Source organism: Saccostrea echinata, unplaced genomic scaffold (assembly GCF_033153115.1).
Source record: "Saccostrea echinata isolate AGI-Se365-2 ecotype Australia unplaced genomic scaffold, CSIRO_AGI_Sech_v1 ptg000027l, whole genome shotgun sequence".
NCBI lineage: Eukaryota > Metazoa > Mollusca > Bivalvia > Ostreida > Ostreidae > Saccostrea > Saccostrea echinata.
The window spans coordinates 9134501-9206589 of NW_026889776.1; the positions used below are offsets into that span (position 1 = coordinate 9134501).

Sequence of the window (72089 nt, forward strand, 5' to 3'; positions counted from 1 at the left end):
TGACAAGTCGGTAGTCCTTCAGGCAATTCTTTGATATTTTCAAATGACTCGTTTAACATAAGCGCCATCCCTGAAATCATGTGTGGGTCGATGTGACAATGCATAAACCAGACACCTGGATTTGTGGCACGAATTCTAATGATGGTGTATCCTCCATAGGGACTTATTATGGTATCTTTGCGAACTGGATCTTCCAGATTTATCCCAGGGATCGTCTTATAATCATTCCAGGACGAGTTTCTCCATCTGGCATTGTTACATTGACTTTCATTATTTAGCTTGGTCTCACTACATTGGATATCGTCATTAGCTATCAGTTCGTCATTGGAGGAAATAGAAGGAAATCCTATTTTTAGAACTTCAAACGTGTGACCATGCATATGCACAGGATGCGTGATAAGCATACCGGTTCCTAAATTACTGAGAATCATGATGACCTCGGAGCCTGACTTCAGTTCCAGGGAGTGTGAACATTCACAGGAATTCTCAGCATCGCATCCCTTACACGACGTGTCCAGTTCTGCGGGCTGTGAGAGAGCAGAGACGGTAGGCCAAATAAATTTTCGACCGTTTATGGATGAATGTTGAGGGAAACCGAAGTTTAAAAAATGAGTATATGTTTCGTCTGTTCTTTGCACTCCTAATGAATCAAATTCCACCCCATTTCCGGGGGTCTTTGATTTAAGTTCAGAGACTGGTAGACAGGTGAAGTTTGGATTCATGGGATACACTTGAAATGGACAATTAAGGATAACTTCAGTGGTTCTGTTTAACGAAATTGTTTGTAAGGAATCTCTGTTGGTAACGTGGATTTGGCCAAGTCCAGCAACACCTTCACGAATTTTCATTATCGAACCTTCAAGGATATACACGGTCATGTTGTAAATTCCCTCAGTCGCATATTGAAAGTCAAGCTCAAAATCATATCTTTCTGCGGGATATATGATGATTCTGTCAACTGTTTGCTGTACAAATTCGTATCCGTCCGTTTCTTTAACAATGAGACGTAATCCGGGAACAGAGAAGAGTAGAGTGTCATTAGATCCTGTTCCTATCATTCGAAAAAGATGTTTGTCCTTTTTGTCCACCTTAAACGTTTCCAATGGTGCCATGTTGTCCTCGAATTCCCCTCTTCCATTTATAAGTATGGAATTGGCTGTTGTATCGATATGTTCTGCTTTGAGCAAAGTAATAGGATTGTATAAATGATTCCATTCCATGAGCTGAATGATGTATTGTTGGGGTATGGGTATTTCATTCTCTCTTTTCAGTACAATAAATGCTCCGTATAATCCCATGTCTCTCTGGTTGCCCATGTGGGAGTGATACCAGTAAGTACCGCTAAAGCGAGGCTTAAAGGTATAGTTAAAGGACTGTCCCGGTAAAATGGGACATTGTGACACGAAAGCAACACCATCCATTGCTGGCCAGCCTAGCTGATCTATTCCGTGCCAGTGAATCGTAACAGGTTCGTTTATCAGATTATTTTTTACTATGATGGTGATTGTCTGATTCTGATACAGGAAGATCGGAGGTCCTGGCATGGTTCCATTAACTGTAATTAGATTTCTTGTTGTGTTCCATCCATCTGCGGTTATAACGTTCGTCAAATTCAAAGCATTCCCGAGATATTCAGTTTTTATCGGATAGATTGTTCTGTTTTGTACATAAACAGGCCCTACAGTAGGATCAATCATTGTGAATGCACTTTTGACTATTAGTGACGTCATACAGTGAGTATCAATTGGACAGACAAATCCTTCTACTTGGTAAGATACCACCAGAATGAGACACAGGGAGAAGAATAGACACTGAAAGGAAAAAATAAGATAGAAAATTAAATGGACAGAAATGAATTCTGGGTTTTTAATATTGGGTCCATTTTTGGGTAGTAATTGCAGCTTGTTGAAAACAATATTTGTTTTTTTTTCATGCATCTGCCATGAGCTTTCTTTATAATTTGCATACTGTATATTACATTTTTAAACATGCGGCGCTGGTTTCTTGTCTGTTCAGAAAACATTTTGTAGCGTTTAGGACCTTCATTACACATGAACGGTTTTAAATTTTGAATTTAAACTTTTCCACGAATCTTGTTTCGATTATGTGAAAAACTATTATTGGAAACAAAACCGATTAACATTCCTGTTGTGGTTTTTAAATTTCTTGCATAATATGGTGATTTTATCGATAAGATAATTGTAGGCATATACTTTTCTTACGACAATCTTAAATTTTATATTGTAAAAGGAGACCCTAATAAATGGGGGTGTCTTTATTTATTCATACATGCAATTACATGTTAATGAATTAAGTTGTAGGCATCATATTTAATGATTTGATGTAACCAAGAACCAGAGGAAGGTTGGGCATTTGTATCTCTCCTTAATGTCCTACTTCATCATGTTCATGTTGAGCTTATATTTATAGTTAGATTTAATCAATTAAACTATTATATACTATTTTCTTGTAACCCCCCCCCCCAAAAAAAAACCCCAACCAACAAATAATAATAAAAAATTAGAAATAAAAATTAATGGATGAAATAATTAAAAAAACCCACACACATAAAAAGCAGAAACTAACAAAAAAAGCTAAAATAAAATATGTACATGTAGAATGTATGCATAAATACGATGTGCATAAAATGTTTAAATAAATAAAAGTTAAATAATTCGGTACTGATGAAGGAATCTTTGAAGTAAAACCTGTACAGAATTATTTATAACATGGTATTGAAATTGATAAAGATTGTACATACCATTTTGGGAATAGACCAGTAGTTTTCAAATACGAACTGAGAAAGAGAACTTTTTTTCCCTACCAATACTGATCTAACTCCGAAAGGAATTCAAGTTTCAGAAGGTGTGTCAGAAGGTTTCATTTCTTAGAAAAATTATTTCGTAACAGTGGAATTCCCCTCTCCTACGACAATTTAAAAGTCAATCAGGCGCGAAGTTGTTAATGAAGCTAATATTGCATTCCTTGCAGTTCAGATGATGTAGATTTTCTTTCCAAAAAGCAAACCCCGTTGTCATATTGTTTTTGCTGATTTATCTTTTAGATTTTAATGTACTGCTAGGATTTTTTCTTGTTTTTACCTTTTTTAATCCTTTCTTTTGACTTGTAAAAATGGGCGGGTGGTTTTCAAGGTATTGATAGCTTTAATTGCTCATGTTCTTGGTTATTTTTTTAATGCTTTTTGTAAAATCTACCTGCTGGCCTTTATATCTTTTGTACTTTCGGTTGTATTGTATTGTTGGTAAGGTTCTTTAAGTGCCCTCTCTCGGAATACGTATAAATCATGTGTATTTTTAACATGATCCGAAGTGTTGCATGGGTGACTCTGAGCTGTCAACATTGTTTAATCAGATGATAAAACTGCACTTTATTTTACACTTGATTAAATTTTCTTCTCAGCTCGTTATAATAGATATTCACTTTTAGTATTTGTCTATTCTTTACTAATTTAATCAAAAGAAAAGATTTATTTGAATGAAAAGATTGAAATGTCTTTAAATGATTTAATGGCATGCTTAGAGGTTGAAAAACTTTCACCAAATTTTCAGTTGAATTAAAAAATCTTAAGACCTTTTCATAAAAAATCTTACGAGAAATTTCCATCTTAAGAGAAATTTTACGATTATATTACTTTTCCCATAAATTCTAACAAGATTCTTGCGTCTAAAATTTGATAAAACAATAAAACAATGATAAACATAATTGTACTTCTTTTTTAACAAAACCTAAAATTTATAGCATTTTATATCTTACCTTAATACTGTCGAAAAGCAAAATGAAATGTATTATACAAAATATTAACGATATTAACTTGCATTGAAAATTTCGTATGACCTACTTTTACGTCAGACTTGTGATTCTGACGTCAGATTTCAAACTTCCTTGCTTCACTATCGATTGCAGTCGAATTTTGTTGTCCATAATGTTTGCTTCACTTACAAGTGTTGAAAACTTTGCTTCATTTTTATTTTCATCTACTTTTTTTATGGATTATAAAGCACACTTAGATCGTTTTTTTGGTAAGAAGTTTGTCGTTAGTAAAATCTTAAGTTCAGTCAGCTACGAATGCATTCGTGAAAAGCTCTAAAAAGATTTGTGTTAAAGAGGTTCACTCCTGAGCTTTGGAGCAGATTTTTGTCTTGATCTATATTTAAAAAGAATCTGCGTAATGTTTTAGTTCTTACAATAAATTTGGATTCTACAATGTCAATTAAAATATATTCAGTTAAAGCCCCATGATTAAATTCCACACCAAAAGCATTAAGCGAGGAACTAAATTGTGTGGCGGAAGGTTTTTCTTTTTTTTCTTTTCTTTTTTTTTTTAGAAGAAAATGATCATTCTATCTCTTTGGAAGTATTAAAGATATTGTTAACTTTGAATACCTATTTTTCCATGCAGCTTACACAGGGTTATTTTTTGCCGTGAATTGTTTTATGCTGGTCCTAAATAAGATATTAAATTAACTGTCATGAATTCTATCATGATATTTGACAAATAAAGCAAATATATTGTGTAAATTCAGAAAAAATACCCCCAATTTAAGCTTAAAATTAACACCATTTTAGTGATATCTACAAATTAACAGACCCCTACTTGTAATTTTCTTTCTGAATATATAAGATACTTTTAACCACTCCCCTTAAATTCAGTAAAATGTCACTACTTTCAAATGATTTTTTTTGCTTGTTAAATTTTTAATGCCAGAAAAATGACATTTTTTGAGTGCAGAAAGGTCAAATAATTGACCATACGAAGTAATTTGAAACCTTTTTGTTGTCACAAATTTGTTCCCATGATTTATTTGAATAGAGAAATATTGGAGGAAAAACTTTAAAACTTAATTTGTTAGACGTAATTACAGTGCAAAAAAAGTCATAATAAATGCTCCGAAGCGCCAAAAGAAGCGCATTAACCCCCGTTTTTTTGTTTTGATTTTTAATTAAGCTATGTGTGTAGATTCTAAAAATATACTTGATAAAAAATTCTCAATACTTTTGATAACAGGATCCAACCTCCTTAAGGGATTCTTTAGGTAAAATCTTCCGCAAGAACTTAAGATTTTTTTTTTTGGGAAAGGGGCTACAGAAATGTGTGTTTGCGTGTGTGTGTGTGTTTTAAATAATTCATTCCACCAATCTCCCAATATTTTCTTATCTACAAATTGACGATTAATTATATATATATATATATATATATATATATATATATATATATATATATATATATATATATATATATATATAAACTAACGCAATTCCGCCTACGACCCACCAAGGAATGATACATGTAACACTTTACCCTTGGCGACAAATTTGAGGAAATACAACTACATACAGAACAAGATGTGTTTATGAAACACTAATGTCCCCGTATGGCAACATATATCAAAGGTTAAACTTTCTCAAAGGCAAATCAAATATGTTGGTACCCAAAGTAGGGTCATATCCCGAAGAATATACCTGTGAAATATGAAAGCCCTAGCAGCAACCATTGAATAGATATGAAAAAGTTTTTTTTCAAAAGTATATCAAACATCAAAGTCAAGGTCAAATGGTCAAAATTATTGGTGCACAAGGAAAGGCCTTCTCCCAATACACAGGTAAAATATGAAAGCCGCAGCAGCATTTGTTCAAAAGTTATGACCAAGGTTAAAGTTTTTCAAAAGTAGGTCTAAATCCCAGGTCAGTGGATTACAATTGTTGGTATCCAAAAGAAGGTCTTGTCACAAGGAATAGATAATTAAATATGAAAGCCTAAGCACCAACTGTTCAAAGGTTCTGTCCAAGGTCAAAGTTTTTCAGAAGTAGGTAAAACTCTAAGATCAAGGTCAAAGGGTCAAAGTTGTTGGTATCCAAAAGAAGGTCTTGTTACAAGGAATACATATGTGAAGTTTGAAAGCCCTAACACTAACCGTTCAAATATTATGGCTAAGGTTAAAGTTTTTCAAAAGTAGGTCAAACTCTAAGATCAAGGTCAAAGTTGTTGTTATCCAAAAGAAGGTCTTGTCACATGGAATACATATGTGAAGTATGAAAGCCCTAGCACTAACCGTTCAAAAGTTATGGCCCAATGTTTAAGTTTTCCAGAAGTAGGTCAAACTTCAAGGTCAAAGTCAAAGGGTCAAAATTTGTGGTATCCAAAGAAAGGTCTTGTCAAAAGGATTACATATGTGAAATACGAAAGCCCTTGCACCAACCGTTCAAAAGTTATGGCCAAGGTTAAAGTTTTCCAGAAGTATGTCAAACTTCAAGGTCAAGGTCAAAGGGTCAAAGGTTTTGGTATCCAAAGAAAGGTCTTGTCACAAGGATGACATAAGTGAAGTATGAAAGTCCTAGCACCAACCGTTCAAATGTTATGGCCAAGGTTTAAGTTTTTCAAAAGTAGGTCAAACTCCTAGGTCAAGGTCAAAAGGTCAAAGTTGTTGGTATCCTAGGGGAGGTCTTGTCACAAGGATTACATGTGAAGTATGAAAGCACTAGCCTCAACCGTTAAAGTTATGGCCAAGGTTAAAGTTTGGTAAAATTTTGCGAAACTGGATCAAACTCCAAGATCAAGGTCAAAAAGTCAAATATGATGGTACCCAAAGAAAGGTCTTGTCAAGAATACACCTGTGAAATATGAAAGCCATAGCTCCAACCAATCAAAAGTTATGGGCACGGTTAAAGTTTTTGCGGACAGACAGACAGACAGACAGACAGACAGACAGACGGACAGGGCAAAAACTATATACCCCCGAATCTTCGATACGAGGGCATAAAAGTTTAGGTAGTAAACCAAAGTTCCAGAACAAACGTATTCAATTCAAACCAATTTAGAACCCTAGATCATATGGAAAATCATCGTCATGACCAAATTCCAGGATCCGCACTGTAGTACCTGTCCATACATACAACAAGGACAGCATTTTAATTTTAGCGGAAAACAGTTTACAGTTAATAATAACGTGCCATGTCGAACTAGAAACGTCATATACGTTATAACATGTTCTGGTTGCGGTGAATTATATATCGGAGAGACGGGAGGTACCTTGCGGGAAAGGATCCAAGTCCATAAACAACAAATTAACGTGCCGAAATACCGCAAAACTTAAAGTCAGTGAACACCTAGACATGCGGAAATAAAACTTTTACTGTCTTTCCATTTTATAAATTGTACAACTCTAATGCAATAGAAAGACGAGATAAAAACATTTTAGAAGGACTTTGAACCCTAAATTAAATAGTTTAATGTAAGAGAATTGTATTATACACATGTAGAGTATTTTACTGAGTTACATTAATGTATTATTTTGCCAAAAGTACGGGAAAAATATGAGGTCAATCGGAGACTTGTTAACGTTAAGTTATTATGACGTCACAATAAACTTCACCATGAGTACATTGTAGAGCATCATGTAGAAGAGAAATGAAAGTGCTTACGTTCTCTGTGTTTTATATGTTTGAATATTTTTCGTATATTTAAGAAATAAGGTATCATTTTTATAAACATCTATCGGATTATAAATATGGGTTGGTCACGAGATCAAATTCATCTTAGAAGATTGATTGATTGATTGTATGTTTTTTTTCGTCCTGTTCGAGAATTTTTCACCCATATAAAGACCTCACCATATAACGGTGAAGGGCTTCAAATTTAGACCTTTACTCGGCATCTAGGGTCATTAAGCAGTAAGGGTTATTTATCGTGCGAACGCCCACCGTGACACGGGGCCTCGGTTTTTAAGGTCTCATCCGAAGGACCCAACTTTCACTTCAAAGTGCTGAGCGCTTGGCGAAGGAACAGTTGCTACCTATATTTTATAGACTTATAGGTCAGTCGCGGCCGTGATTCGAACACACGACCTTCCGATCACAAACCGAGCGCACTATCGACTGAGATACAGTGACGGTAATCACCATAGTAATAAAAAGGGCTACTTCAACCCTATCAACAGAGAAAAACTCATATAAGCAATTGAAACAAAAGAGAACAAAATGTTAGATTTATATTCAATTTTAAAAAAAGAGTTAAACTCTTCGTGTGAACAGGGCATTACTATCATATGTTTATGCCCTGTTCACACGACAGCTGAATCAGTGGGCCACATAAACTTTCGATCATTTATAGAAATATATTCTGTCCTTCCTGGGAAATCAAAATTTAGAAAAAGAGTTCATAGTTCGCAAGAACAAGGGACATGTTACACTTTAAAGTCCAAGTCTTCAAGAATAGTGTATGTACAACTAAGTTCTGATACAGGTAAACATGAGACGTTTGGTTCATTCGGTAAAGTTTTTGAATGAACAGTTAAGAAAAACTTCGGAACTTTCATTTAGTGGGACGGAAGATTATGCATATTTGTTATGTTTATAAATCCCAAACCGACTTAATCTTTTCGTCTCTCTAGAGATTTATTTTCCAAAATATGAATACTTAGTCATGTTGTAAACCCCTCATTCGCATGATGAAGTTCAAGTTCGAAGTCGTATCTCTCAGCAGGATATATGATGATTTCATCGGTTTCTTTGACGATTAACCGCAGTCCGGGTACAGAGAACAGTAGAACGTCCTTTGAATCTACTCCTATTATTCGAAAGATGTGTTCTTCTTCGAATTGGTCCACAAGAAACGTGTCCAATGGTGCCTTGTTGTCCTGGAATTCTCTTCTTCCATTTATCAAAATGTAGGTGGATGCACTGTCGATCAGATTGGCTTTTAGTAAAGTGATCGGGCCATAAAGATGGTTCCATTACATCAATTGAATGATGTATTGTTGGGGTATAAGTATTTCATTCTCTGTTTTCAGTACAATAAATGCTCCGTATAATCCCATGTCTCTCTGGTTGCCCATGTGGGAGTGATACCAGTAAGTACCGCTGAAGCGAGGCTTAAAGGTATAATAGTTAAAGGACTGTCCCGGTAAAATGGGACATTGTGACACGAAAGCAACACCATCCATTGCTATTATCTATCGAGTTGTGGAAAAGAAAATCGGTTATATGATTTTCTTCAAATAGTTATAGCTCCTTCATAAGCAAAGCTGGACGGCGAGATGTTATTTGTAGTTCAATTGTCAGCTTGACTGTGAAATCCCAAAAGGTATGAAGGCACTCCCAAAGAGTAAAGAAAACAGTGTTTTAATCTAATCTGTTGATCAATTAACAATTTCTGAACCTGGGCCCCGTTTTACACAAGGAAGTACGAATAAGACCAAAATATGTTTTCGACTAACTTTCAATTATACATACATATTTGAAAATAATTTTACTCTTTTAAAAAAAATCAAAAAAAAAAAAAAAAAAAAAAAAAAATGAATGATATTTTTATGCAAACAATTTTTACAGGTTCCAGTACATGTTCTACCAAGCCTCTTTCTTTACTCCTGACTAAAATATTGACAGCAGTGAAGGAGAAACTTCATAAGTACTGTGAAACAATATAACAATATATTAGATAAGTGGTGCAAATCAGATGTAGATACTTAAAAATTCCAAGGAACTTTCGAAAAATTTGAAATCACAAAGTTTTACCAAAATCAATAACATAAAAACTTACGACTGTTCAACTCTGTATACAACCATTCCCCATGATATATTAAAGTTCAGGCTTTTTGACATCATTGGCAGCTGCTTTTTCAATAAAAATGGAACTCGTAAATTTACTTACCTTGTCATTGGTCATTTGGAAAATTATTTTGTTAAAAAACATTCTGATTGTACACATTAGTACTCTGAAGTTGATATTAAAAAGATGCTTGAGTTTCTGATTGACAATATCTATGTGGTTTTTGGAGACCAGGTCTTCCAACAATCTGTTGTAATTCCAATTGTATACCAATTGCGCCCCATTGTTAGCAGACGTATTTTTGTATTCATATGAAATAGAATTTATACAAAATCTTATACATGAGAAAAGGAAATATCTTGCTGTGGCCTTCAACTCGACATTTAGATATATCTACAACGTATTACCAATTAACAATAGTTATTTCCATTTACATGTATATGTCGACACGATATCTATCCCAGTGAGCTTGAAATAAAAGATGCCACATAGTCTGACACATCTTTTTCATATTTGGATATTTTACTAGAAAAACACGTCAATGGTAATCTAAGCAACAAAGCTTTATGATAAACCTGATGACTAACTTTTCAATCATCAACTTCCCTTACTTATGCAGCAACATACCTTCATCACCTGCATACGGGGTTTATATCTCTCAGTTGATTCGATACGCAAGAGCATGCTCTGCGTATGAACAATTTCTAAAACGAGGTAAGTTATTGACAAACAAGTTGATGAAACAAGAATATCAACAGTCTCGTTTAAAGTCATCATTTCGTAAGTTCTATGGTCGATACAATGACCTTGTCAGCAAATACAATCTATCATTAAGTCATATGCTGACTGATGTTTTTCATACTAATTGTTAGGCCATTATTTAGAAATGAATTGTCGACGGATTTATCCGTTATTTCCCGATCATGACAAGGTGCACACGGCAGGTGTAACCGGTCGGTAGGGGATGCTCACTCCTCCATGGCACCTGATCCCATCTCTGATGTTTTTGGAGGTTTCGTTTGGAGATGTGTTTGCTCTGCTCCCGATTTTTATTGTTTTAATGGACGTACTTTAAGTTTGAATACTGCATGTTCGTTATCTCCATATTTCATTTGCAAGACTTTACAATTAACCTAAGTTTTTGGTTTAAGTCGTAAGTTCCTTAGAACGGGCCCCTCAATTTGTTAGATTCGTTTCTCTCACCATTTTATTACAAAGAGATAGAAATTTAGAATTTATTAAAGGATGTAGATAGGAATTTTACTAGTGTAACAAGAAGTATTTCTCTCGTATTTTGATCGGTCGGGAAAGGTATTGGTTCTCCGCCTCTGTTCGCTATTCAGTTTGAAATTAATGAATCATCCCCTGGCAAAAATATTTTTGTTGCAGTTATTTTCGCTTTTTTTCATATTCAAATAAGATTTAATTAAAATATTTAAATTTAAGGTATTCATGACATTTTTACATCGAATTCAGTAGTAATGAAAAAAATAATCCTGAAGTTCATATACTCTTTGGATGAAGTCTCATAAATATAACAACATCGACAAATATATTCAAATTTTAAGTTGTTTTTTTTTTTTGAAGGGGAAAATGCTGTATTTATTCTCTCAATACCAATTTACAATTTTTGATAATTCTTCAAGTTTTAAATGAAAATGTTGGCATAAAATGTCTGATATCTAATTTTGAAATGAGATGCATGCTTATAGTATATGAACGATGTTTTATTTAAAAAAAAAAGACGTACACGCAATATGTGCAAACTTAAAAAAAAGATAATAATGTTTCTATGGACTTTCTCTTCTTAATTTGAGCCGTAACCTCTACGTCTATATCGTCATTGCATTGATTATAAACAGTAGATTTTCTGTAAGATCATTTTTAGGCATAAAGAGGAGAAGGGGGGAGGCACTGTTTTTAAGTTACAATGTATATGTGTACAAAAATGATCATAAAACAACCTGGTTTGCATATAAAAAAAAAAACTAAATTTCTATTGACCCTAAGCAAATTCGGGCTGTCCTTATCCCCTTATGTCCTTGTTATGGTCCAAGACATTTAAGACACTATTTGATTTCAATCCCTGTGACGTTATATAAATTTCATTTGCAGTTAGTTTTGCTATATTTATTGATAGGTTCTCTCTGTTATAATCATCTGTGTGAAAAGAGACTGAACTTTTTACGTCCTGTATAGAGTAAATGTATGCTCTATAGTCTTGGCAGCAGTTGTTATTTCATGCTTAATTTAAATAGGTAATATCACCTATTCAAATAGGGGATATCACCAATTCAAAAGCTGATTGGATGATATCACGTATTCGAATAGGTGATATCACCAACTGAATAGGTGGTATCACGTATTCGAATGGGTGATATCACTGAATGGTGGTAAATACCAAAACGGCCCCTCATACTATTGCTTGCAATAGCATACTTTCTAGTCTTGATCCTTTTTATCATTTGTTTCCATATTTCGATATTTTACTGATTATAGACGTTTATGGCCAATTATAAAACGGGTTGACTTTAGAAGTCTCTAAAAACATCAAGTAGTTCTTCTTATTTAAATTGTAAGGCACTTTTACTATGTGTCCGAAAGTTACATGTATGTACACTATTTAAATCATGGGCTTAAAAAAAGGCATTCGACACAACTTAATTAACCGGTAGATAGACATTGTAAACAATTTTCTCTCTCTCTCTCTCTCTCTGGATAGTATAGGCGAAAATAAAAAAAGATTTAAAAAAAACAATGATACACAAGTCAAATCAGAATGAAAGCATTTCCACATAGTGTACATTGATGTCGATTTAAGTTGTCAATTAATCATAAAAGACATTTGAAAGATTTAATGAGAACAACAGATCATCGCTATATCTTCAATTTACCTCAGGTGAGCATTTTGATCCACGACCCTCTTGATTTATTAATTCTTAATTTTTTTAATCCAAAAAATATATTCCTAATAAAATCTACCAGGGGTCATTATTCTAAGGGGGTCATTTTTCTTCATGTTGAGTATACAGATTTTAAGGGTGATGCCACTATTTCTAGAGGCAAAAGGGTCATTTTCAACGTCGAAAAATGACGGGGGGTCATGTTTCAACGTCGAATAATGATCGGGGGTCATTTTTCGATGTCGATTAATGACCGGGAGTCATTTTTCGACGTCGTAAAAATGACACCCGGTCATTATTCTACAGGGGTCATTATTCGTCTACACACCTGCGCCGGTACATTATAAGACTTGCCTATCATTATGAATTACTGTATACAGGGAAATTTTCGCCCCCGTTTTAATTTCGCCCCTTTCGCCCTGCCCTCATTTGGGCAAATTTAAAACGGGGCGAATTCAAAGAATACAGTATAATTTCTTAAACAAAACTATGAATGGGCGAATTTAAAACGGGGCAAAATTGTTTGCATGGGTGAAAGGGCGAATATAATACGGGGCGAAAATAACCCTGTATACAGTATATGTATCATATGAATTATAATTCATGAAAAAGTCTTAGCCTTATTATGTCATGTTTTTCAAACCTACAAATAGAGCACTGATCTATGTCTATAACCTTTTCTTATTAGCAATTGAAAATTAGTCACCCAAGAGTCAACCTAATTTTTACTCAAAGACGTGGATAGATTGGAATATTCGAAAGATGTTATGACCGAGGTCGCGGGTTTTATCCTACATTTATAACCCCAACCGGAAGTTTTGTATCCCATCTAAAGTCTTGTTATGTATCAAGGTAATTTTCGAGGAATAAATGAGTGGTTTACGATAAAGAGGACGTCTGAAATGATTTATTTGACAAGAAAAAAGTCTATCAAAGCGAACGATGGCATTTTAAAGTAGGTTAACGATTAATATATTAACAAAAGACGAGGCTGAAGCGGGGTGCCTGAAATTGAGTTATGTACCTTGTGGTAAAAATAAGTAGGGGGTGCCCCGTATAAGAAACAAGTGCACGTGCTACTAAGGCAAACTTTAACGCGTGTGTACCGGTGTTGTTAAGCTAACCCCCTCTCCCTCATACTAAGACTTCCACAGAAAGTCTTGCTGTAGAGTAAGCCTTCCCCAAAGAGAAGTCAATAACTCTAGAGCCATACTCCCCCAAAAGAAAAGAAATTTGCTTCAAAAACTTTAACCTGGGACGCCGACGCCATTACATAAGCTCCCCCAACTTCGTTGAGGTGAGCTAAAAACTTGAATGCCCTGTACCCAAGGATACTTTGAGACAAGTTTGGTTGAAATTTGCCAGTGGCTCTTGAGAAGAAAATGAAAATATGAAAAGTTTACGACAACGACGGTCGCCCGCGTGGCGCAGTGGTTAGAGCGTCTGCTCTAGAGTCGCGGCGTAAGGAGTTGATCCTTACGTCGCGGGTTCGAATCCCACTGTCGGACGTGGAGACCTGTCCTTCGGATGAGACCGTATAAACCGAGGTCCCGTGTCGCAGTAGATGCTGGCACGAAAAAGATCCCTCATTGCTCAATGGCCGTAAGTGCCGAGTATAGGACAAAATTTGCAGCTCTCCACCGGCAAGTGGTGGCGTCTCCATGTGAGTGAAAAATTCTCGAGAGGGACGTTAAACATACAAACAAAACGACAACGACGACAGACAACGGACAAATTTCGATCAGAAAAGCTCATTTGAGCCTTCAGCTCAGCTGAGCTAAAAAGAGGAAGAACAAAAGCACTTTGAAAAACTGTTTTAAAGGGTCATTATCTAGGCACTGTAGATTTTGTTTATAGTTATATTTAGATGCAACAGTTAATTTAGGGAATTTACAGTCAAACCTCATTATCTCAAACTCGATGGGGCCAAGGAAAAACTTCGAGATATCCAAGATTTCGAGATAGCCAGGGTAAAATACTTTAAGAATAAGTAGATGGGACTTAAATATCGATACGACATATCCATAGTATTCGAGATATCCGTGTTCAAAATACCAAAGTTCAACTGTATTTAAATTATGGTGTAATGCAAGACTGAACATTTTTAACATTTAGAATGGTACTCATGTTTATAGCCTCTGCTCCTTTGTTGACAAATTCAAGCTTCAGGAACCGACAGGCTGATTTGGAATTATCTTCCATAACACATGGCGGTTAAGATTTTGATGTAGCAGTATACCATTATCATCTGCATATGGAGTGTATGTCTCCCAGTTGATTCAAAATGCAAGAGCATGCTCTAAGTACAAACATTTTTTTTAAACGAAGCAAGCTATTCAATTGACAAATAAGTTGATGAAACAAAAAGATCAACAGCTTCCTTTAAAGTCAACATTTCAAAAATTCTACAGTCATTACGATGACCTTGTCAGGAAATAAAATCTATCATTAAGTCAAATGTTGACAACTTTTTTCATACAAATTGTTAGGCCACTATTTTCACACTGAATAGTCTATGGATTTTTCCATCTGTCCAATCATGACAAAGAGCACATGGCGGGTGTTAACTGCCAACAGGGATGCTTACTCCTCCATGGCACCTGATCCCTCTTCTGATGTTTTCAAAGGTCTGTGTTTGCTCTGCTCCAAATCTGTATTGTTTCAATAAACTTTTGAGCTTGATTACTGTTCTTTATCTTATATTTCATAAATGAATATCCAATTTTTGACTACTATTTTTCCAATTCTCTTATTTCTTCAGTCAAAAATTACTAAAAAAAAAAAACTACTGTCCAAAAAAAAAAAAAAAAAAAAAAAAAAATAAATAAAAATAAATGAATAAATAAAATAAATAAATAAATAAATAATTGGAAAACTTTCTTTAACATCAGCCTTTAATTCAGCTACGATAATAACATAAAACATGAAATATACATGTAGCAAATATATGCACGATACCAAACAAAGGGAAGAGGGAGTATGGGAAAATGATATCACAAATTAAGCTTCTTCACACATTAAACATAAGCCAGGCGGATCAGACAGTTACTTTATCAGTTCTAAACTACTTGACAAACAATGGTGCACATGGCAGTTTGTGAAATAATGATATCTACAATGCCTCTTTAATTTCTAATCGAGCTTAACTAAGTGAAATGATTCAAAATATGGGGTGATAAACAGTCTAATGATATCAAATGTTTATCAATTATAGGGGAAAAAAGACCTCTATTAAAATTTTTACATTATGCACAGTATTTTAAATTCTTATACATTCATATTTCTTTGTTAAGTGTGAGATTACAAAAAATTACACTTCGATCACCACCATTCATTCAAATTACATAATACAAAAAAACTCTTTTCTGTTTGAACTACATGTAGAGTGATTTTTTTGTATTAACAAAATTTTAACATAGCAAAGACAACTTTCCTGAATGCTATTTCAAAATAAACTTGGTACAAATTTAGATGTATGTGCAACTTCATAACCAATAATTATCCCCCCCCCCCCAAATTTTTGCAAGTTTTCAAGGACAAAATAAATTTTAAAAGCCTAAGTTCATTTTTACCTTTCTGTTGATCTTCATAACTAATGGTTTGTACAATTCCAATGTATATAAAAATAGAATGGGAAATACTAGAGAAATATAATTCACTCATAATGCTTAAATTGAATTGTAGTTGTGATCTGGTTGACAGTACATTGAAAATGACTATTCAAGACATTATTCCAATTCCTAGAAAAACTTGAATTTTAATGACAGGTTTTGAAATATTTATTGAAACTTGGATTGTCCTTTGTGTTTTATCGCAAATCTGATTTCAGATACGTTATCCATGAAAGAAATAGACAAAAATCTGCAATACTATGCGTGTATTTATAAAAGGCAGGCTTCATATTTTAGTGGCTTTGGCACAGACAACAATGCGCTTATTCATAAATACCGTTAATAAATCATTCTTGAATACAATGCAAGGCGCAGACATGTATAGTACTAATTCATGATTGCAGCAACCACAGAATACTCCGTGATTGCACTAAATTTTGAATACGTCATTATATGCACATGTACGGTAACTTTCTACACTTTTTTTTTTAACATATATAATCTTGATTGATAAATCATACAAAAGCATTCATTTGTGATGGGTTTTAGTGAACATCCAAAATCAATGACTATATCAAGAAACATGCCGTAAATAATGTACTCAGATTCAAATAAAATCTATAAAGTAATACAATAATTTTTCTTCAAAAACCTTTTATAGTTGAAAAAAAAATCCCCATTAAGAACTCAAGTGTCAATTCCTTTGAATTGTTATGCAATATGTCTTACTCTAATTCATAATAAACAAAAAGAGTTTTACTGTACAACCATCTTCACTTTTCAAACTTCATTCTTGATGCAAAAAAAGGAAACATAATCATTCTACAGTAACAACTTACTGTATTAAGTTGAAAGAACATGAAAGACAATACTATATATTATCTGGCTTAGACCACCTGGCTTAGACCACCTTTAAAGCATCACCGCACAAAAACTACAAAAGGCAACAATACCACATTTAGATCTGCACCAGTAAAAAGAGACGTAATTGTACAGTTTAACAAGAACTGCACGGTATGAAAATGTCATCATAGGGCAACATAACAGAAAAAATCCATCTTTTTCCTTCTTCAGTTAACAATTCATGTTAATGAAACAACTACAGTTGTGACAAATTAGCATCAAATGTCTACATATAATACTACAGTGTATTTCATGTATAATTTCACTTTTCTATCAAAACACATTTTTAGATACAGTGACATGGACCCTCAAGTTCAAGGTGTCCACTTCACACAAAATAAAGTGAATATTCCTTTTTTTTTGGTAGACATAAAAGTATGAGACTAAATATGTATCTATTATCAATAAAAATACAACAAACTATTATTAACATGTGAGTCAATTTCTTAATTTTACTACATGTACAAATGTCATACATTGTTCTAATATGGGAGTCCAGGCATGCTTACCCTGACATCTAAATGGCAATCAACAGAGAGAAATAGCCTCCACTTGACTAAGGACAATCAACAGAGAGAAATAGCCTCCACTTGACTAAGGACAAACACACTTATCTCTCAATCCTGTAAAACTCTCTGTCCAGTTCAGTGGATATTCTTGGGGATTTCTCATAGTTTGTTTACAATGATACTGGATTATACAATGGTATAATGCTTTTGAATACAATGAACATATCATCTGGCAGCAGAGAACATTGCATTTATCCTAGCAATTTTACCAACTACGAAAAAAGGGATAGGTTCAAATTCACTGAACTGTAGCAATAATTGTTAAAAAAGTGATACAACCTTTTGAATATACTTGTACATTAATTTATCAATTAACTGCATGTTTTGACAGGATTTATATCTGATTGAACAGAACTTTGTGTTGATAAGATTAACTCATTTTTCCTCTTTCTGGGAAATTATTGAGTGAAAAAAGTCAGGCTCTGAATCCAAAAGAGAAAGTTGTGCAACATAGGCAGCTTAACGAAACTACCATAGGCTTGACCCTTTCCCTGGTCCTGTACGGACCACCTTAAGACATACTGGAGCAGGGTAACCCTGGGGAGCCCATCTGGACCAGAACTCTGTCCAACCACTGTAGAGGACCATTCAGGTGAATTTCAATCCAGCATGGTGTACTGGTAACGGTCTGTCTCCTGTAAACAATGAGTTATAAGAACTTCTTACAGGTGACAGGAAACAGAAATAGGATTATTAGGACTTATTTTATCCAGTAAATTCCATAAAAATAAAACTTAGCAAAATTTTTGTTTCACTTGAAGATATGTAGTTATACATATATATTATTATAACAATAACTTGAACCGAAGAGCCGTATCACGTCAAGTTGACAGGTGCGGATTATCAGATCAAACGAGATGCGAAGCGTCGAGTTTGATCTGATGATCTGCGCCTGTCAACGAGATGTGATACGGCTCTTCGGATCAAGTTAATGTTATAATGATAAATTTATTATATACCCCTTTACAACTAGCAAAATATAATAAAAAGCAAATTTTTGGATCAATTACATAACTTTTATCTATTAAAAAAACCATTTTGTCAAGGAACTTTTTGATGCACGAGAAGAAAAACGTCATTTATCTGTGTACTACGTCATCAGTGTCAGAGAGGGGTGATATGGATTCAAAAAACCACAGTGTGGTGATCCGGAAGGTTGGATCACACAGTCACGTGATTGCATAAATTCAACAGTAAAACTGAGTGACAAACAGTTGGGTATATAATTAATGTACATTATTGAGACCCTTATCAAATGCAAATACTTTTTGCTAACAAAACAAGAAGCTCATAGGCAAACCTGTTCATCTAACTTAACTAATATTTCTCTTTCTGACAGATGAATATGAAGTCAATTTTAAAATCACTAAATGTGGAAATGAACTGAAAATCCACAACTGCAACATTTTTTTCTACTAGAGTACATTGAGCTTGATGAAAAGTTCACAAATTGTATTTTTCTTGCAAAATTAATATCTCCAATGAGTCTTGTCAATACTGCACTCCTAGACTAGACTAGTTCCCAGGGCAAAGATTTGATTCAGGAACAAATCTTAATGTACTAAAAATACAATACAATAAACAGTTTATCACATGATCTCACCTGTACTCAGCTCCCCAGCCCTTCACAAAACTCATACGGATAGTACACATCCTGGTCAGTTGATAAACAGACTCAAAACCTTGATTGACAGACTGGGCAAGCAACGCAGCAAACTCCTGGTTATTAAATATCTTCAGGTTACAACCTACAACAGAACATTGTTAAATAATAGCCTGATATCAAATAGCCTTAAATAACAATTCATAACCTTTAAAGGCTCACAAAAGAATAACCTGAGACACAGTGTCACATGATCATTTTTACTTTCAAAAAGGGTCCATAAAATTCTGAATTTTGATGCATCAAATCTTCTGATTTTTTTCTTTCTAGATTTCTTACGTAAGACTTCATTTGGATTAATAAAGCAAAAACAGGGGAATTTCAAGCTGATTTGATTTTATTTTCTTTAATTATGAGCATGATGAGTGTATTTGGTATCCAAACCCTTAGAAAGTCATGAAAAATCCTGCCTTCCGAGTCTAGTCAGTTGTTTAAATCTAAAAACCACAATCAATTGCTGCATTTATTCTTAGAATTTATTATCCTGTCAATACTTCATGCTGACTGTATTTCTATACAAAGTTGTGAAATATTACATTTTCATTGAATTCAGTGGATCTATAGATATAGTTACTTCCTAAATACATATTTAAAATAATTTTTCAAATCTGAATGACTGTAATAATTTCATTGGAAAACTTTACTTCACTGAGTATTTTTGCTAAATTGTAAATGTAAAGATTAAGGTGTGTAACCTAAAACATTTACTGTACATAATTGTTACACATGTAAATGTGGGTATACCTCAGGCACTTGTCAAGTGAAAGTAGATTACAATTGCTATCCAAATACAGTTCACTTTTATAATTCTTTACCTAATTATAAAATTTATAGAGAGCAAAAAACAAAAAAACAAAAAACAACCCCCCCCCCCCCCAAACATCCAATTAGAATTGAAACAATGTTTTGACCATGTTTTGTCATATTCAACGGTCTGTTCAATTAACAGTCAAACATTTCAGCAGGTAGGTAGGCCTTTGTTTAAACTAAAGTGCCATTGAATCACAGACTTAAAAATTTATTGACAGCTAGAAAGATTTAATATTTATTGCTGCATAAACTTTCATCTAACAAGCATCATCTGCATTTTCCTGGTGAAACAAAAAGAACAAGATGTGTTTGTGAAACACTGATGCCCCCCTATGGAAGCTTATAGCAAAGGTTGAACTTTCTCAAATGCAAGTCCAACTCCAGATCAAGAGATAAAAAATGTTGGTACCCAAAGAAAGGTCTTATCTCGAGGAATTTACCTGTGAAATTTGAAAGGCCTAACACCAACGGTTCAAAAGTTATGGTGAAGGCTAAAGTTTTTGAAAGTAAGTAAAACGTCAGGGTCAAGGTCAAATAATGCCTCAAAATAACGTCTTGTCACAAGTAATACACATGTTCGTGAAATGTGAAAGCCCTAGAACCAAACGTTCACACGTTATAGCCAAGGTTAAAGTTTTTTAAAAGTAGGCCAAACTCCAAGGTCAATGCCAAAATTGTTGGTATCCAAAGGAAAGTCTTGTCACAAGGAATGCACAAGTGAAGTATGAAAGCCCTAGCACCAAATGTTTAAAAATTATGGCCAAGGTTAAAGTTTTTCGAAAGTAGGTCAAAGTCCAAGGTCAAGGTCAAACGGTCAAAGTTGTTGGTATCCAAAGGAACGTCTTGTCACAAGGATTACATATGTGAAGTATGAAAGCCATAGCACCAAATGTTTAAAAATTATGGCCAATGTTAAAGTTTTTCAAAGTCCAAGGTCAAAGTCAAAGGGTCAAAGTGGTTGGTATCCAAAGGAAGGTCTTGTCACAAGAATTACTTATGTGAAATATGAAAGCCCTAGCACCAACCATTCAAAAGTTATGGCCAAGGTTAAAGTTTTCTCAAAAGTAGGTCAAACTCCTAGGTCAAGGTAAAAGGGTCAAGGTGGATGGTATAAGGAAGGTGTTGTCACAGGGAATAGACATGTTAAAAATAAGAAAGCCCTAGCACCAACCGTTCAAAAGTTATGGCCAATGTTAAAGTTTTTCAAAAGTAGGTCAAACTCCTAGGTCAATGTCAAAAGGTCAAAGTAGTTGGTATCCAAAGGAAGGTCTTGTCACAGGGAATACACATGTGAAGTTTGAAAGCCCAAAAACCAACTGTTCAAAAGTTATGGCCAAGGTTAAAGTCTCATAAAATTTTGCAAAAGTAGGTCAAACTCCAAGGTCGAGGCCAAAAGGTCAAATATGATGGTATTCAAAGAAAGGTCACAAGGAATACACATGTGAAATATAAAAGTCATAGCTCCAACCAGTCAAACATTATGGGCAAGGTTAAAGTTTTAGTGGACAAACAGACAGCAAGACAGACGGACGGACAGGGCAAAAACTATATTCCCCCGAATCTTCGATACAGGGGCATAAAAAAAAGAAAAAAACATTTAAAGTACTTTAAATCTAAAGTACAGAAAAATAAAGTGCTACGCCACAGCATGATATGCCTGTCAAATATTGTTCAATTATCATAAACAGTTTAGAGTGCAAGAAAATCATCTTAACCTTGATACAAAGCTTTCAATAATTTTTCCATTCCTTGTAATGTTTGATGTACATACATCTCCTGTGGTGTAGGTATTAATTATAACAAATAATACATCATATATTTCTCAACTGGTTGTGTTAGAGCTTAACAACTTTGTTTATTGTATATTTTGATTGATTAATAATGCTACAGCTTAATAAAACATCAAAACAAATTATGTTCTTTAGACTATAAAATTGTCATCTTAGTGGGACGTGACACTCTGCAATTTGTTGTAAAGATATAAAAATTAAAACAAAAATTTTTTATACATTATATAATTATTTTTAATTATATTATACTGTTTATACAAAATCAAATTTACTTTAAAATAATATTATACAATATCAAATTAGTTTTAATTGCTTTACACCAAATTTATCTTGAAAGTAAGACTAGCTAATACAACACAAGCAATTAAGAGGCTGATTCCTTTGCCCAATTCCCAAGAGATATAGATAACACCTGCTTGATCAGAGATGCTCTACCAGTTATCTCCTCACACTAAACTCTTTAATTTCTCTCTAATTTGACATGCAATTTTCTGTTATCAAAATTCTCCTTGACCAGTGCTTGATAATTACACCCCTGCCCAGAGGTGGAATTTCTCTAAATAACATACTTGTTACAGATTGCTGTAAAGTATATAATGAAAAAAAAAAATATTTTCTTGATTTAACATTTTTAATAAGTATACTACAATCCTCTTACATCTTTTGGGATTGTGTGATTCAAAAGTTAAAAGACCTTTTTTTTTTTTACCTATAAAACATAAAGTTCATGAACTTCGGAATTTTATTTTGCGCAAAACACCGGGACCCAACTCTCATAGCTTGAGTGCACTCATCCTTTCACTTAAATTAAAGGTCACAGGGACCTTGAAATAGGTTGCGACACACCTTTTACCAAAGATGCATAAATTGGCCAAGGTTGATGATTCTAGGTCTAATAGTTTTCTAGTTATGAGCTGGACAGGATTTTTCCATATTTGGCCATAGCATCTTAATTAAAGGTCAGAGCGACCTACTTTTAATGTGCGACACACCTTCTTCCCAGGATGTATCAGCTGACAAATAATTCTAGGCCTAATAGTATTAAAGTTATGAGCCGGACACAAAAAAGCTACCGGATGGACAGACAGAAAGACAGACGGACATGAAGGCTATAACATAATACGTCCCGTCTTAAGACGGGCGTATAAAAATTATGGGCAGGGGCAATTTTGATGGGTCAGTTGGAGTACATCAAATAAATCCTTTTCTACTGTTGGATTTTCTTGTTTGTGGGACTTATCTGGGGGTATTTTACAGACTGTTGCTGGGTGTTTGTGTGACCTACCCTGGGGTATTTTATAGACTGTTGCTGGGTGTTTGTGGGACTTACCTGGGGGTATTTTACAGACTGTTGCTGGGTGCCATCCATAGCGCTGATTACAGTTGGGGCTCTGTACAAACACGGCACTCTCACTGAGGCATTCCGCAAAAACCTCTCCTCCAATGTAGTACAAACGCACACCTTTTCCTACAGAAAAGTCAAAACACTTACAGCTGTCTAAAGTGCAAATTCAGAAGAGAGATGGGAAAATTGTTAAGTTTAAGAAATCTAGCTTGCTATACATCATAAGACCTTTAATTAAATGTGCACCACCTGCAATTTGTTAAAGGTTATGATTAATGATTAAAATGTGAGCTTCTAGAAAAATATGCATCACCAAACTTATGATCTAGACATGTGACCATGACCTTATCCCAATGACATTTTTAGAGTCTCTAAGGTCAGAAGAAACAGTTGTGTCAAGTGAAAATAGCTCAATGTTTGATCCCTTATCCAACTGATACTAATCCAGAGTCATACCCCACACTTAGGCCATAAGAAACCTCTGTGCCAAACACAGGCTTTTACAAATCTGCATTACATAGCGGTTATCCAGATACGGTATGAGCTTGGAATATTTCTCAATTCTTAAATTGTAGTGCAGCTACTTTGACAGAAATTCATTATCATATACAGTCACACCTGTTTTAAGAGGCCATTACTGGAGAATGAACAGGTGACCTCCTATTCCAGATTTCAAGTTTCAACTCATCTAAGTATATTAATATTCAATCAGATCTAGATCCACAATGTTTACATACGACCTACTCCACTTATATTGAAAAACTACTTATTTTGAAATCAAGACTAAACAAGTGGAAGTGGAAAGCTGTAAAAGTTCAAAGCTGGAATTTTTCTCCTAAACAAAAATCAAAATCCAATTAATATGCACATCTCTGACATATGTTTAATTGATCTGCAAATTAAGAACTCCCTATCTTGAAAACTGTAGGAATTATCCTGACAAATGGGGTACCCTATATGCAATATTTTGCAAAAAAAGAGACTAAATTCAACAGCTTTTTTCCCCCAAAGATAATCAGAAATCAAAATTAATGTAGTATGCACATCTCTGATATATGTACAATTGATCTACAAAATATAAAAGTTCCTATCAAGACAAATGATGCACCCTTTTGGCAGCCGCCCACCCACCCGCCATTTTCACCATCACAATAAGTGAATTTTTCCTATAGAAAAGCAGTTAATAAAACTTAGTCTCTTTTTCTCATCATTTTTGCAACTAAATAGTTAAATTGAAATAACTTATATTGATTATTGCTTATTTTGAAGCAGACCACTGGTGTCCTGAGCTGATACAGAGTTATGGGTTTTATTAATTGACATTCTCCTGCCCATCGTTATCATGCTATGTAAAATCACAACTACAGTAAAACTTGCTTATAGGGAACATGCTTATAAAGAATTGACGCTTATAGCGAAGTGATTTTCATTCCCTATGACTTAAAAATATATTGTAAACATATTGGATATAACGAATTATGCTTATAAACAAAGCAAAATTGTCCATCCCTGGCATTTCATTATAAGCGTGTTTTACTCTATACAGATGCTCAGGTGTCAGTCAAATTTTTTTTACCTAATATGCTTTGATTGCATGTTTTTATAATAAGAAATATCAGTTAATTACTGAGGAGAATCTCGATCTCTCTGATCATTTATTGACCACATTGACAGCATTCTTGAACGGATAAATCACATGATAAAAAGCATTGTCTTTTAGATAATCAAAATGAATTAATGACTGCCATCGATAAATGTGTGAATCTTAATCCAAATTACTGTAAGAATTTGGAATAAATCTTAATTAGCACATTATTATGCAAATACTCTAAAGAAGGTATGATTTCAATATAGATCTGGCCCTATATTTCTTTTAAATATGAAATTGTGACAAATTAAAATTCAACCTTTCTGAAATTGTTCAAATTCCATGCAGTAAGATCATAAAAATTGTTTTTCTTATTTGTCCCCTTAAATGTCAACTGTGATGTCATGAACTTCTGCATTTTCCTGTATTTTCTTAAAAGTTGCAAAATACTTTAATTATCAGTGGAATTTTCTTACAGACAATAAAGACCACATGCATCATGCACAAAGATTTTTAAAAAAATGTAATTTCTTAAAGATTTTTACACAACATATCTGAATATTGAAGAGGACCATGGCTGTGGACAATTCTTACTGAAAATAATCCCTGAAATGAGTCATTTGAGGCTTTTTCTGTTTAAAACTTAAAAATGTAACAAATTAATTATGTCATGTTTCAAGTAAGTCCTTATTTAAGCCAAATTCCATCATGATTATCACTTTCATATATTCAACTTATATTTAACCAAATTTCAAAACTTTTTGAAAACATCAAATATTTAGGGCATAATAAAGCCTGAACCATGCCTTCTTCTTTAAGACCAAACCACGCACATTTAATACTTCTCAAAGTTATTTAAAAAAAATGATACTTTATTTTATGTAATGAAGTATGGAATTGACCCCTTCAGCATCACAATACATTGCTGTGTCAATGTATTGTTACATTCCTAGTTATGTACTGGCAGGTGTGACTGAACATTTCCTAGAGTTAAGAGGGGTATTAAGTACTAGAAATTGATCTTTTCTTTTTAATTAGATTACAATTTTTAATGTTAATAGTTTCTCTATTTGGCATTCACTTCACATTGTACATATTTATAACAGGTGGTTAAACAGTAAAACCTCATTATCTCAAACCAAGTGAGACCAAGAAAAAACTTCGAGATATCTGAGGATTTGAGATATCAAGGGTAAAATATTTTAAGAATAAGTGGATGTGTCTTCCAAATCAGTTCAACATATCAATGGAATTTGAGATATCAGTGTTCGAGATATCAAAGTTCAACTGTTTCAGACTTTTGCATTACATTTAAGGCAGCCTCTCAACCCAAAATCTGATGTACAGGATTGTTAGCTTGATATAGTCTACATGTACTACTCAGTCACAAAGTTTTAATAAAATCATATCAAAGCTATAGGAGGACTAGCAATTTGAAATTCTTTTTTTACAGACAAATTGATAGAAACCTTACCAATGCATACAAGCTTGTATTGTGCTTTATTTTTCTTGTACTTCCTGGTACTGTTTTTATCTCTCATTAACTAAGTGATATTTACTGCTGTAACACTGACCTATGTGGCGGCGTGTCATCTCCACCTGCTGTGTTCTATTGATGTTGGAGAGTAGTCCTAGACAGAAGCGTTCAGAGTTGGAGGGATCTGTAAATCCATCCACAGTTAGCGATGGCTGAGAGGCGTGAAATGTCTCCCCCACACGATTATTCAATTCATAGTATGCAATAGAGCACCAATATGGAGGATCTATATAGGAGACTGGCTCAGCATCTGAAAGAAAGTCATTTTAATTATTCTGGAACATTCCTTTGTCACCTTGTTTCATATTAAAGACAAAGATGATATCACTAAATATCACTTATAGATACTTCTGATGAGTGACTTGTACATAACAATCTGTTCTGGCCTTGACCTATACCAAGAAACTTGGAACTATATCACTACACTCTTCACCTGACGACACCCTGAAGGTCAACATAATATTTAAGTCAAATTTGGTGAAATGGAGGGAAAGCATATAAAGCTCTGCAGTGCAAAAAAATTGTATACAAATTACAGTTTGACCTTGACCTTTTTTAACTAGAAACTTGAATACATGTGGACAACACACCCTTTAAACATGGACACTCTGTGGGTCAAGAACCAGCCAGATTGGGGCAAGGGGAGGGAATATATGCTCTTGACAAGCATTTCACAAAAAGACCTTTTGACCTTGATCTTTCAACTAGAAACTAAGATCAACTTCACAGCTTATTGTTTGCACTGTTTGCCCAGGACAATCAAAATGTGTAATACTCATGTGTATTCATGAACTCAGTCCTTATCTAACAGTGTTCAAAGACAATGACTTAAATTCATTACTAATAAACAGCTAACGGGTGTATAAAAAACATAATTAGCAAGAATATCTATACACATGTCCTGTTAATCAAGACATTTAGTTTCCCTTTCGAATATATCACATTTATTGAAAATGTAGTTAATATTGGACTCCCACAAAAATTAACAATTACAACATCCAATGTTTTTTTTGTATAAAAGTAAAATGTTTGGTTTAAGGCATGTGATAAGCTTCACAACTTACATTGCAAACAATTTTCCATAAGAAACAATGTCCCTGGACATCAATCTTAGGAAAGCTCCAAAACCTACAAGTTAGTATCAGATTTCCTTGTTCTGACCATATTCAGCTACCTATTTGATTCATTTGAGAGGAGGGGGAGGGAGGTTACAAGCTTGTAATTCAACAACTATTACCCCATATATTTTAATAAATTAACTAAATAGGTATTGTTTTAAAATTTGCATGTACCTGGTGCTTAACAGAGTGATTTGGAATATATATCTTTAGACAGCTCAAGCCAATTTATTAATGCCCAATTCCTAAAACCTTGTCAAAGCCTTTATATTATGGCAGACAGGTTATGGGAATAAATGAAGTGAAATTTTTACTGAAGAAATTGCCAAAAGAAGGAGGACTTCATAGAAATTACACTAATCACAACAGGAAGGAATGCCTAGCACATCTGTACATAGCATGTGTACACGAGGCAGAAATTCAGCCACAAAGAGATGTTTGAATGAAAGATCTTGGATCAGCCCATATCCTCTTCCATACAACAATCAATATAGACATTCTCTAAAACAAAATGGAAGTCACTGAAGCCTCCTCTACTCACTGCAGTCACTAGAAGAATATGTTTCTCCAGTCTATCAGGATCATTCTGAAGGACCTGTAAAAAAAAACTATGCATGGCAACCCATCAAGTTTTTTTTTGGGGGGGGGGGGGTTATCCCACACAGGATTTCCACAACTGCCCATTTTCCTTTTTGTTTGGAAGTAACTTGTACCAAACTGAATGACCGAGAAAATATATTAAAATCTGCAAGGAAATATTTACTCAACATTCCAAATTTGAAGACAAACAGTTTCTTTTTTGTTGTTTTAATATTTGCATATTTGTCTAAAACTTCTGCACTGATAGTTGTTTTGACTTACTTCTAGATTAGTCTGTATTTTATATACAGAACAATTGGCTAATAAAACACAATCTATTGGGCTAATACAATGTAGATAATATTTAAGGCTACAGTAGTCCTGTGTCGTGATAATCATTGCAAAAACACCTGTGGTTTTTCAATAGCAATTTAAAGTTGTGAAAAATATGATATCATGATATGGAGCTTGAACTTACTTCACTCCTTGTGGCAAGTCTGTGGGACCCATCCCACATTCAATTATTTGTGCAAATATATATATATGTTTTATCAATATGCTTGCAAGAAAATTTTGTGATTTTGTCAGTTGTGCAGAATGGGTCATGTTAAAAAAAAATTCCCTAAATGGGTTTCAATATGTTCTATAATATTGATAAAACCACTATATATCTAAGGCCAAAGTTTTTTTTTCTTTTGGTTTACGATTCCGCCGACCCTAATTTTCACCAATCATGAAAATAAAAATAATGTCTTTTTCCGATATTTTTCCAGATTTTTCTCAGCTGAACTGGTGGGTTTTAAATTTTAGAATGCATCTTAGTCAAATAAGCACTTATAAATATATGAGACCTTTACAAACATTTAGATGACCGTAAATAAACACGTGCAAACCAAAAATGGCGGTTCTGTCATGTACCAAGGTAATTCCTAACTGAAATGACACACACTTAAAGAACTTTTTTCTGCATGGAAAAGTGAATAAAATCTTGGATGCATGATCCCTTTCTCTAATTGCGATGTCTCAATTGGCTAAATTCATACCATAATATTGGAGAGTGTATGCCCAACCCTGATCGACCTCGCAGACACGGATACACCTATAGATAACAGGGATTTATCAGTGCATTCTCATGGGCCGAAATTCGGCCTCATTCCCAATTGAAAATGAGTTCAGTTTTTCCCAATTTGGCAGTATTTTTTCCCAATTGGTGAACAATGCTTTTATGTCTAATTATCTATGGAAAAAAGTAAAATTGTCAGATTGTCTGTAATTTTCATCTATTTAACTCATAGTTACGCAAAGCTACAGTCATAACACATGTTTAAAAACACTGAAAAACATCGCCAACTTTTAATCCGAATTTCCTCCATTTTATAAAAATGATGATATTGTGTAATTATATAGATTTATTAAGTTATTTCCACTGACTCAATTGATCTGCGAGTGAATGGTAAGGACTTTAGGCATTATTTCAGATAGAAAAATGTATTTTCAATGCATTAATACATATTAAAAGAGGACTTTTAGAAAATGTGTACGTAGTATAATTTTTTGCAGGAGGTTTATAATCTTCAGAAACAGATACTATAATGACCTAAATTGAAATCTCCTACACACATGTACATGTACTACCCTAAGTTGTATAAATACTTTATACTCATTGAAGTCCATTTTACCTTTATTAGTCTATTATTCAAATTGTTCTTGTATCATTGTATGATGAAGATGGATCATATTTAATTGTTGTTTGGTTGCCCAAATAAGAGTTCATGCTGAAATGTTAAATGAATTATCCCTGAATACATGATTTAAACAACATTTTAAAAAATTTTCCAATTTCATCTAATAGCCGATAATTTTTTCCCAATTCCCCCAAAATGGTGTTTCCCAAAATAGGCTGATAAATCCATGGATAATAGTGAAGCCAATTTAGTGTTCAGAGATACATCTTAGTTGAAGTAAAGCTGACTGCAGGTATTTCACTGGATAAATTCAAATGTGTATAAAACATTTTGTTAATTTATAGAAGTAATTTTAATATACAAATCTTTGCAAATTTGATACTCAATTGAGATCAGAGCCCTCTGAATTACTAAGTAAATAATGAGCATTACCTAAATTTAAAAAAAGACATGATTGAGAAATTATTTGAACATTAAATTTGATAGCTGCATGATCAAATTATTATAACCTTTATTTCAACGTCAATTACTTTCAATATTGTTAAATAATCAAATTGTATTTTTCTTCAATCTAAATTTAACTTAAATTTGGATCCTTATTTTTAGTTTGTGGGGATACTGAGGTTTATAACACATCACATATCACTGAAGAGCACAAAAAGAAGTTGAACATCATGAACCAAGCACTGATTGATAAACAAAAATCAGAACAAAATGAAAATGACATTCAGTCTAAAGTTAGAAATGAATTAAAATTAAATAAAAAGAGTTATGCGATCTAGACAATAAAACTTAAAAGTACTACTGACGTGTATTATTTTCATTAAAATAAACATTGCTGGTATTTTAAAATGAAATTGTTGAATCCTAAATTATTTCTATTTTTATTTTTCGACCACCCGATGCATTTTTTTGAGACAGAAAATTGTAAACCAAAAAAATAAAAACTTTGGTCTAAGTATTTGAATGTGTACTTACCAATAGGGGGACTTGGAGAATGGACATCCACTCCGTCTGAAAAAGACATTTTCTGTAAACAAGGTGCTATAATGATTTCATTATCAATCTATTCTTGGAGTAAGAGCAACATTCACACGATTTATAAATTCAATTTGATTGGTTACTTGAAATGTGGTTTGTCGTATGAATGATTCTACAGCCTTTACAAGATGTGAAGGGTATGTGATACATTCAGTATGCTAATGTATTGCAATATTCATCCATGAAATGTCAATGTTTCATATAGTTCAAAGCTAGATATACACATAATCCAACTGGAAAATAAAAAAAGAATAATTCTACAAAGCCATACAAAATAGGCCCATGGGCAACATTGCTCATCTGAGTCAACTTGGCCTTCATGTTCTTCAGAAGATTTTTAAAAGATTTTTTTCCCCTCTTTATCATGTTCAATATGATCTAAAGATAAACAAACGCATTTGGATGCTTCAGTATCAGTATGCCTAACATGACCTTACTGTTCTTGAGAAAATTATCTTCTAAAGATTTTTTCTCCTAGATATTATATTTATAATCTATAATGTTAAATTTAATCCCATTTTTAGCCCCAGCATCCATAATTTGAATCAACCTGAATCCATACAACTTAGGCTGAAAAAATATTAAACTTTATTATATGAATGAATATTTCCTTTCTCTCTGATTGGCCGAGATCCAACAATGTAGAAAAAATACTACGTTATATTCACCTGCATGTGACCTTCCAGGGGAATATAAGGATTTATTTTCTCTACATTGGTCTAAAAATAGATCGGGAAATTCCAAATTGATACAAATATATATAAGTTTTGTCTTAATCCCCATGTGGACTAAACAAAACAATACTTCATGAGCACAGTTATTAGTAATCCCATCTAATTCCCTCTCACATTGGCCTTTAAAAGAACATTTAATGTACAAAGATAAGGTATTTTTGACCCATTTTCATTTATCTATTTTTTAAAACTACTTGACCATTAAAAACTATGAATTTCAAAGTACTTTTGTATTAAATGTTATGAAAATTCTTGTATAATTCCGTTATTCAATTGACCTTTCAATAACATAATTTACAGTTATTAGTGGACTTTTGCGAGAAGCACATACTTTTACAGGCAATGGCTTACTTTTACACTAGGACTCTTTTGTGATATAAATATTTAGACAAATGGTTGGTTTAAAGGCTTGACGTTATTTTCAAAACAAATATCAGTTGCAGACAAAGGTGTTGTTTAATCTTAAAGTGACAGATGAAGATAAGCTTCTAAATTTTCTGTAGCAGAAAAGATAATTAAGCCCAGGGGATTAATTGTACTGCTCTCTCATCCTTTTCTTCTAAATTTACTGGAAGAACTTTTTCAGCAATGACAGAATGAGGTTATTATTCTACTACCTGTTAAAATTAATAGTATTCTTGAATTGCCCCTGACCCAAGCATTTGTCATTAAGAAATTTTGGTGTCTCTTGAGTAACTGCAAACTTTCAAGATTTCACGATGTAAAATTACTCATAAAAATCTTTATTAATCTTTACCTTTTCTCCTGGAGCATTTCAAATTATCTTTATGAAAATTTTGAAAAGCAATATATTGATTTTGAGGTGCAGTTAACATAAAAATAAAGAGAAAATTCCAATTTTTTTTTTTTTGCACATAATAGCTCATTGATACTAACAGTTCTTGATTTTGAAGTGGAAAGATAAATGAGATGTCCACATTTGCACTACTTTTCAAGATACTTAATTTGTTGATAGAGGTCGTTTATATGCTCATAAATATCATGCTTAACATTTGACAGCTTCATGTCTAGGAACAAATTTATAATTTAAAATTGTTTTTATTTAAATACACATTTTTTCATATGATCTGTACTAGGGCAGAAGCAATATATATTTCCTTGTAAGTAAAGATATATATAGGATCTCCAATGGATTGTGGTTGGATATGATTTTTATCCAACAGGTTGTGTGTTTTCAACCCCTGAGCCAGGGAAAGGGGACACACACGAGGTGGATAAAAGTCATATCTTTCTACAAGCCATGGTAGATTCTTTTATATAAGTTTACACGCTGCTATCACATTTTACATTGGTTTCCTATGTGAATCCATTAAATTTGACTTCATCACTTTCACAAAAAAACCAGTGTGATATCGTAACTGTTGATACAAAAACAATATCATATGACTGATGGAGTAAACACATGTATCATCATTCAAAAGTGTATCATATCAAAACATTAACTTTGATTAGTCATTGGGATCAGTCAGTTTGTCTTTGAATTTTGGTGTAAAAGTTTTGAATTGACAATTTAGAAGTATATTTCAGGGTCTGTAATTCCTAATTCTGCCTATAACAATAAGATTAAGTCCTGAATACTCCAAAACGAATACAGCTTAAAATAAAACCCAATCTTGACATTGTGTCATGTCCTTACCCATGCCTTGGTTGTCCGTTGTGTCACCATCCTCACTGATGTAACCTGGGGGTGGGGTCTCTGAAAAAAAATCAAGAACATTAATTACTCAAAAAAATCAGAAAAAATCTGAAGTCTCTTATGAGACTAGCTCTACTGGTTTCAGGATTTTTTTGTGGGAGTCATAGGGGGCCTGTTTTATGCCCTATTCCCAATGGTAAAAAGTATGTGTTTTTCCCAATTTCATAAAAGAAAATTCCTAAAAGACAATCAAAACAAACAAATATAGTTAAAAAAATGTCTGAACTTAGTAACATATATATTTAAGAATGGTGTTCCGAAAAGAAAAAAAAATCTAAAAGGTATGCTCCAAAAAACTGATTGACTCAATGTAAAATAAGTCAATAAATACCTTGCAAATGAAAAAAAAACCTCTTATTTGAATATATTTGGAAAAATGTTAAATACATGTATGCTATTTAATAAGCTTCATCCAAGGATGCTTTGAGATAAGTTGGTTGAATTTGCACCAGTGATTCTGGAGGAGAAGTCAAGGAAAGTGGGGGAATAAAAATATACAGATGACGTAGTACAACACAGGACAGACACCAGACACTCTTCCAACAGAAAAAAGCTCACTTGAACATCTGGTGCATGTGAGGTAAAAACCAATAAACAGAATTATGTACCTTAGTGTATCTGTACTCTACTTGTTTACCATATGTTTTATTGAACTTGGACTAAAGGGCCTATAGGAGGAGATGGGTACCTTAGTTAAGTCTATTTGTATACAGAAATCAGACCAAAACTGTAGGAGGAGTAGTGTTTTTGAAGAAAAACTGACAGACAGACAGATACCAGGCTACTACATGTATCACATAAGCTTTTCTGATCTCTGACCAGTAGAGCTAAAAATTCAATAGACAAAGAAGATATCACCAAGTCCAATTTTTTTCCCAATTTTTTCTCATTTCACATTTACTAGTTGAAGTTTTCAAATAAAATTTACAAAAACAAATGCTTGGGGGAATAAAAATCTTTGAGTCTCGATGGACTATTTTGATTAACATAATATTACAATCATACATTAATTCATCATTTGCAAGGATTACCAAGCCAGTGAAGTTTTGCAGTGAAATTCTAACACATATGAAATTCTAACACATAACACTTAAGTTCATTTTTTTTTCAAAACATTTATTATCAAGCATAATTCTTTTTAAAATTTTCAGAATACAGAGCAGCTCATCCCATTTTTTCTTTCTTTCTTTTTTTTTTTTTTTTACACAATCTGGTATTCAATTCAATCTTCTGCATCAAAGGAAGATCACTGCATTTTTCTGCAATTTTGATTAGTCAAACATCACTGAGGCGCAGACTTTTGTCATAAATGTATGGTATATCATTAGTGGGAACCATAAATACAATTTTAAACAGAATTTATTCTAAAAATAAATAAGTTTAAAAAAATTCACTGGGAAATGAAGTGGATTGGCCTCGCAATCAAATACTGTGAAGGCCAAAGACCAACCCCCTTCATTTCCAACTTGTTATTTAAATCTTAATATATATATATATATATATATATATATATATATATATATATTTGAGACAGACAGTTATGTATAATTCTACTAAGGTTATCGCAAAGATCAAAGAGATGCTGTGGCCATTATTCTCCAATAAATTACAAATGTCATCAACAAATTATCAATAATTTTAAATCAGTTTTCTCTAATTTTGACTGTGTTCACCAGGAAAAGGATAGAGGTATCTTTTGATTGTGATGCAAATTGGTGGGAAAAAATTTACTTTAGGTTCGGATTACACTAATGAATGAGGAGTAGCTTTCTATTGTGCTGTCATAAGACACTTCTGATGATGTCCAAATCTAGCTTCTGCATTTCTCTATATAGAACATGATAGAAGTTTAAATATTTGCTGTAGCAGAGTAGAAATAGTTCTGTCATCAGAATTGTTGGAGTCTATACCCCTCAGGATTTTGTTGGCAAATCAACATCCAGGGTATATTCTCCAACAATTCCTCAGATTTTAATTATTTCTTAAATATTGCACTAATTGCCCAAGCAGTGTAAGTTTTTAAACCACTCAAGGTGTAAATTGGCTTACGGTAACATTTTGAATTTGGTGGCAAAGGGTTCTGTTTTAAAGCGAATATTCTCTGAAAAGCACTCTTGATCAATAATGATGTGCAGATTGTTTTCTGGCATTTTATGTTTCCATTAGAACTGGTATGCGATGGTTGAACAGGCACAAGAAACATATCCGATGTGGATAATATTAAGAAAATTGGAGGAATTTTGGTTGAAAGAGGTATCAACAACTTGAAGCCACTTAATTTCACATTCAAGATTAAAAATCAAACATAACTTTATAAAATTTAATTAAAAATATAATTATATCTATGATTTCACTAAGGAATTTCATTATGATGTTGACACTGGCAACTGTTTTCCTTGACAAGATAATGCTCTCATTGATGGACCATGGTCAGGGTTACCCAAATGTTTGTGGCATGTATGCATCAATTTTTCCAGCAGACTTTCAAATTTAATGCGAGAAAACCCACTAACCTCTCCCATCTACTCAATACCACTATAAATCACTTGAACCTCCAACCTACTCTATAGATGAACCACTCTGTATTACTTGCATACACCACCTACTCAATCCCACTCTGAAACACTTGTACCTACTTGAACTTTGGTATCTCGAACACTGATATCTCGAATACCATGGATATGTCAAAGTGATTTGGAAGTCCCAACTACTTATTCTTTAAGTATTTGACCCCCGATATCTCGAATCCTCACATATCTCGAAGTTTTTTATCAATCCCATCGAGTTCAAGATAAGGAGGTTTGACTGTATGTATTACCCTGAGAAATTTCTCCTCTCCACCTACTCTATATCCACTCTGAAAACATATCTCCTACCTAGTACTCTGTATCCACTCTCAAACACTTGCATCTCCAAGTACTCTATATCCACTCTGAAACACTTGCATCTCCCAACTAGTACTCTATATCCACTCTGTAACACTTGCATCTCCCACCTAGTACTCTATATCCACTTTGAAACACTTGCATCTCCCAACTACTCAATAACCACTTTGAAACACTTACATCTCCTACCTACTAAATATCAACTTTGAAATACTTGCATCTCCCACCTACTCAATATCTACTTTGAAACACTTGCATCTCCCAACTACTCAATACAACTCTGAAACAGTTGCATCCCCCAACTACTCAATTAAACTCTGAGTCACTTGCATCTCCCACCTACTCAATGTCCACTAAGACACTCTGAAACACTTTTCATCTCTTACCTACTCAATATCCACTCAGACACTCTGAAACACTTACATCTTCCACCTACTCAATACAACTCTGAAGCATTGTCATCTCCCACCAACTAAATTCTACTCTAAAACACATCTCCCACCTACTCAATACTCTGAATTTAACCTGCCACTCAGACACTCTGAAACACTTACATCTCCCACCTACTCAATACACTTCTGAAGCATTTGCATCTCCTGTCTACTTAATTCCACTCTAAAACACTTACATCTCCCACCTACTCAATACTATTCTGAATCACCTGCATCTCCCACCTACTCTGAAACAATTTCCCTTCCCACACTTTCATTACCACTTAATTCAAACGGATTGCCTCTCTCACATGTACTTACCACTACTTGAGCTACAGATGTGCACACTAAGAGGTTGACTCTCTAGGGTTTTGGTTGGCAAGTTCATCCCATATATGAAAGACATATTAACTCCTGAACTTTTAGAAAACATCATTCTGTGTTGATGCTATGGATTATAATGCCCACACAAGAAACGTTTTCCATCTCTATTTTTTAATTCTATTTTGTCACACCTTTTCTAACACTTGATAGTAGAAAATGTTGTTGTTGTGATCATATATCATAATTGATGAAGAAGACAAAAATTACTCAATAACCCTTAGAGTAATTCACAATTACTGATTTATGTCATATCACAAAAAAAGAAAAAAGTATCGATAATCTGTATGACAAGGCGAAAAGTTTACCGTTACCCTGACTTTGTTTTCTGTATAGTGAATTGTATAAGAAGCACTTGTTCATAAATAATTAAAAGTGTTTATAAATATTCTGGTTAATCATAATAATTCCCATGAATTCCAGACCTCAAACAATTAAAAATAATATTCCTTTTTCTTTTTTTTTTTTTGGTCTCAAATAAAAAAAAAGTACATCTCAATTAGCACAACTACTGAAACCTAATCCTTTGTTAATATAAAACCTTATAACAGACCACATACTTGTTTTTCTTTCCAGAGAAACAAATGTACTTATCATGCTTATTAAAACAATTTCTTCACAGATGGTAATAAAGCTAACCCTTGCTGAAGGGTTAACTCGAGATTTTCAGAATAACAATTCAGAAAGCCAGTTTAACTTTTTTTTAAAAAAAACTGTTTTAGGATAAATTTGTATAAAGAGGGCTGAAAAAGAAGTACCCAAATCTCACAACAAATTGTCTCCACATCCTATACATCTCACAAAAGGATACATGACTTAAAAATACGCTCCTTTTAGATCCTCCAACTATAACATTTCATCATACACAGATGTCACAGAAAGATATGTCCACGAAAAGTTACTACATTCCTCTACATTTCAAGAAATGAATTCTTTGTCTCCTTTAAAGTCAACAACTGATTTTAAAACAGAAATTCCAGCACAGATTTGCCAAACGAAGGTATAAGATCTTAGGCACGTACTCTGCCACCAGGTCCGCAACCAGTAAAAAAGACGCAGAAAAACACAAAATATCAAATAATGTGCGCCGCCGCGGTGAGCAAGTTAGAAGAATCTGACATGCCGCTTTATGCAGTAATGTCACTGCAACACACTAGAAATCTGTCTAGCGAAAGACACAAAAAAAAATCTATACAGCCTTCCTGGACTACCTATATATTCCTATATATAAATGGGCCACATCTTCAGTATTGATCTGAGAGTCTGCTAGAAGTCTAGGCAATCTTTGTGTGTGTGTTTATTTTGGTTTTTTACCACTGTATTAGACCTAATAAAGCCATTGACCTTCCAGACAAAAACAACCAGTTGGGGGATCATGGAATATTCACAATGAAGGGGTGGGAGAGAATTTCTAATAAGACTAAAATGCATCAAGTGTAAATTGTCCTTGCACGTATAATGATTGCTGTCTACCTTTTGCAGACACATATACATGTAACACTGAACCTTACAAGCAATACATTCATCTGAGAAAAGATTCATGTCGTCATGCCAGCTCTTGGATCTGTTTTCTCTAGAATTCTCTTGAATTATTCTGTTTTCAACAGAACTGCTTGCAGCTTTAGTAATCTAGGCACATTCTATATACATAATGGTGTTTTGTATGATATATCAGTATTTCAAAGATTTACCAAAATCTGTTGAGAGTACACTGTACAGAGTGTGATGTGCTAATTATAGTATTGCAGTGAACCTTACTCCAAAACTATTTACTGTAATACTATTTATTATGAACATAGATTAACATGGGCAAACAAATTATTCTAGTATACATATATTCTATCTGACAACTATCTTGCATTGGTCAATACTAAAACTTTGATTGGAACATCACATAATTATTACATTATCTAATTTCAATGTTGCCACCAGGACACAGCTGCCTTACCCAATTGTAATTTATTTTGGATTGCTGAAGTTGAAATAATCCTTGACAGTGTTACTTTTACAGTCCTTGTTAAGCTATATGCTGATTTTCTATGAAAAAAAATTGTCAAATAATCTCATAACAGCTCTACTTTTGAAGTCTGTGTCATAAAAAAATGTTATCCTGTATACAATAAAGCACGCTTGTGTTTGCTATAAGCTATAATGATAATTATTAATTTTCATTGCAAAAGCTTATGAGAAATTAATTTATCATCTGTGAACTATGTATGCAATAAATGAATATCTTATCTTGGTCTTTGACCTTTTGACCTCAAAACCAATAGGGGTAAACGTATAAAATATTAAATTTCATTGCAAAAACCTCAGAAAGAATTTGAGTTATCACCAAGTAACCATTTTTGCAATGTATTAATTTCTGACTTGACCTTTGACCTAAAAATCAATAGGGGTCTTCTTAAAGTCAACGGGAGTTATAATATATATTAAATATATAATTTCACTGAAAAAGCTCCAAGAAAACTTATTTAAAGTTATTACCTGGAAACCATTTTCTGTAATGTATGATTTTCTTACCTTTTGATCTCAAAATCAATAGAAGTCATCTTAAGGCCATAAGAGTTGTGATATAATTTTCACTGCAAAACCTCAAAGGTTTTTTGAGATAATGTTTGCAAATAATGGTTGAAAATGTAACACACAGAAAGAATGTATGAATTTCTGACCTTGACTTTTGATCTTTTGACCTCAATATCAATAAACATCTTCTTTAGGCCATAGGGAGTTGTAATATAAAATTTCATTGAAAAAGCTCAAAGGCTTTTTTGAGAATTGTCCAGAAAAGAAAGTGTCACACACAGACAGAATGACAGATGGACAGACTCAAATTAATATCTCCCACTTTCAGTGAAAGCAGAAAAACAAAAAAATGACATTTATTCATTTATTAAAGAATTATGATTCAATTTTCACTTCTGTATGGATATTAACAATCTCATTTAGAAAAAGAGTATAATGTCGTTGAACCTGGAAGCAAAAGTTCATATTAACTAAAAAATATATTAGCGCAATTATAAGGAACTTAATTATATAAGTGATATTTAAAAATCACTGAAAAAACTTTCGGTTTTCAAAAATTAATATGAAAGCTCGTGGGCCTCAATGGTCACCTGAATATTAAAAGTTTTTTGACAAATGACCAAGTTAGTTCCTTCTAGAACAGGATCTTTAGACCCAAGTGACATGAGAATTTTAATTTTGATAGTGAACTTACCATACATATAGCATGTATAGTTTTTCTGCCAATGCATATTTAAATCAGTTTGAATGATAAATGACAAAGGGATAGAAGATAATTTTCAAAGATACAATACATTATTATTGTTATATCCTTAAAAATATCTTTCTATATATTTATTACAAATAAAAAGTCCAACAAAGTAAATGTTTTTTTTCATCTGTCTAACAATTTCATTGTTGACCAGTCTGTCAGTCCAACATAAGAATTGTTACTGCCACGTCACAAGTAATTAGTCTCTGTTCAATATCAGCAAAAAGGAAACAGTCGAAGTTTCAAGAGTTACCACGTATACTATCTGAAAGATGGCGTCACAGGAAAAATCATGTTTTGTGATAAATAATTTCTGTGTTATAATAATTTTAAATGATTTTTTTTTTTTAATTCTTTGTTGTTGTCATTTTTATTAAAAAGCCAAAATATTACTTATAAAGAAATTGTTTAAATTATATGAGTAAATCTGTTCAAAGGTTTTTAATTTTAGTGTTCTATCTTAAGTGAAGGGTATAACAAAACAGTTATAGACTGGGATTCGGGCAACATCTGATTTGTTGGACCTGAAGGTGAAAATGTTGCCCTTGGCCAGGTCCAACAAATCAGATGTTGCCCTCATACCCTAAATTGAAGTCCAATCAAAGAGTGTGTAACTAAATGTTTACAAAATGGACAATCACACCAGTCAACAAATAGCAGGCCATTATTGAAAAATGCCCCCCTGGACACATCTCCTGTACTGAAACATTTACATTTAAAGTGATAAAACATTTGTATTAATAATTAGCTGTATGATGAGGAATACTAAAAATATGCAAGATTTCTTTATAGGAAACATGATTGGTGAATGCACGTTTTAAAAAAATTCCGAAATGTTTTCAAATGGATCAAAAATAAAACTGATATTTAAAAACAAGAGGCCCATGGGCCACATCGCTCACCTGAGTAACTTTGGCCATGCTGTTCATTACCAGACTTCCCCCTTGTAATACCTATTGTGGCCCCGCCCTATCCCCGGGGGCCATGATTTGAACAATTTAGAATCTACACTACCCCAGGATGCTTCCACATAAGTTTCAGTTTTTCTGGTCCAGTGGTTCTTGAGAAGATTTTTAAAGATTTTTCCTATATATTTCAATGTTTCCCTATTGTGGCCCCGCCCTACCCCCGGGGTCATGATTTGAACAATTTAGAATCTACACTATCCCAGGATGCTTCCACATAAGTTTCAGCTTTTCTGGCTCAGTGGTTCTTGAGAAGAAGATTTTTAAAGATTCTTCCTATATATTTCAATGTAAAACTTGTATTCTCTATTGTGGCCCCGCCCTACCCCCGGGGGTCATGATTTTAACAATTTAGAATCTACACTATCCCAGGATGCTTCCACATAAGTTTCAGCTTTTCTGGCTCAGTGGTTCTTGAGAAGAAGATTTTTAAAGATTTTTCCTATATTTTTCAATGTAAAACTTGGATTCCCTATTGTGGCCCTGCCCTACCCCCGGGGGTCATGATTTTAACAATTTAGAATCTACACTACCCCAGGATGCTTCCACATAAGTTTCAGCTTTTCTGGCTCAGTGGTTCTTGAGAAGAAGATTTTTAAAGATTTTTCCTATATTTTTCAATGTAAAACTTGGATTCCCTATTGTGGCCCCGCCCTACCCCCGGGGGTCATGATTTTAACAATTTAGAATCTACACTACCCCAGGATGCTTCCACATAAGTTTCAGCTTTTCTGGCCCAGTGGTTCTTGAGAAGAAGATTTTTTAATGACCCCACCCTATTTTTGTCTTTTCTTGATTATCTCCCCTTGTAAGGGGACTTGGCCCTTTATTTTAACAATTTAAACTCCCCTTCACCCAAGGGTACTTTGTACCAAGTTTGGTTAAAATTGGCCCAGTGGTTGTTGAGAAGAAGTTGAAAATGTGAAAAGTTTACAGACGGACGGACGGACAGACGGACGGACGGACGACGGACAACGGGTGATCAGAAAAGCTCACTTGAGCTTTCAGCTCAGGTGAGCTAAAAATGACATTATTCCAAATCTTCAGCTGACTTTCAAATACCATAAACAAACTTTTATCCATGATGTCATAATTGAGCAGAATTACAATTTCTGTTCAATCTGCTGGTTGAAAATTATGTGGATTTCTTGTATTGACATTGAATGCACTTAAAGTACACTGTGACAAATTTCTGCGGAAAATTCACGACCACATACAAAGGGATCAGTTATCGTTCAATGTAATACACAAGTATTTTTCAAAAGCATCTTTCTTCTTAAACTTTATGTAAGGAACTATGTTTTTTTCCTCACCGCTGCTTTTACTGCACTTGCCGCATTAGGCAAACATTACGTATTAAGACGTTTCGAAGATCAACTTGTTACACACATAAATATTATTTGGTGGTAGTTGAAAGTAGAAATCCATCTGGTGACAAAAAGCACTGCAGGTATACTTAGCACTCTTAAAAAGATTTTCTCTGATTGACATCTTACTTTTCTTTAACCTGGAGCCTGAGTCATAGACCATGATAGACCCAGGGGTCATGCATTTCGTAATTTCTGTACAGGGATACATACTGTATTATCACACAAAATTTTGTGAGTTCAAAGTCTAGAGGTAAAATTTTTCACAAATATAGTGGATTGACAATCTATGATAGACCTTTTTCTTTATGCCCATGTGAACCTTGTTTTTTTACCTGGAAGATTGAAAATCTCATTGTTTCCAGTGGGGAACTCAGTGTTTTCTGGAACTGTCATGGCATAATTTTCAATCTGTGGCATCTTGTCTGGTACCTCTGTGTGACGGGGAACCAGCACAGGTGGTAGGACTGGAATAAATTAACGATAGATTAAATAAGGCTATTTTTTGTAACATCTAAAAATCTATTCACAAATGTAATGCTGTTTAATAGATACTGTAAAGCTATTACATTTGGGTGTGTATTCTGTTCTGTGAAATGCAGCTTCATTAGGATACTAAACATGCTAAATTAACTAGTTTATATCCCTAAATGACTTGCATATACATGTATGTAAATTAATACATACATTATATGAAATCTATATTAACTCTAGATGAAAAAATATATTTCCACCAAATATTTTACATACTAATACATTTACTTTATGTTCTTCTCCTGCTGTTACATTATAGATAACCACTCATTTTAACAGTTCAGTTGTCAGCTATGCATACAACAGCATATAAAATAGGTTGCCTTGTCATCTAGTGTTACTTTTATTTCATGTTTTATTGCAAATACTTTAAATTAAAGACTATAAAAAAGGGGAATATGATATTTTTGAAAAGCCGTCTTTTCAACATCTTCGTAATATAAATATATGCGAATTACCTAACATAAATGAATAAACGCTACTGTACCACTACAAACATTCTCTAAAAAGGTATTATGGTTGCATTTCCCCCCTATACCTTGAAAGCAAAGAAAATCTTAATTCCCCACTTTACAGATATGTCCATACTGTGAATACTGGGGTGACAGACCTGGGGGTTCAATCCGTGTGTAGTGGTAGGGGTTGACGCACACCTCCTCCCTCTTCATGTGGAAGGCCCACTCACACGATTCTATGGCCCGTAGTTCCTGGTGGTTCTGAAGATCTGGCCATCGCCAGAGTCGGCAGTAGATCACATGGGGTAAGCCTTTTCTGTGGGACACTTGCAGCCGGCCATCCAGTGACCTGAAATCCGAACTACTGACTTTATCATCCAACGTAAAAAGTCATTACATGTACACAATTACATCACATTGTAACCTGAAATCCGAACTACTGACTTTATCATCCAATGTAGAAGTCATTACACAATTACGTCACATTGTAACCCGAAATCCGAACTAATGACTTTATCATCCTATGTAAAAAAAGTCATTACTCAGTTACGTCATATTGTATGAATATTATAACATCTCTCGGATTCCGAGTTGTATTAAAAAGCTTGTCTATCCATGTCTATCCCTACAGAAATGATAAGCAGAGAAAATATAGGATTTTCTACTGTTAGAAACAATTTTGAATATGGCTACTTTCAAATCAAGTGACAACAATTAATGGAAAAAATGAAAGTTTGTTACAAATAAAAAATATTACACAATAGCTAGCCAAGTTGGAATAACCTTTCATGAAAATGCTTAACTCACAGTTTTGTATACATATGCTGTCAAAGTGGGCGGCACAGATTTATACTTTTGAAACTATTCATACTGCAGGATTCAGATTTCAGAGCTTATTTAAATATTCTGTGAAACCTGTCTTATCTGACTTGCACTGGAAGACAAATTTTGTGTTGGAAAAGACAGGATCTCAGATAACATAATGTAAAGAAAATGGAAAATAGTAAAATGGGGATCAAAGTAAGGGTGGGAATTCAGTGAAATGGATTGAACAGGTTTGGATTAGACAGTTTTCACTGTTGTACCAAATCAACAACTCACATTATGTCATTCTGAAAGCATATTCTTACTGCAATATATATGAATTTCTGAACTTGATCTTTGACATTTTGACCTCAAAATCAATAGGGATCTTTTTAAATAGGGAGTTACAATATCCTCAATGTTTTCAGCGAAAGTGTAGTCAGTGCATTATCTAAATTGCCATTGACTTAACTGTATTTTGTAATAAACTTGTCCTGGGATTCAGTGTTAAATGGTGACTTTACCAAGAAAGTCATGCACTGATATCATGGTTAATTCACAGTTAAGATACTTTTAAAAATCTCCCCCAAATCAAATTTATCTTTACTAATTCTTCTGAATCTACATCGCTCTGCACCTGAATACAGTTTAGTTAACCTAATTATTTTACAATTATGTTAATATTGTAAAATAATAAAGTTAACTAAACTGTATAATGCATAGCACATGCACAGCACCTTGGTAAAATGTAAAGAAACAAGAGTCATACAATGTACATTTTTAGCACAGAAATTTGGGTCAATGTGTCTGGGGCAAATCTGATGTTTTGTTCACCCTAGGGAGCCTTGTCTCTTAAGGGTAACCAACAGGGAACATAATGTTTGTTAGATGTGACCCTCCGGAAAAAGTAATCAATCTTAACTAACAGTTCCTCATGATCAGTTACTTTACACAATTTATGTATGAAAATACTCTTCATAACAATTGGATTCCAAAAATAACAATGAAATTGTCTTCTTTTAAGTATATTCATTCATTTGATAGTCTCAATTTTTTTTTCTTTCAGAATTTCTTGTTATATATAATACATATACTTTAAATTTTAAAATTGCAGCAGTGGCATTTCTGCACTTCATAATAAATATGTATGTCTACATGCAGTTCCAATCTTTGACTTCAAAGTTAGAATCCATGTACAAAGTTAAGTAACTCTCCAAAGTAGCCTGCATTTAATAATCTGGAATGAGCCGAATGGGTAAATGAAGTGTATATTTTATGTACAATGTACATTTACAGACAGACAAATGTAAAGATATATCCAAATTTAACCTATAAAACATCTGCATTATGAGGTTCTTTGAGCCTTGAAGAGGTAACAGAAGTGTCATCTAACCTTAGTGTATCTACATGTTTTATCAACCAGGTAACAGCAGAAAAAGAAACTGAGATTTTTTTTAGAATAATAAAAAAATACTTATCTTGTGTAAAAGTAATGCCAATTTGCAGAAACATAGTGCAGACAAGAGGCCCATGGGCCACAGTGCTCATCTGAGTACTAGTAACTTTTAGTAACATTTTGTAACTTTTGTTCTCAGATGATTTTTAAAAACTTTAAGACTTTTATATTCCCATGAAAAATTATGACCCCATATTAAATCCCCACTCTAACAGTCTCTGAATCCATAAAACATGGGAATGCTTCAATTTCATTAATATGACTTGCATGGCTTAATTTGCTGTGATGGAGAAGAACATTCTTTTCCTGCATACATGTGTATCCATTAGGCCCCCAGAAGCTATGGTGGTAAACGGTGCAAAGTCCTGCATTCTGAACTTTTCATGGCACTTAATTTTCACTCTGAAATTCTTTTTTTTTTTTTTTTTTTTTTTAACAAGTGCTACATGTTACCTACTCTTTAGTCTTTATCGACATCTTTTACACTTTTCTTTATTAATTCACGTTCCAAAATCATCTCATCTGTTACAACAATCAATGTTTCCCATAAAATTTCCATCATATGGCAGAATATATATATTTCGAATGACATTTTAACACTTTCGTTTCATCTCTTCTGACCCAGTGGTTCTTGAGAAGATTTTTATGACCCAGCCCTATTTTGTCTTTTCTTGATTATCTCCTCTTGGAATAGGATTTGGTCCTATAATACGTTCTATTTCCATTAGTGAACTCTTCAAAATTAGAGGCGCGTTTGGTCGTCTGACTGGGACAGCATGGTGTTGCGGATAATACAAAACATGCCAATCTCAATCCAATTTTAAATGTTAAATGTATTTGTCATTTCAATTAAAGAATAGACCAGAAGTCTCTGATGAGACTGTAGCTCTACTGGTCTGTTTGTATAACAAAAGAAAAGTAGCACTTGGATTTGAAACATTGCAACATGCAACAATAAATAGAATTATGTATCTTAATGTAGTCTACTTTTGTGACAAGTTATATTGAAATCAAATGAAAACTAGGAGTAGTAGCGTTTTGAAAGTATTTCACGGAAATTTCTATTTTTAGTACGGGTAACCATGACAACACCACTCACCCAAATAAAAAAAAAACAGAAATACATATTATGTATCGTAGTGTATTCTAACTGTGTGCCAAATTAGATTGAAATCAGACCAAAATTGTAGGAGGAGTAGCGTTTTAAAGGAATTTCACAGAAATTTCTATTTTAAGTAACCATGGCAACACTGTTCATCGAATTCAAAAACCAATGCAATAAATTATGTATCTTAGTATAGTCTTCTTGTATGCCTAATTATATTAGAAGCAGACTAAAACTGTAGCAGGAGTAGTGTTTTAAAGGAATTTCACAGAAATTTCTATTTTTAGTAACCATGGCAACACCGTCCATCGAAATCAAAAACCGATGCACTAAATTATGTATCTTAGTGTAGTCAACTTGTGTGCCAAGTTATATTGAAATCGGACAAAAACTGTAGGAGGAGTAGCGTTTTAAAGGAATTTCACAGAAATTTCTATTTTTAGTAACCATGGCAACACCGTCCATCGAAATCAAAAACCGATGCACTAAATTATGTATCTTAGGGTAGTCTACTTGTGTGCCAAGTTATATTGAAATCGGACCAAAACTGTAGGAGGAGTAGCGTTTTAAAGAAATTTCACAGAAATTTCTATTTTTAGTAACCATGGCAACACCGTCCATCGAAATCAAAAACCGATGCACTAAATTATGTATCTTAGTGTAGTCTACTTGTGTGCCAAGTTATATTGAAATCGGACAAAAACTGTAGGAGGAGTAGCGTTTTAGAGGAATTTCACAGAAATTTCTATTTTTAGTAACCATGGCAACACCGTCCATCGAAATCAAAAACCGATGCACTAAATTATGTATCTTAGTGTAGTCTACTTGTGTGCCAAGTTATATTGAAATCGGACAAAAACTGTAGGAGGAGTAGCGTTTTAAAGGAATTTCACAGAAATTTCTATTTTTAGTAACCATGGCAACACCGTCCATCGAAATCAAAAACCGATGCACTAAATTATGTATCTTAGTGTAGTCTACTTGTGTGCCAAGTTATATTGAAATCGGACCAAAACTGTAGGAGGAGTAGCGTTTTGAAAAATTGTTTACAGACAGACGGACAGACAGACAGACAGACAGACAGACAGACAGACAGACGGACGGACGACGGACACCTTACTATCGCATAAGCTCTTCTGGTCTCTGACCAGTAGAGCTAAAAAACTAAAAGACATATGTAAGAGAGCGAGAACACTAAATTTATCATCCATTAATAAAAAATACGACATTTCCGAGGCATGTGTATTGCATTTAGAGGTACCATACGATAAATAGATACATACGATCAACAATAGATATAAATTGATATCATTGTCATTCATACTCTTGATGTATATAAAGTTCACAACAATAAAATATTACATTAGAATTTTCTTAGGATTTGTTCATCGACATTCAACATATTGTTTACATGTTTATGTTACGTTTGTCCAAGAAATCCCACGAGATTTGTACATTTTCCGACTTTTTCACAAAAGTGCGCACTAAGAAGTATAACTCTTCCATAGTGGAAATAGAACGTATTGAACAATTTTGAATCCATTTTACCCAAGGATGGTTTGTGCCAACTTTGGTTAAAATTGACCCAGTGGTTCTTAGGAAAAAGTTAAAAATGTAAAAAGGTTACAAAAGATTATTGAGACAGAGCAACCATGGCTGATCAGAAAAGTTCAGGAGAGTTTTCTGCTAAACACAAATATGATTTCTATCAAAACATAATTCACACCTATTGTTCTATACCTTGTGTCTAATCAAACTAAGCAAAACAAGGCAAGGGCATTGAACCTGCATGACAGAATAGTTAATATACGTTCTTGTACTTTGTCATGGAGACATTTTTCTTATGAAATAAAAAGCCAATCTTATGCTCATATATGTATGAGCATCACATTTTTACTTCACGGTAAATAAATGCATAATAAAATAATACGAACAAGAGCACTGCTAAGCGGAGCATCCCCTCGCGGCAAGAACTTCACCGGTAATGGCAATGTCTCCATACGAGAGAAAAATTCTCAAGAGGGACGTTAATGAAGATACAATCTTCTAGTTAGGTTTAAAATAAGGTAAAGAAAATAAAATATGTTGCAGCACTAATTATTTTTTTTAACAAAATCATCGCCGGGGGGGGGGGGGGGGGGGGGGGGGGGGGGTGTCATTTTTAAACCAAAGTGCATAGCATTGGGGGGGGGGGGGGAGGGCATAACATGCATACGTAACTGGGCAGTTTCCCTTATTCCTAGCAGAAACATATCACATATGCTCTAAGTTTCAGTAATTTACCTTCCTAGGTATATCTCAAAGTTGCATGCTATATGCATAAAATCTGAGAATACCCACGGAGACAATATTTTTTCGTAATAAAAATGACAATATACCGCTGTTGAGAGGTCACTGAAACCATAGACCTAAACTTGCAAAATGTCTTTATAGCTTTCAGGAATTACGTGTGCCTCATGAATAAATTCCATGTTGTAAACAGACACCTGTGGAAATTTGGTATAATGAAACCACGACGTTCATCAAATTACATGTATTTCAATTACTCAGCATCAGAGATGAAACTTAATTCATACAGACTGTCTCAAGATAGGCACAATAATATGACAATACGCAAAAATTTAATACAGTTGGGTGAACTTACTGAGGCGAGTCTATCGAAGCGACCCAAATTTTCCAAGGTTGATTAAGCGGAAGCGAGTATTGTCAAGTCGTACATAAAATTTCAGGGTTTGAAGGTAGTAAAAACGCAATATTTTGAGAAATATTTCACCGATTAATTTGAAAATGAATAGGGTTCGTCCTTTTACGATGCTACATAAGTACGTGGAAGCTGAGAATTGATAGTCTAAAGGTTCTCTTTAAATCTTGCCCACAAGCTGTAACGGACACACTAACACACACACATATGCACAGTAGCGATGCTATATCCCCTCCGCAACTAGTTGCGCGAGGGGATAATTCAATGCCAATCAAATCGTGTTCAACATGTTCACAGGACAGTTAATCATAAGTAAACTAATCCATTGCCTTATTAAAATTTCATAATATTTATTAGAGCTATATAATGATGACATTTGCAAATTACATCACCTTATGTAGAGCAGATATACATCTGACATAATGTCATAGTGTCTGTAAACATTTCAGGGTGAGAAAAATATTTCATTGACCACTCGTCCTATATGAGCCAAGGCAAGTAATTCAAATTTAAAAGACCACAGCTCATTTCAGATACTGTTACAATGTTCATTTGTTAAGAGTGTTGGTCTAATGTAAAGTTTGGAAGCAGTTTGTTTCATTCTGTTGAAATTATTACCGGATATAAAACAAAAAAACTTTTTTTTTGAATGATAACTGAATCCAAGACTTCCGTGTTTTTCTATGGAATTATCAGCCATGTTTAAAATAAAATGTACAATAAACAATGCAACAATAATTTGAGTGGAAAATCTTTTTGACATAAAGACTGCCTAGTTTACTTTGGAAATGAAGTTTGCATTTTACTTTTCATAGATTAGTCTTGTTAAGCAGATACTCATTTTACGACAACTCGCAATCAGAAGAGACTGGCTAATTCATGTAGGAATGGATGTACTGTCTGCATGATTTTTTTTAGCACCCATTAACAGTCAAACAGTCACAATTTGGTTAATATGTACAAAATACAATATATAACATTGAATTTGAGTGTTTTGGCTTACACTGTATTTAAAAATTATCAGGTAAAATTCTACTTGTCATGAGGGACTAGCCAATTATGATATCTACTTGTCCTAAGCCAATTTTCACTCATTCAGGCCAAGTGGATGAGTACTTTTTTTGCAACCTGCATTTGTAGTGATAAACTTAATTTTTCTTTACATCTAACTCAAAAAATGCATAAACTATGATGATCACCTATTGAAGCAGTGTTCATGCACGTTTGCCCGATCAGGGTTCCCACTAACGCAAGAATCTGTGTCCTAGACGCAGCAAAATTATTTGGGATGCAAGGTTCTTAAAAATCGTATGTCCGCGGACTCATAAGTGGACGCATCCTCGTTAGCGAGAAAATTGCAAATCGAATTGGGTGAGGTACCTGAATCATTGCCCTTAACCTCTTGTAACACACAGTACATTTTTGTGAGAAAAAGGGAGCCTTAGGGTTTCTGCCAATCAGAATAGGACCTGAAGTTGGCCCTATCTGGGGCCGTGGAAAATCCCTGTCTGATGTGTTTAATTAATTAAAGGAAAAGACAGGCTTGAATTTAATAGCAATACAGGTGAGAAGAATTGCATGGACACTTTTTGTACAATTTAACAGGTAGAGAGATAGCAGGGTTTAAAATCTTATGACAGAATTAAGATCACAACAGTTGACTGTTACAGTGATTGACCGTGAGAGAAGTTCTCTACATGCATCATTATCCAATGGACCAAGTGAATTTTCACAGGATCATTTGTCAGTTATACAGTATGATTTACTTTGTATTTCATCGAACAGGACCATCTTTTTATTAATGAATAAATGTACCTACAGGAGACAACTTTTGTAATGACTTTCAGATTGATCACTCAAAGCTATTGTCTCTAATTTTCCCGGGTGTGTTGACATTAATAGCAAGCACAGCGAGCAGCATGACGCGAGATATATAAACCATGTAGACTAACAATACATGTAAGAACAGGGCTAATTAAGATTGAAATCTACATATTGTTCAAAGAAATTTTTAGGAGTCCACATAAAAAAAATCTAAATTCCCCAAAATCTTTTGTAGTGCATAGCAAAATGGTGGCTTTATCAAAGCAACAACTTATTTGGAAAAAAAACAATTGAAACAAGGATTTTTAAAATGCAATTCCCATGGCACAAAACTATTTTTTGCATCTCTCTAAACATGACTTTGCATATGCAGTGATTTTTTTTGTTTTTTAAACCACCATCCCCTCCTTCTGAATTGGGAAAAATTAGTGACATTTTCCTCAATTGGGAAAAATCATTTATAGTAAATTAGAATGCTAAAAAATACATAAAATAATCAAACTAAGTAACAACAACAGATTTTGTTTGATTTTAATTTTGAATTTGATTTAAATTCATAAAATAATCATGTAAAAAAATTAACATCAATATTTTGTTGAATGTGAACATGGCTTATATTAGTCACATCTTGTAGCTTCTATTTTCTTGGAATTGCTTTGTCTAATTTCATTAAAAAAAAATAATCAGCATTTAGACTCATAATCTAGTAAACTGTCTTATATTGATAATCAAGTTTACAGTCTTTACTGTTTGTTTTGTCCTGATTTTAGTGAACCCTATGTGTTGTCCATTTTCTGTTATTAGTCTGACCCTCTATGTAATAATGGTGGTCAAACCAAAATCATTATGTCAACATGCAACAAGACTTGTATCTGGGAACTATTTACCAATTCATTGAGAATATTATAAGCTACTTATCTGCTTATATGGATATCTGCATTGTTTTACACATTCATTAAAAAAATCGGCTACATATGCATGGATTTGAAGAATAAAAACGTATTTACTCTGTCAGCAAATTTAGCGACTTTCGTTCAAAATTAAAACATTATTTTTGTAGGTTTGAAATTGGGAAAAATATACTAATCAGTCAGGGGTATAACTCAAACAAGTTATCAGAAAAATAACTTAAATAAGTTATTTTACACACACGAAAGTTTTTTTAATAATAACTAAAATAAGTTATTTTTTTATCCTACTTGGACATTGATTTCTTGGGAATTTTGTATTTCCTGCCAATATGCATTGCATTTTGGGATTCCATTATGTAATACTAGATGGAGTGCACCGACTCCAATAGAGAATTGGTGAGGAGGTGGAGATAAACAGCATTTTAATCCTTATTTTGTGGTTTTATTTACATGGTTTATATGTCCAATTTTTATCTTTAAATAAAAAACTTTCCCCAATTTTCCCAAGACTTTGAAGATTTTTTCTGGATTGAGCAAGGTTTAAATTTAATCAAACATTTGTTTCTGTCTTGGTGCACGAGCAAAAACCTTTGGTGCACGGGGTGTGAAGTTAAGGAGGAATGACACAAAATAACTTAAACAAGTTATTAATTTATTGAAACTATTTTGGAAAGATAACGTGTTTGAGTTACTAATGCTGGGAAAAAGTAGGTCATAGCAAAGAGAGGTAACTCACTGTGACAAAAAAATAACTCATTTGAGTTATTTTTGACAATAACTTGTTTGCATTATGCCCCTGACTGCTAATAATTGGGAAAAAATAGTTAATTTTTGTGAGGGGAAACAGCCGAATATCGGTGGCATTTTGACCCCCCAAAAATCACTGATATGACGTCATATTTATGTCACTTAAATGGCTAATGTATTTCCGACTTTTTCTGTTTCAGAGAAAAGTTAATTCTTCCTAATTTTTTAGACAAATGTTAGAAGGATGGTCCTTGGTGATCTGAAAAAATGTTGATAAAAAAATCTCCAGTTTTGAGACCCAGACTCTACCTGAAAATTTTCAAATCTCCAGTTCTGAGACCCAAACTCCAGCTAAAAATTTCAAATCTCCAGTTTTGAGACCCAAACTTCAGCTGAAAAAATTTCATATCTCCAGTTCTGATTTTTCCACTCTGTCACATGTATTAACAGTATCAAACGAATGTTCATTATTCATGTTATATTACCTAGCACAATAGAAGAATTTCACATTGGTAAGAGTTATCTCCCGTTGTTGGAGTAACGCTCATTTTACTCACTATAACCTTAGTAACTTACCTGTAAATATTTTAACCTTTAAACGCTGTCGGACAATTTTGATCCGTTCCTGTATTCCATAGTATGGGGCAACATAAAAAACATAACAAATATGTTCATACAGATTTCATTTGTAAGACATTGCCTCATGAAGTTGGTAATGGTATAGAGGGAAAAGGGTTGACCCCAGATTGACCCCGCAAAGGGAAATAACTTTTGTAAATTGTGAAAGTCATCTATATATGTTAAGTGTAAAATATATCATGTAGCTTCAGCAATTCTGATATTTTTAGAAATATTTATATAGATAACTTACACCACGCAAATGTCAACAAAATTTATCTAATTCAATATTGTTGGACTATATCAGCCAGGGACTTATATACTATATTATATAGGTCCCTGTATCAGCACATATGCACATGATGCAAGAAACCAATTTAAATGCAGTTTACAAAAAGTGACATTGTAACAATGATTATTTGAAAACAGGTGCCTAATATAACAGAACAACTCCATATCCCTGTATCTGTCTAACTATAGCCACAGGCTCCCCTATTTCAATCACTGTGATTTTAATAAAAGTGATCCCTTTTTGGACCCCCGAATGTTTGTTTTCGATCACCGCCATATTGGACGGAATTTTAAGCATGCTTATGATCTTATTTCATTACATTATACAATATCTTCCGTTTACCTTGGAATTGTAATGCACTTTGTAGATGTATCCTGGGTGCTTATTGCTTTCTTCAGCTCGTCGAGTCCGCCAGTCTTTTTTAATTTTTTCACTAAACTTTTCACAGCTTTTTCCGACCACTTATCAACTTCGGAACTGTCCCCTTTCTTCCACCCTAACAGTGTTTTCACAATAGGAGGCGTAAATGGCGAAAGTGTCGTCATCTTGTTTGGAAATCTCCACTTTATTCCACCCTTATTTTGACACTGAACGCAATTACCACATTGTTTACTTTTTATCAATGCATTTTCAGGTTGTGTACTTTCGCCATATGTAGAAAATAGCGCCACCTAGCGAACACTTCCGGTAACTTTTGGGGCTAGTGTGGGCGGATCTGATTTTTAAGAGGCGGGAAATTTTATTACGGAATTTAGTTAATTAAATTTGAGTCCCTATCTGTATCAAATATTATATAGAATAATATGCAGGAGTTTTGAAAGATCCATATCTATTAGTTTTTATAAATAAAGAAAACAAATGATTCTTCTTTCCAACGTATTCATGAGGTGTCTGTGCAGGGGAAGATTACGAACTCGAAAAAAAAAACACTTTCTTAAATTACTTGGTATTGACTTTGACGCCGATTTACAGAACATCTTTAAATTTCAAGCAAAAGTTTGAGAATAAAAAAAATAGAGTCACAGAAATGTCTAACGGTAAACATTTTCCCTCATCTATCAATTAAGGAATCAAATCAAAGTACTGAAAGTACTCGTGGGAGTTGAACGGGGTCTATATCTTATCAAGCTTTTAGAAACAAAACAACTGTTGGAGATTTGATAGAGATGCAACACCAAACATTAGAAATTATTTCAAAAGCATTTAAAAAATGCGGTCCATGGGCCAGACGGCCAGACTGCTCATCCGAGTAACTTTTGTAACTGACTGCTATTTTTTTTAAAAAAGAAAAAAAAACCTTTGATATTCCCATGAAAAAATGTGCCCGCATAAATTAATATAGCAATATCTTAGCTCTGAGTGGTCTCTAAATCCACACAAAAATGGAGACAAAATGGAGATACTTTACAAGAAAAATATCGGTCCAAATGACCGTTTAAAAAATTGAGCGTGATGCAAATTTTTAAAATATCAGGAACGCTGTGCCCAGGTGAGGGCCACAAAACAGCAGAGATGTCCGCATGGTGACGATGGTCTATCAAAAGACTCTCTATCCTAAGATAAGATACTTGTGAGATCGAGGGCTGTTGAAAATAATAAAGGGCTGTTATTTGTTTTTTTATATCAGCGTACAAAATAAGGTACATATATCTGGTCTGACAAAACTTGACTTTTAACTGTTTGAACTGTTTGGAGAACAACAATAAAATTGTTAAGCAGCTTTAGCTTGTTATATGAACCTAACTCAACGGTTAATATAATTTGTTGTTTTCCACACTTAAGGGCAGAGATTTTTTACCGGGTGGTAAATTTCAGGTGAGGGTGGGGGGGGGGTTATTTTGTACAGGGGTGAATGCCTTGAGGGCTAACAGTCTACATGTGGTCATTTGTCTCCGAATCCCTATACACAGGAAGTGATTTAATGTACAGTAGACTACACAAGAAGTCAAACTTTTGGGATTTTGAGATGATTTTAAATTAGAAATAAAACGTTTTAAATAAAGTTTAATCTCAATTTTTTTTTTCTAATTTCGCAGCTAGGTTAAGGACGCCCATGAAATATACGCCTTTATATATTCAGGGGAAATTAATACAATTTTAATATTTTTTTTAAGAGCACTAGTTTTGATAAATGTGAATTGTGGTGTTTGCATTTGTATATATCGGGTCTCTGCTGAGTTCGGCCAAAGTGACATCGCTTACATCAGCTGTTTGTCACGTGACAGGTTTAAAATTGAACCATATATGTACTACTTCAAAGATCGTAAAAGTTCAACGATATACGGGCATCTTTCCGCTATAAAATTTATTTTGTTTTCTTTGAGACAAATTCCTTAACCCGAAAAGTGCTGGGAGCAACTTGCTCATGCTCGAGAATTGTTAAAAATTTAGCTGTCTTTCTATAAACTCCAGATAAAAATGGCACACGCATTGGAATAATGTTAGATTACGGAATAAATAAACAATGCACAACCAGCTCCCAGCACTTTTCAGAATAGTAGGAATAATAGCTACACGTGTTTAAAAATTCAGAATTTATAGTGAAGCGGATATCGTTGAACTTTTGATATTTTCGAGGGGCTGGACCCCTCATTCTAGCACGTTACTGTACAAATGTGCTCCCTACGGCTTTATTTAAAGCCTACACATTATCAGTTTAGTTTGATAATAAAATGTGGATTAATATATTTCAGAATATGTCTCTCTTTTGGTCCGACTACGCATGTTTTGTATTTATTTTATTTTTACAAGCTACGATAAAAGCTTGATCCACGCCTCAAGTGCAGAGAAACTGCGTGTCAAACTAAGAAATGACGTCATATCAGTTAGTACAGCGAGATCAAGCTGGCTTTCATTCTGCATACACTAAGAGCTATTATGGCAAGATAAGTTGCACATCCATTTATCTTTATAATATTTATGAGAAACGAAAGTGTTTAGTGTGTTTCAAAAAGAACATATAGTATTCATTCATAGCGATTCATTTGAATTGTTTTAACGTGACGTCATTATAGCTTTCCCGAACCTCTGCATAGGCTGACGTGTATATGGGAGTCCTTAACCTAGCTGCGTTGTAATTGAATGTGTGTCAAAGCATCCCTACCCATTAAAAATATTATCATTTAACGAGGTTGGATCCTGATATTTAAAGTCTTAAACTTTTTTTGTCAAGTATATTTTTAGTTTCTACACACATAGCTTAATTAAAAATCGAAACAAAAAATGGGGGTCAATATTCTTCTTTTGGCGCAACAGTAGATTAAATATGACCTTTTTGCACTGAAATTTGTGTCTTAATCAAAAATCACATCTTCGACGTTTTTCCCCCAATGTTTTTATCCAAATAAATCATGGGGCAAAATAAACTATTAGTCTATTTAAAAAAAGACTCATTAAAATTGTGACTAAGTAAAATTTTCAAATTGCTTCGCATAATCAATTATTTGACCTTTCTGCACTCACAAAATGTGATTTTTCTGGCATTAAAAATTTAAGAAGCAAGAAAGTTATTTTAAAGTCTTAAACTTTTGTTGAATTTAAGCAGATTGATCAAAGTTATCTTATATATTAAGAAAAGAAAAACAAAAGTGGGGGTCTATGATGTAAATTTTTAGATATTACTAAAAATGTGTTAATTTTATGTTAAAATTGGCTCAATTTTTTCCTGGACTTTCAGAATATATTTACTATATTTGTCACAAAATAATGAAAGAATTCAAAAGAAATAATTTGATAGATATTTCAGAAGCAGAATAAAACATTTCACAGCAAAAACAGCTCTGTTTGCAACCAACATGGGAAAATAGGAATCTAAACTTAACAGTACTGTATATATTTCAAAAGGAAAAAATTGATCATTTTCTTCTAAAAAACCTTCCGCCACAAAATATAGTCTCTGACTTAATCCTATTTGAATGGCATTTAATCGCGGTTTTTTCATTGAATATAGTTTAATTTGCATTGTAGAATCCAGATTTAATGTTAGAACTTTAAAATGATGCAGAATTTTAGAAATAAAGGTCCAGACCAAAATCTGCTCAAAAGCTCAGGATCGAACCTCCTTAAAGTATTTGTTTAGCTTTGAAAAATGTTATACCTATACTTTGATATATATATATATATATATATATATATATATATATATATATATATATATATATATATATATATATATATATATATATATATATATATATATATATATATATATATATTAGGGATGGCAATTTGTAACCGGTTAACCGATTACTCGGTCGGAACGATGGCAATCGGTTAGAGAATATGTAATCGGTTAGTCGGAAAAATGAAATAAATGTAAATTTAAACGCAATTTTCTTATAAATCATTTTCAGAAAAAAAGAAATATCTACATTAACGTTGATAATTCAGCGTTCTCACATATCCAAGCTGACTTGGATGTAATTATGTTTCTCTGGATGAAGATTGTGGGGTAATTGGTCATTTAATGGTTGAGATGTTAATCACTGTTAAAACACCTGTCATGCAATTCTTTAATGATATTAAATCACCGTTGAACACTGCGAATTAGTATGTTTGTCTTTTGCAGTTGTCCATCGAATAAATTACTAAACAAACATTGTAAATTCAGTGATGTAGTTCAGACTTAATTTTAATTATGGTGACAATGCAGAATGAACTTATGTGACATCTGCTCTGGATATATTTGATTTCTCAGACATGATTCGTGGTTTTCCTTATTTTTTTCTTGTCTGTGAAAACTGAACTAAAATATATACATGTACATGCATGTAGTTTTCTTATCAAGAAAGAAGATAAATAGAATGATTTAACTTCTAGCGACTTTATTAGTCTTCTTGTGTAAATGAATAGAGATACTTAGGGGAAAAAGCATATCAAGAAAAATTAAATGCATATTTTGATACGGTTAACCGGTTAATCGGTCGGAACGTCTTGCGGTTAACCGATTAGCAATTCTGTATTCGATTGCCATCCCTAATATATATATATATATATATATATATATATATATATATATATATATATATATATATATATATATATATATATATATATATATATATATATATATATATATATATATATATTAATTATCAAGCTAAAAATTCCATAGTAATACAGCTTCTCTATTGTTTATACCATGTGTGGTAAATATCAAAGGATCAAAAGTTAATTTGAAGGTCACCACGGGTGCCAAACGGTGTACAGAGTATACACAGAGGCTAGTAAGTAAATGTCAATCAAGTTCTAGCACCCAGTGATGTACCTTAATACACTTGATTGACAGAGGTACACAGACCAGGAATTTTTGAAGGCGGTGATTAAAATTTCTGCCTTTAATAATAGATCGTATGCCAGACCTGGCTGTTTTAATGTGTTCATTTTTGAAAATAATATGTAAACATACAAGTTATCCATATAGAACCCAAAAGCTTTTTTTAAACTAAATGCAAACTTTATGAAATCTTAATTAAAAGGTAACCAAGAAGAAACTCAAGGGAAAATCGGTTGGATCCGGATCTTCAACCTGAGTGATGCTGATCGAGTGGGAAAATATTTTTAATTTAGCTCACTCAAAACACAAAATTTAACTCCGATGGTTTCAGTGTCAGATACAATATAAGATAAGATATATTTATCTAAAGTCGGGTTTTGACTCCCCCCCCCCCAAAAAAAAAAAAAAAAAAATTATGATAGCTCTGAAGAGCTAATTTCCAACTACATAATGTCACATGTATCTACAAAATCAATACATTTCTACATAAAATAAAAAAAAGTGTCTTTAGTATCTGGACATTAAATCGAAACTACTAAACATATTATTTTGGGGAATGTGAAGTAGCGCAAGACTTCTTAGCATCTTCACAGGTCAAGGGTTCCTGAACGTTTTATCTGGAGCGGAGTGGATTACAAACCCTTGACTTGGGAAAATGGGCATATCAGATGGTTTTTCTATTTTCTGTTTCATAGGCATGTTACATTAAAAAAGACTTGCCGCTCCAAAATTTATGTATTGTTTTTTACTACTATGTTGAAAGGAGTGTTATATAGGGTGCGGTAATTGTCCGCTCCAAATTTTATGTATTATTTGTAACTAATATGAGGAAGGGAGTTTTATATCGGGTGCGGTAACTGGCAGCTCCAAATTTTATATCTTGTTTCTATAATGGTGAAGGGTGTGGATTTGTAGGCAACTGTTGCTGTCTTCTCAACATTTATGTACATGTTTTTATTTTTTGAGATATTGCTTTGAAAGGATTTGACATAAATCATTATAATTGTCTGCTCCAATTTTATTTTCCTTGATTTGAAATTAAAATTTGACAGAGAACATTTGGGATAATAATTTTTCTAGATGAATATAATTGTTTTAATTAGATATTTATGAAAATGAATGAATAATATTTTTTGTATTTATTCCCCTTATCTCATTAAGACCATTTGTATATATAACACTGATGTATTTTTAGGTCACCTGAGTTTACTCAGCTGACCTATTGCTATCTCTTTTCGTCCGTCGTCGTGCGTCATCCGTCGTGCGTCGTGTGTTAACATTTGTACATTTTCAGTTTCTGCTCTGGAACCACAGAACCAATTTTGGCATATAGCATCTATGGGTGAAGGGGAACAAAAATTGTGAAATTACATGTAATAGCCCCTCCCCCCCCCTCCGGGAGGGGGCATGAGGGGTTTGGATTAAACCATAAAAATTAATGCAATCTTTAAAAAATCTTCTTCTTTACTCCTGGACACCAAGCAGCAAATTGCTGGCATGATTGTAATAAGCATTGAGTCCTCTACCAAACTGGTGAAATTCATGGCCCCTGGTTCAGGGGTTCTGGTATTAGGGCGGGGCTCTGTTGAACATATAGTGAAAATTCATTATTTCTTTAAAACAATCTTTTCCTCTGCTCCTGGGTATCAAAAAAACAAACTAAATGCATAGTTATAATAAGTAAGGGTGCCTCTTTCAAAATTGTGAATTTCATGGCCTCTGGATCAGGGGTTCCGGTGTTAAGGCGGGGCTTTAATGATAATATAGGGAAAGTGCATAAATTCTTTGAAAATTGTCTCCTCTGCTCTTGGGTATTAATGAAACAAACTAAATGCATAGTTATGATGGGGATGGATGTCTCTTTTGAAATTGTGAATTTCATGGCCCCTGGGTCAGGGGTTCTGGTGTCAGTGTGGGGCTCCGTGGAGGGGGGTTATTTAATACATAATGAAATTAAATTAATGTTCTTTTGCTCCGGGGTATTAAGCAAACAAATTAAATGCATAGTTTGCCTCTTAAAATTGGAAATTTCATTGCCCCTGCGTCATGGGTTCTGGTATTTGGAAAGGGTCTATTGAGTAATCATCAGAAATGCATTAATACTTTGAAAATCTTCTCCTCTGCCCCTGCGTATTAAGCAAACAGACTAAATGCAATTATATAAATGTAAATGTATAAATATAAGTAAATGCGCCTTTATTCTGCTGCTGGGTATCTAGGAGGCAGAGTACAAAATTGTAATAAGTGAAGCAAATGAGAATTACTTCCCTTGCTAAATTGTGTTTTACCAAGGAATTCTAAATAAATGAATTAACAGGTTATTTGATTGAATGACAATACCAGAAAGAATGTTATATATATATAGAAACAAAATAAATATGAATGTTTGGTTCAAACGAGCAAAGCATGCTCAAAGTCGAATTCTTTCTTGGAGAGCTATATAAAGGATTGACATAAAGATTATTTATGTAGCAAAGGGCCAGTTGTACTCAGTATGTAGATACTGAGGTGTCATGTTTGATGATAGACAGTGCTCAAGTATTCTCTAATAAGTAAATGTTTAAAGGCGTTCCTTAGACCTTTTAAAACCCGACCTTGTTAATATAGGCTAAGCATTTGGTCAATATTGCTTGTATTTCATCATCTTTTGATATTAACAGCAACTATTTTTAAACATTCATTTTCATAATACTTTATTACTATGTACCTAATCACGGCCTATGTTTTTAAAATAGGTTAGGTACGTAGTAATAAAGTAAACATTAAAAACAGTTGACAAAGTCCTATCTCAAAGTTTCCACCTGATGCACACCTCAGTCAAACGTGTAGCAATTTCATTGGATTTAAGTATCATTTAACTTTCACTTTAAAATTTAACTTTTCTGTCTAGCAAATTGTTAAGTCAAAGTAATAAGTAATCTTTGATTAAAAATAAGCTTTATACATGTACATATATGAGTGTTTGTTCTTTGCTTTATAACATACTATATGTATTAATCACCTTGTGATACCCTTATCACCTGCATATGGGGTTTATGTCTCTCAGTTGATTCAATACGCAAGAGCATGCTCTACGAATGAACAATTTCGAAAACGAGGCAAACTATTGACAAACAAGTTGATGATACAAGGTTATCAACAGTCTCGTTTGAAGTCATCATTTCGAAAGTTTTACGGTCGATACAATGACCATGTCAGCACATTCAACCTATCATTAAGTCAAATGCTGACTGATGTTTTTCATACTAATTGTTAGACCATTACTTATACACTGAACTGTCTACGTTTTCCCCCCGATCATGACAAGGAGCGCACGGCGGGTGTGACCGGTCGGCAGGGGATGCTCACTCCTCCATGACACCTGATCCCATCTCTAAATTTTGAGGTCCGTGTTTGCTCTGCTCCAAATTTTCATCGTTGCCTTGGACTTTCGAAAAGGAAAGATATACTTTTGTTCTGAAATTCGTGCCTTACCAGTCAACAATATATACTGCAGTCCACCATCTTTTAAGCCGATGAGATAAAATAAACTTTGTTTTCTTTGCTTTGGAAACATTTTTTTTAAACTTCTTGGTATGGAGAGCGTTACATGTATTTCGTCACGAAAGCCCACACTGGTGATAATTAACTTAACACTATCTGAATTTACTGTTGATGTATATCTATCTCCATGAAAAACCTTACAAAACATTTCATATTGTTAATCAATTGCTTTTAAAGTATAAACATATTAAATACTTCACCTGCATGTTAGTTCTAAAACCAACAATATTTCATTTTCGTGAAAATGATTATGCATCTTGAAAATACACGAAATAATAAGACATCAAATAATAAACTTATAACTTTGTTTCTCGTGAAGAAGTAAAAGTACTGAATGGTTTATAAAGAAATGGAAATAATGAAAAGTATTCGATAACGTTTTGTAATGAAATGTGAAGATAACGAACAATGATCATTCTCAAAAATCCATTAAGCAGAGCCAACACAGACCTCTGTAAAACAGAGGTGGGATCAGGTGCCATGAAAGAGAGAGTAAGCATCCTGGGTCGACCGTTCACATCTGCCATGTGCTTCTTGTCCTGATCGAGAAAACGAAAAAATCCATAGACAATTCAGTGTGGAAAAGATGGCCTAATAATTTCTACGAAAGGCATTAGTCAACATTCGACCCAACAACAGACTGCATTTGCAATCAAGGTCATTGTATCGACCATACAATTGGCAAAATTTTGTCTTATTTGTCAATAGCCTGCTTCGTTTTCGAAATTGTGCGCATGTAGAACATGCTCTTGCGTATCAAATCAAATGGGAGACATAAAATTCATGTGCAGGCAATAATGGTACATTGCTACATAATTAAGGGAAGTTGGCGATAGAAAAATTGAAGTCATCACGTTTATCATAAAGTTGTCAGTTTGCCATAAATGTCTTTCTGTAGTAAAACATCCTAATATGAAGCAAATTATTTCGGGTTTATAAATTTTCTAAAATGGGTATAATTCTTGTCAAAAATGTAAATTTTAGTTAAAACTTTGGTGCACTTTTATACCTTGATGAAAGGGAAAGGGAATTAAACTGTATATTATGACATTTATGGAGGCAGTAAAAGCTTTTATACCCAGTGTGTCAGAGTGCTATTTATTAAAAACCATTTTTCTCTTTTCTTCCAGCCACAGAAAAGATCTAAGACTGGTCTTACTGATGAACAAGAAGAAGAAATGGCTTCATTGCTTGAGGCAAACAATATTTTGTACAACAAAAAGCTAATGCCTACAAGGATTTCAAAAAGAAAGATACTCTTTGGGAATCCAAAGCAGCTAGCCTTGGTAAGGACGTTGAAACACTGAATACCTGGTAGCAGTCCATCGGAATCCGTACCCGGTATATCCGCCTCTTACATAGAAAATCTGGTGATGGTACAAGCGAGCTAACAGAAAGAAACCGCTGGATCCTTCAAAATTTTGCCTGGTAGAAGGTTCATATCTTTAAATTTAAGAAGAAAAAACAACAGTCAGTGTAAGTACAAAAAGCCCATTCCTTTCTTTGTAGACCTCTAATACATTATAGTTATATATACATTTCAGAACATGTCTGTTTGGGGATAGTAGAATCCTGTTTGGGTTCAGTCACAGATGACTGAGCTGCAGCCGACGATAGTGGGGGCCCACTACTAGCTACCTATTCAATCTGCAGAACAGTCAATAATTTTAACTCGCCAGGTCAACAACAATATGGAAATGTGTGATACGTCTCTTGACAGAGTTGCCGGAGCATATGGTGAGTGTAGGGATTGAGAGGACAGTAAACGATTTACGGTTATTCGACACACCAAAAAATGTGAACTGTAACTTTTTATCATCTGTGTTACTATTACTCAAGAAACACCGGAAGTGTGAACTATCTTATTGTTAATTTGTTTTTTTTAATTTATTTTTTTATCTGAACCGTTTTACATGTATACAGATGGGAGTGGTGAACTTTATTTTCTGCATTTATTGGTAAATAAATGATCTCAACGTTGTGTTTGTCTCTTTGCTTATTTAAATGAAATATACTAGTAGTAAACATGACGTTTCATAAAATATTATGACATTTATGAATAATCAATCAATCATATTTAAGTAAATCATAACGATTCATAAATACACATACACAATTAAAATTCTCTCCTGTTTTCAAATGTTATTCATATCTTGGTAGAACTCAAATCATACGATCCTGCCAGGGCACAGAGCCAGCAGTGGAGTTGAAGTACAACCTCAGATACTACCACAGTTTCTTTGCTGCTGTGCGATCTCGATTGAGGAACATAACATTCTCCGCATCATGCATATTTGCCGTGGCCCACCAGGAACCAGGGGTTGGCATTCCATACGTCCATATCAGCGTTTTGGAGTGCAGGGTATTGCATACGCATCAAATTGTGAAGAATGACACATGTTTCTACGATGAAAGCGATTGTCTAGTGTTCTTGTTTCATTGATGTCAGTAGAATCTGCCAGCGTTGCGCCATGATGTCTAACACATTCTCAACGATGCGTCGACTCTTTGACACTCGGTAATTTAAAATTCTTTGCTCTTTTGTCATTTGGCACTGCAGCCATGAATAAGATATATAGCGTCTTCTTCGTCTTGGACTTGTTGAAGATGTATCAATGCAAGGAGCATTCCTGCTTGCCGTTGTGCAGCAGCCATTGCTCTTGTTTTGTGAGCTGGCTGACAACGCTCCACCAAAGCCGTGAAAGCGCATTGTGTTCACCCACGGACGCGGTAGAAACGCCAAGGGAGAGCAATGATCGCTGTGACAACTCCCTGTTGTCACTGTGTAATCGTAGTTAAAAAAATAACAAGACGATTAATCTCATTAGAGGCGCCGTAAAAGAGCGATGGAAACGCAGTGACATCTCCAAGGACTCCGCGAAGTCTCCGTGTACAATCTACTATCCCTGCGTTCATGCTACGATCATGTGAGTCTTCTACAGAGCTCCCACTGGGTTGTTGGAGATCTCACCGCGCTGCTACAGCGATCACACTACGTTTATACTGCGTTCTTTTCAGACCCCGCTCACACGGCGCGTACTTTGTGCATGTCAAATGTGCACGCCGTCCCCAGCTGGCGTTTTAGGAGACCCTACAACCCCTGTCACACCGGGACTGCGTCCTCACGGCGATCGTAGGGCGTCCAATAAAAATTCAAAACGCCGAGGTGAGCGCTTTAGAGTCTCCTACAGCGCCGTGACAACGCGACGAGATCTCCACTGAACGAGGTATGGTCGCGTAGGGTCTCCTAGAACGCCAAGGGACTTCAGCATGATACTACATATTGCAAAAGAATGTAAAAGTGTTATAATAAATATGTTTACTAAAACTTTTGAAGCAATTAAAGGTGAAAGCGCATCTTATTAAACTTTGCTTTTATTTCTTTTTAACTTCAATTCAACATTATAGAACTGCTAAAATGTTAAAAGAAATGCTATTAATTTTACGTATTATCTGCAATGTATTGTTGATTATGGGAAGGGGTGGTGGTGGTGAAAAATCTAGTGAGGCAGTTGCCTCATTGCCACAATGGAAGCTACGCCCCTGTCATAGTGAAGAACGCATTGTGAACGTATTGTGAACGCAGCAAGCGGAGTGAGAACGCCGTGAACGCGAGGCGACCACTCCTAACACGCCGTAAAAGCTCTGCGGAAGCGCAGTCAATCGCGGAGAGATCTCCGTGGGAACGCAGTAGCACGCCGCGAGAACGCCGTAGAAACGCGTGGGTCGCCGTAGGGACACCGTGACATCTTCACATGTGAAAATTTTACAGAAATTTGTGCGATTTCCCTGCGATTCCACTGCGATTTTAAAAATTAAACAACGCCGTAATAACTCCGTATGGACGCAGCTTGGTATGACAGGGCCCTACGCGACCCTACCACTTTCGGTGGAGATCTCGTCGCGTTGTCATGGCGCTGTAGGAGACTCTATTGTGCTTATCTCGGCGTTTTGCATTTTTTATGGACGCCGTGCGATCGCCGTAAGATAGGGGTGTGATAGGGATTTAAGTCATGATATTATGCTGAAAATTTTAGAAAACATCAAATTCAAATCTGTGTCGAAATTAAGTCCAGTGTAAAAGTGTTAGATTTGTATAAAATAAAAATTATAGAACTTGCCAGAATACAGGGGCGTCGGCGCCGCCCCAATAATTTTGCCCCCCAAAAAAAGGAGATTTCAAAATTTGTTAGGCAATATATCTGGTCAATGGAGCGGCAAGAATAACGGCAATCTGTGGTCAATAGAGCGGCAAAGTGTGAAAGCTATTGTTTACACATGATATACCTTTACCCGGCGTGTGTAAACAATAAGCATGGTATCCATCGCTCTACGTGCAAGTTTGCTACAAATTCTTCATCAGGCCCACAGCTAACAACGTTTTTGGAAATTCTGTTTTTTGGGGGCTGGGTGGTGATTCTCCAAGTTTCCGCATTTTTTTTTTAAAATGCTGGAATAAGTCGACGTAACAGCAACAGAAAGTGTGTTTGAAAGGGGGGGGGGAAGCAACGTCTAAATTAATGAATTTTTGCGTATCGAAAACAATAAAAACTATTCTCAGAAAAAAACGGAGAAATTGGGCAAAAATTGCCCCCCCCCCCTTCCTGACACCTTCACCCACGTATAACAGGCCTGTTCATTGTCTAATGAATTGGTCGATCGATGTTTGGAAATCTTTGATGAATCGAAGTTGTAAGCTATTAAATTAAAGCAAAATACAAAAAATCGGGGTTAAAATTACTATTTAAAACAACTTCAGTTGATATATTTAGAATATCATACATATTTCTGCATTTCAAAAATGGAGAGATTAGAAGGATTAATGACCCTGTCCATTTTGAATTTCTTTCGGCAAGTAACAATAAATATTACAAAATAATAGAAATTTATTATATGTATTTTAATCTTTACCTCGTCATAAACCCTGCAAAGTTCTTTCTATGCCGTTTTGGGAAAAAATAGCTCCTAGCTGTTGAAATATTCCGTCTACCAGCGATGAAAATGGTAGATTAGTGAAAGTTTCGCAGTGCTGCTGAAGGAAACTTAAAACACATAAACCACTTTTGTTGCATGTTTAATTGTTCTTTTTTTTCCCAGAAAATACCTCTAGGCTATTGTCTTAATGGGAAAAAATATGGTGGAAATTTTAATTATTTAGTTTATGTCAAAAAAAGTTGGTTAGAACCCCCCCCCCCCCCCCCTTCGATCCAGTTCGCCTTCCCAATGTCAAATACTTGTCGACGCCCCTGGAATATATATTTGAACTCTTAATTACAATTGTTATTCAAAACCTAGATCCACCCCTTAGTTCTCCCTTAACTGTACATACTTATATATATACCTAAGGGCATTGGTCAGGTGTTTTGAAGATGATATTGTTATTTTGGTTTTTATTGGTCATTGATTTGAAAGGTCGGATTTGATTGGTTTTCTTGACTGGGTTAGAGTTTTCCCGCTTTATTATGATCATTCTTTGTTCAATGGTTGATCAGACCAGACTTATATATTAGTACAATATTTACAAAAAGACATTGACTTTGGAATGAAGATTTCCTTCTCTGGTAAGTTAATATTAATTTCATATATAAAATATTCATCCTATAGTATGCAAAAGTTATTTCCATTTGCACTAATTTTACAATTTACTAAAGTGAATGAATGAATTTGAGAGAAAGTTATTTTATGATGTATATTTATTACTGATTAGAAGATCAATATTAAGTATTTGGCAGAAGTAATTTGATGTTAATCAGATTATGTTTTTATGATGATCAAAGATATATTTGATGATATTGTTCAAAGTGAGCAAAGTGATATATTTTTAAAGAGGTAATATTTTTAAATATCATTGTATTAAATTGCAGATCACCATTCATATAGACACTGGTACACGTATATTAGAAAATTAGTGGGAAGCCTATTCCCATAGAATGGTGAGGTTGAGATTTATATGTTTTTAATCTTGAATATCTTTTATGACTATTATGGGAGAAATATGTAAAGATTTATACATTCGAGAGTTATCTCCATTTGATGACAGTGCGTAAATATAAACGATGATAATCTAATCATTATCTTTCATGTAAAATTATGAATATTATGTGTGATACATTTACATTCTATCTATTGTTGATTTATAATATTTACAGGGCTATATACAATATATAATAATGAGTATGAATCCATGTCACTCCACTGTGAAATAAATATGTGAAGACCCTGACAGGAGTTTTGTGTTTCCATACCCCTAATACACCAGGAACTTTTTGATATCCCCTCGTACATGTACTTAGAGAAGCATGTTTAATCAATACATAATATTCTGTTATGATTATGTATATTGAGGGTTTATAAATGACATATTATTATCAATCTATTTCTATATGTTTGTTCTATAAACTTTCGGTACTGACATCTGTAATTGAAGGTTAATTGTTTTATTTGATGTTTAGAAAGGGCATTTTTGTACCTAGTTGCAATTTCTAATCCTTGGCATCTCTTTCCTGTCCTACGATATCAATGCCATTTACTCATATGTGTTATAACTTTGTGGTTAGATCTCATGATTTTTTTCTTTGAAGTTGTTATGCTTAGCTCTTCCTAATTTCAGTCTTGTAAATTAATGTCACACGGATCTCCCTGTGTGGCACGCCTATGTAATACAGGAGAGTTAACAACAAATCAAATTCTTCTCCTCCACAACCCACTGTGTGTACTTTTGGTAATAATCAAGGATGTGCATGCGTGACTTTTTCATACAGAGATCACTCCCTGCTGCGTGGTTCTGGAACGAAAAACACCTGTACGCTAATCGATTTTATAGCTATTTGACACACCAATAATACCTTTTGATTAGAGATTATTAGCAGTTCATACAAAGATTTTGAAGCAATGTTGCGATCATCTGGGTTGTGGAATTTGACCGAAAACTTTTTGGAAGTCAACAGTAAAGAAAATCGAGCGAATAATTGTGCAGCTTAAACACGGCCAGGAACACGTTAAGTTCTTAGACAGTACCGTTGTCAGAAACCTTTCAAGTTAAGCACTGAAACTGGTTCGTTGTCATGAACATACAGGTGAGGTTATGATAAAATCCGTCCGGTGTCATGCAAAAGATACAAGAATTTATACATAATGCATAAAATTTAATGTTTTTGACAAATTCTAAGAATAAATTTGAATTTTGGGAAACAGATACAACATTCAGTATTCCATACAAAGATTTATGTATTTGATATCCTTAATACATTTTGAGTTTTGGTTGGCGATCACATGCCCATGTGTGAGAGCATGATCGTGAGCTAGAAAATTATATATTTCTTATATTTAATTCACCGAAATGGTACTTTTATTTTAAAATATGAAGAGAAACTTCATTTTAAATTATAAGGCAACTGACAGCCTTTTGTAGCTAACATGTTTTAAGAAATCGCAATTTATAAGCAAAAAGTCCGTTGTCAGTACATGTTAAGTTTATCTGGTCCGGTGTCATTTTTCTTAACATGCAAGTAAATCAATAAAATGCAACAGAAATGATCAAATATATGCTTAATTTAAAAGAATACAAATCATATTGCAGATAATATTGAATCTAGGGGTCGTCTTAAAGCAGCTCACACGAACGTGCTAACTATTCTGCGACGTTTTTATTTTCAATTCATTTTCTCTTAGGAACCTGCATCCTAGCTAGTATGCGCCGGTGCTAGATCCGCCTTTGGTTATTGAACAGATTTTAAAAGAATTTCTGTATACCGTATATTCCAACGAAAAACTCACCAATCGCAAATTATGGCCCCACCCTACCCATGGGGGTCATGATTTGTACAAAATTGAATTTGTTTTTGTTTGTTTGCTGTTTTAATATCCCTCTAGCAATTTTTCACTCATAAGGAGACATCACCACTTGCCGGTGGAGGGCCAAAAATTTAGACCTATTCTCGGAACTCAGGGCCATTAAGAAGTATGGGATCTTTTTCGTGCCAGAATCTACAAAATTAAAAGTAAACTATGTACTTTCACATCAGTATCATTTCTTCTGATCCAGAAGTTCTTGAGAAGAAAATTTTGAAAGAATTATTCTTAAATATTCTATTTAAACTTTGATCACCTATTGTAGCCCCGCCCTTCCCCAGATATGATCTGAATAAAAATGAATCTACACTTTATAATAAAGCTTCACATAAGTTTCAACTTTTCTGACACAATGATACTTGAGAGGATTATTTAAAGACGTCACTAAATTTACACTAATTCTTAACTATACTTCCTTGAAAGAGGGCATGACCATTAATTTGAACAAACTTGACTCCCTTTATCCTCGTTTGCTTTCTGGCAAGTTTGGTTGAAATTGAAATTGGCCAGCAGTTCCTGAGAAGCTGAAAATGTGAAAAGTTTACCGACAGAGAGACGGACGACACAAAAATGTGATCAGATAAGCTCACTAGAGCTCACTAGAGCTATCAGCTCAGGTGAGCTAAAAAAGTCAACCCCTACACCAATTATATCGTCACTCGTATGAGAATTAAGTAAAAAAAAAATGAATTCCAGATAACATTACTACTGAACAAGTAACTTTCAATCTAATATCCATGTATATATAATGAGAAAAAAGAATAGACTGATTTTTCAGATATCTCAAGAACTACGGTATTTTAACATATCATAGTCAAATAAACAAATGCTGGACACAATTTTCTGAGCAACACCATTTCTCCCTACAGTATTGCGAGTAATGCTAAATAAATACAACTTGTTTACTTATTTATCAGCCAAACACTTCGTCTATCCTTCTGTCTGGCTCTCTCTCTCTTTCTCTGTGTATGTGTGTCAATCTCTCTCTCTCTCTCTTTCACGACCTTAGGCTGTCCAAAGTTAATTCTATGTTTAACGTCACCTAAGTGCGTAAGTTTCAGAGAAATTGGCACTTTGAAAAAACAAACAAATCCACATTTTTAATGCTTCTGTTCCGGTTTGCTATTAATTTTAGCACCTAAAAACTACATTCCATAGAGATAGACAATACTTGGGCCCTTTATGAGGTATATTTGAGCTGCGTCTAATCAGTCTATCATTTAAAGATACAGGTTTACTGAAAATGATTATTTAACCAAGAGTCTGTACATGATTACAAATACTTACAGTATTTTAATTCATGTAGATGAGTAACGACTCATTTGTTTGAAAATTCTGTTTGTTTAATTTTTTCCTTCCGCCCTCGTAGGTGTTGAAGTTTATAGGTGACGTTAAACGTAGAATTAATTTCAGCCAGCCTTAGTAAATATTCAACACAATATATCGGCGACAAAATGTGCAAATGTTCACAGTACATATTTTCGCCGACGACAAAACGTGCTCATGCTT

The 72089-nt window shown here is 33.9% G+C and overlaps 2 protein-coding genes across 3 annotated transcripts in view; both read right to left on the reverse strand.

The window, feature by feature from the left end:
- The window catches only part of LOC133193166 (uncharacterized), a 9330-nt gene extending 370 nt beyond the window's left edge, over window positions 1-8960 (reverse strand). Inside the window, exons 1-2 of the mRNA XM_061329136.1 lie at window positions 8811-8960; window positions 1-1811 (exon numbers count right to left, since the gene is read on the reverse strand). The exon at window positions 1-1811 is cut by the window's left edge and continues 80 nt beyond it. Coding sequence (XP_061185120.1) covers window positions 1-1811; window positions 8811-8960 — 1961 coding nt within the window. The remainder of the gene's footprint in view (window positions 1812-8810) is intronic.
- Window positions 8961-15340: 6380 nt separating this feature from the next.
- On the reverse strand, window positions 15341-54570 carry LOC133193473 (mothers against decapentaplegic homolog 3-like). Of its 2 annotated transcripts, none has more exons than XM_061329436.1 (9): window positions 54254-54570; window positions 43609-43802; window positions 42800-42931; window positions 33099-33158; window positions 30645-30680; window positions 26322-26534; window positions 23145-23282; window positions 19155-19299; window positions 15341-18186 (listed from the first exon to the last, which is right to left on the reverse strand). In XM_061329436.1, the coding sequence occupies exons 1-9, from the start codon at window positions 54454-54456 to the stop codon at window positions 18063-18065; spliced, it is 1245 nt and encodes a 414-aa protein (XP_061185420.1). In that variant the 5' UTR covers window positions 54457-54570; the 3' UTR covers window positions 15341-18062. The 2 variants fall into 2 exon arrangements, with proteins under 2 accessions (XP_061185420.1, XP_061185419.1); XM_061329435.1 differs by having other exon boundaries at window positions 43609-43814.
- Window positions 54571-72089: the final 17519 nt, after the last annotated feature.

What these genes read in the sequence shown, in the direction of transcription:
- LOC133193473 (XM_061329435.1), bottom strand. Translation starts at nt 54,456, where the DNA reads ATGACGACACTTTCGCCATTTACGCCTCCTATTGTGAAAACACTGTTA. An exon ending in AAGTGCATTACAATTCCAAG is followed by an intron (nt 43,815 to 54,253) that starts GTAAACGGAAGA and finishes TAAAGTCAGTAG; the next exon opens with TTCGGATTTCAGGTCACTGG. An exon ending in GATGACACGCCGCCACATAG is followed by an intron (nt 23,283 to 26,321) that starts GTCAGTGTTACA and finishes ACTTTTCTGTAG; the next exon opens with GAAAAGGTGTGCGTTTGTAC.